We start from the raw sequence: 72,089 nt of genomic DNA on the forward strand, positions 1-72,089 counted from the left end.
TAGTGGTATTTCTGGAAGAAAAAAACAATGCAGAATCAATATGGGTCTGAATAATGGACAAAAATTCAAACAGAATAATAATAGGGGCATGCCATAGACTGCCAAATTCAGGCACCGAACAAAATAATCTGTTATACAATTGTAATAGAAATATTATAGAAAATAGGATTTGCTCAGCATGGAAAAGTACTGGCATCTTGCACTCCTATAATCTTGCTCGCATAACCTTGTATGCTTTCCTTAAGTTTTGCCTACATTGCAGCTGCAGCTGTGAGACAATAGATAATAGAATGAGCCAGACGTGTCTTTTTTAACTATACACACAAAGCAGCCATTCTGTTATTTGCTTGCTTAGCTATATGCCACGTATGCGTAGTTATAAATTGTTTCCTTATATGCTAATATCTGAATCATCATTGGCTAACCTTCTGCCTTGCTGACAGTTTTAAGGTATATAAGAAACTGATCTAACTCTGTATGTTGGAGCACTACTCGATGATTATCTAGCACCCTGTGTGCTGAGAGTGTTCTCAGTTTGCAAACTTAAGAAATAAAGACCTGTGTGTTTGGAACTCACAGTCTCTCTACCTTAGAATTTCCACAACAATTCTTGGCAACCCAGGTGGGACGGCTAGCTCTGTTTTCCAATTGTTCCCGGGGACTTTGAGGTTAACCATGCACGGGGGCTGCTTAGGAGTGGCTCAGGGAACCACTCTGAAATAATTTCAGAGGAGAAGGACCCGCCTTGAACCCAGCTGGGAGCATCGGTGGATGGATACGCCATCCCGAACAAAGACAAAGGGTGAGACTGGTGTTCCTCATACATAAAATAGACCAATTGGTTCAGGTTCTGGGAACGGGCTGCGCAGAAAGAGTTCTGGGAACTTTGTTGTCTAATAGACATAGAAATCCTGATCCGGAATCAGGTAAATGAAGTGATTCGATTGATCTATGAATAATACTAATAAGTAATTACAAATGAAATTAGTTAAAAAAAAATAAAAAAAGACATTGTATGAAATACTGAATATTGAACCAAAAATAACAATAAAAAAAAATTACACTAGTGTAGTTGATCAATATACCAAGCGCACTGTCGGATGATCAATTAAGAAAAGTCATATTTTCTGTGCAAGTGATACAAATAAAAATAGGCAGTGATATAGTGTGGACAACAGATAACCATGTGAACAAGTGTTATCTAATAATTGTGTGTGGACGTGGGTTTGATTGCAATGGGGTCAAGTAATAGTTAAAAAGAGGTCTGTCTTCCGGACCCGTTGGTTGGACCGGGACAAACTATGGTTGATAAATGGGGTTGCGGTGTTGTAGACCAGGTTGTTTTGTGGCACAAAATAGTTGATTTTCCACTAAAAGGAACCCTGAGTGAAATGAAGTTACAAGAATGTAGCGAAAAGTAGAGTTTGAGAAGACAAAGAAAGAGAAAAAGACTGGGATAGTTATAGGAAATGGGAATGAGAGGCAGAAAGACAAACAGCATTGCAGGCTAAAAGTATAATGGTAAAAGTAAGTTAGAAAGATAGTACTGAGAAAGTATTGTGTTCCTGTTTCCACAGCCCCTGCTCCTCAGCCTGATCGACCCGTCCAGGTCCACCAACAGCCCCTGCCTGTGGCAGAGAGTCTGCCTCCCGCTCCTCCGCCTCTGATATCCACCCCAAGCAACCCGACAGGTTTCCAAGGCAGTTCCCGATGGACTTGGTCCCCTTGGTCGCTCCCTAGACTGAGCTTCTTATCATCGCCAGAATCCACTGAGACATCAGAATCTTCCAGCACGCTCACTACACGGTCGGGACCAAAAGGCAATCCGAACAACGCCATTATCATGGTCCCCCCTGACAGCGCATTGGCTGCCAGAGGTCCTGATTCAGCGCACCTGGAGGCAAGATGAGATTAAAGACATTGCTAGGAATATAGACAAAGATTGGAGACGTGCTTTCGCAAATACAGCGGACTCCGACCAGGCACCAATGATTGCAACAGTCTGCTAAAAGCAGCCATAATAAACAGACTCGTACCTGCCCTGAATAAACAGGTACGGATGACATGCATTGGGTGGGAGACGGCTCCCCTCATTCAGGTTATTGAACATTGCAAGCACGCTGAAAGACAACAACAGAAGCAAGAGAGCAATCAAAAGACAAAAGCAGAAAAAGGAGTCAAATTGCAAGCAGCTCAGCTGGCTTATTATCAGGGCGCAGGACCAACCCGAGGCGGATGCTGGCGCGGACGGGGCGGGCGTGGTGGGAGGGGTTGGGGGGGGGGAAGCGGAGGCGGTGGCAACAGAAACTTTCAGAGCCAGAATAAAGACACTAGTTGCTATAATTGTGGCCAGGAAGGACATTTTGCTAGAGATTGTCAGACATCAGCAACAACAGCAAACCAACGGGAGTAACTGGCAGAGCGCTCCCCCACCACAAGTATCACTATACAGAACAGAAACCAGAATGAAGCGAGGCAGGGACAGCTGGCACTAACACAGAGAATAAGCAGTACGTGCTAACTTTTTCTAAACCACAAGAAGCCCCCACCATTGATCTCTTTGTGAATGGTGAGTCATTTGAATTCTTAATTGATACTGGTGCTGCAATGTCTGTCATAAATGCTAGACCTATGCTCAACCCAGTGATATCAAATGAATCAATAAAAACAGTGGGAGCCTCGGGGGTAGTATTGAGGGAGAAAATTATGATGCCTTTACCCGTACAATATGAAGGAAAAACGTTTATGCATAGGTTTATTTTCTCTGAGTGCTGCCCTTGTAACCTAGCGGGGCGAGACCTACTATGTAAATTCAATTGTGAAATTAAATGTGAGCAAAAAGGAGTTACAGTTTCGTGTCCCTTGATGATGGCCCAGATGGTTGAGACCCGTAGTTGGTTCTATTCGTGGGATATACAAAACGGAGGCGAACAAATTGAGGAATTATTTAAATTGGCTCGACAACATTGGGGTCATGGAACTGGGTTTATATCACCTTATGCCTTACATTGCACTGCCCTATACTCACCTTTATCAAGAGATTATGAATTTGAGAAAAATTGGTTAGCACAACCTCCATTTAACGAAACAATTACGTACACAGACTTGTTATAGGTTTACGCTTTTGTGTTGTAGCCATTAAACTAAAAAGCAATCAGTTTTTACTTTACCACACAACTGACTCTGTGCCACATATAAGCATAGCAAAAACCGATGATATAGAGTGGAAAGATACTGGTGTCTGGCTTAAGTCTGTGTTGCAGGTGACTGACTGGCAAAGTGAAGACGGGTTCAAATTCTCCCCCAGTGCTCACGCTGTTTGCGCTCCTTTCTTTTGGGTCGCGCCTGCCCAACGGGGAATCCATGGGGCAAAGAACCGAGATGCGCCCCCTGGGGAGGCACAGGGAAGCACGTTTTCACCCTTGCTAATCGGCCTCCCCGACTCTCTATGGGGAAAAGATAAGTATGATAGTGACCTTATGAAAGGGACAGAGCTCCTAACAGTCACACCGAAAAGCACACACCGGCCTAGCCGCGCCCAGTATCCTCTCAGCAAGGAAGCAGAGGAAGGCATTGCTCCTGTGCATGTGTCTTTGGTCTGTAGAGGAGCCATTGTGCCCTGTCCAGACTCGTCTTGTAACACCCTGATTCTCCCGGTCCGCAAAGCCGCGGGAGGATGGCGATTTGTCCAAGACCTCAGGTTAGTAAATGACGCGATACATGTAAGGGCCCCTATTGTGCCAAACCCAGTTACTGTTTTGTCAGCTGTTCCCCCAAGTGCAAAGTGGTTTACTGTTATTGATTTAGCAAATGCATTCTTCAGCATCCCTGTTGCAAGGGACTCACAGTTTTGGTTTGCTGTCACCTTTATGGGGAGACGATGGACCTGGAGTTATGCGTCAAGGGTTCACCGAGTCACCAGTCGTCTTTTCTGCTGCTTTGGTGCAGAATGTAGAAGGTTTTGTTCCCCCTGGTGGAAGTAAACTGATACAGTATGTGGATGGTTTGCTTTTATGTTCTGAAACTCAACATGCGTGTGAAACTGATACAAAAGCTCTTTTACATTACTAGCTCGTAATGGCCATAAAGTATTAAAAAAAAAAAAAAAAAAAAAAAAAAAAAAGCTGCAGCTCGTGTCACCATCTGTAAAATACTTGGGACATGATGTTACACCGGAAGGCAGGAAATTGGTCTGGAACGTTTCATTGCAATTGTGACACTGCCCCAGCCTGCCACAAAAAAAACATATGATGACATTGCTAGGTATGGCTGGCTACTGTAGAGCTTGGATTCCAGATTACGCTGAAGTAACACAGCCCCTAGCTGACTTGATACATAGCCATAAGATGACTATGAAAGACACAATTGACTGGACTCCTGACAGACTGACTGCCCTAAAAAAACTTAAACAGCTCTTGTCCTCTCTGCCCTGTCTTGGGTTACCTGATCACTCTAAACCTTTTAACCTGTTTGTTTGTGTAAAGGGAGGATTCATGTCGGCAGTACTGACACAAGAGCAAGGGGGAAAACAACGCCCTGTGGCTTTTTACTCTAAGTGCCTTGATAATGTAGCCTGAGGGCTAGTCTGTTGCTTGAGAGCGGTGGCTGCCACCACTGAAGCTGTGCTGACCTAGTTGCAATGTGCCCTCTAACTGTACATGCTCCTCATGCAGTACATGCTCTCATTTCACAGGCCAAGACAGCACATCTGACTCCAGCTCATCTACTACATTACCAGAATGTTTTAATGACCATGTCACATGTTGTGCTAAAACGCTGTACTGTGCTTAACCCTGCTACACTTCTACAGAAGCCGATGGAGAGCCTCATGATTGCACCGCCTTAGTAGAACAGGTCTGCAAGCCACGACCCGACCTTACTGATGTGCCCGTGTTGAACGTGCCAGGCACACACTAACGCTTCTGATCCTGTCTCTCAAGGGAATGCTGCTGCAGATGCTGCTGCTAAAGCATCGGCCGCATCAACTCAGGCCCCTGCGCTCCATGTGGTGTCATTACCTGCCTTCACTGAATCTGTGTTTTCTTTACAGGATGTAGCTGACTTGCAGCACAGTGTGGGTCCTGCTGAGACAGCTCTGTGGAAAAACAAATGCTCTTATGATTCTACTCACAAGATCTGGAGAGGACCCACTGGGTTGCCTCCCCTTCCCCGTTCATGTTTCTTCTATGTAGCTAAGTTGGCACATGGCCATGTGTCAAAGGGAGGAGTGGTGAATGTTGTTAACAATTTTTTGTTTGCTCCAGGTTTTGCTACATACGCTAACCAATTTTGTGCTAAATGTGTGATGCGTGTCAGCTCATCCGAGGCCTGAGGGCCCCTTTGAACATGTTCTGATGGATTTTACTGAATTGACACCTTGCCAAGGTTACAAGTACAGCCTTGTGATAATTGATGCCTTTTCTAAATGGATTGAAGCATTCCCCTGCAGACATGCCACAGCTATGGCAGTAGCAAAAAGCCTGATGAGAGAGATTTTACCCCAATGGGGTCTGCCATCTAAATTGACATCTGACAATGGTTCTCATTTTGTGAAAAGTGTGGTACAGAACATTTCTGAAAATCTACAAAGTGGGGGCTTGGTGGAGAGAGCGAACCAAACAATAAAAACTAAACTAACTAAGCTCATGGCTGAAACAGGGCTCTCCTGGGTTACGGTATTGCCATTGGCCCTGATGTACATGCACGGACGCACGTACAGTACTACAGGACTAGCACCCCATGAAGTATTGACGGGATGCCCAGTGCGGATGCTGAACACACCTTTTCCTCAAAATAGGCTCACCCTAATTGGATGTGAGGATGAAATGATAAAATATTGTGCTTCTCCAACAATGTTCTGAAGTCTATTTTTCCCAGGGTAAAAGCCGCCCTACCCAAATTGAAGGAAGGGGCGCTTCAAAAGCTCCTGCCAGGGGACTGGGTGATCATCAAAAACCTCCGCAGGAAGCATTGGCATCAACAACACTGGACAGGTCAGTTCCAGGTGCTCCTGACAAAGCAGACAGCAGTGAAAGTTGTTGAACGATCAACGTGGTCCACGCCAGCCATTGCAGGAAAGTACCCTACAGCCCAAAGGGAGATGTATCGCCCCTGGAACAACGTAGACGGCTTAGACGGCCTTGGGACAGTCAGCTTTGGACCCCCAGAGTCCTGACTTATTTTTCTTGGCAGCATATTAACTGTGTCTCTCATTTGGCTCTTAACTGAACTTAAAGATAATAAAAAAGAGCCAGATATTACAAACCGCAGCCACACTGAAAATCACACAGAACTCAGAACAAAAAAAAGATATGTTGGGTCGTCACTTCGTTTATATTACACTATATGTTAAACTTTGTAAATCTTGCTTAACTTATACTAATGTGTGTTTGCTTGGGTATAAAATGTGTTAAAAATTGTTTTGTTAAAACTACCGATGCAGTACTTAACTTACCACTCTTAATGCCTGTAGAAAACCATGATAATCAATTTTCTGAAATCATATTGTAATGTTGAGACATAGTCTCAAAAGGGGGGAAATGTAATAGAAATATTATAGAAAATTGGATTTGCTCAGCATGGAAAAGTACTGGCATCTTGCACTCCTATAATCTTGCTCGCATAACCTTGTATGCTTTGCTTAAGATAAAGTTTTGCCTACATTGCAGCTTGAGACAATGGATAATAGGATGAGCCAGACGTCTTTTTTAACTATACACACAAAACAGCCATTCTGTTATTTCCTTGCTTAGATACATGCCATGTTGGAAATGGTGGAAATGGTGCCATGGTGGAAATGACAAATGACTGCTTCCTAACACAATTTGTCAAGGAACCAACTAGAGGGGAGGCATGTTTTGATTTAGTCTTTTCAAATAACAAAGACAGAATAACTAAACCAGAGGTCAGAGAACCACTGCATGGTTTTATTTGAAGTCATTTTTAAACCCCCAAAAGTAATAACTAAAGCTAAGATTTATAATTTTAGGAAGGCAAACTATGAAGGAATGAAACAGAGACTAAGAGATGTAGATTAGAGTAAAATTAAGAAAACAGAGAGAGAGAGAGATAGAAATGAACATTGCTAAGGGGGCTAAAACCAATTCCAAAATGTTTTTTTTTTTCTAATATTATAACAGCAAGAGAACATTCAAAGAGGAGGTAAAATGTCTAAGAGAAACAAATGGCAAAATCATAGATGTTAACCTGTTCCTATCCAGTTTTTAAATAACTTGCTTAAATAAATAGTGCTTAAAATAAACAAATCCCCTGGGCTGGATGAGATCCTCCCAATAGTACTCAAAGAAATGAAATAAGTTATTTACAAACCGCTAACCAAGATCATGCAGATCATGGAGTACCACAGGGATCAGTATTAGGTCCACTGCTCTTCCATCTACATTAATGATTTAGATTCTGGTATAGTAAGCACACTTGTTAAATGTGCAGATGACACAAAAATAGGAGAAACGCAAAAACTGATGCAGCAGCAAAGGTCATCCAAAATGATCCAGGTAGCATTCAGAACTGGGCAGACACATGGCAAATGACATTTAATAGAGAAAAGTGTAAGGTACTGAGAGAAGGCAATAAAAATGTGCATTATAAATACCATATGGGAGATACTGAAATTGAAGAAGGAATCTATGAAAAAGACTTAGGAGTTTATGTTGACTCAGAAATGGCTTCATCTAGACCATGTGGGGAAGCATAAAAAAGGCCAACAAGATGCTTGGATATATTGTGAAAAGTGTTGAATTTAAATCAAGGAAAGTAATGTTAAAAGTTTACAATGCATGAGTAAGACCTAAAATATTGTGTTCAGTTCAATTCGCTGCAAAAAGGATATTGCTGCTCTAGAAAGAGTGCCCAGAATTATTCCAGGTTTAAAAGGCATGTCATATGCAGACAGGCTAAAATAATTGAATCTATTCAGTCTTGAACAAAGAAGATGACGCAGTGATCCGACTCAAGCATTCAAAATTCTAAAAGGTATTGACAATGTCGACCCAAGGACTTTTTCAGCCTGAAAAAAGAAACAAGGACCAGGGGTCACAAATGGAAATTAAACAAAGGGGCATTCAGAACAGAAAATAGGAGGCACTTTTTTACACAGAGAATCATGGGAATCTGGAACCAACTTCCTTGTAATGTTGTTGAAGCCGACACCCTGGGATCCTTCAAGAAGCTGCTTGATGAGATTCTGGGATCAATAAGCTTCTAAAACCCAAATGAGCAAGATGGGCTGAATGGCCTCCTCTCGTTTATAACTTTCTTATGTTCTTGTAATAGACAGAATTATAGCAAAATAAATTGGTGGTGATAATACATTTTCAACACAGGATAGGTTTTACTTGTTGGGTTTTTTTATTATTTGTTTTTGTTGTTTTTAAGTTCTGCATTTGTTTTTGTATCCTTAAATTCCTGCTTTAGCTCCACGGTCTTTTCATCTGTACTGTATAAGGCTCAAAATATTAGGAGTATATAGATTTCATATTGCATGCACAACAACAGCAGCAAACACTGATCAATTGTTAAACTTACCTTTTTTGCAGTACATTACGGTGTCTACCATGTATCTTGCTCACCAGATCCACATTACTGCTTTCTCTGAGAAGTAATCTTCCACATTACTGCTCTCTCCGAGAAGCATTCTTCAACTCTTTACAAAATCATCCTGTTGTTGCTTTTCAGTAATATATAAATAACAAAAACACAATCATAAACTCTCGATCCGCCATTCTCTCAACTCAAATACAGCAGCTCTTCCACTTCATCTGCACGCAACTGGCTTTCATTGCGTGTGATGTCAGTAGCACAGCTTGGCTCTGTAGTCTTTGGAACAGTTGACTACTCTATTCTCCTGTACACCCTCGCTGACCTGGAACTCTCTCCGGTTCTCCTCCTACCTCTCCGATCGCACGTACCGGGTGTCCTGGCGTGGCTCACCCTTTGCCTCTTGCTTTCCTTTAACTGGTGTCCCCCAAGGATCAATCCTTTCCTCTCCACAACTGCTCGCTGGATCCCCTCATCTCCCATGGCTTCTCCTATCATTTCTATGCTGATGATGCCCAGATCTTCCTTTCCTTTCCCTCCTGACTGGCATTTCCGCCTGTATCTCTACCTGCCTCTTGACCATCTCCTTCTCGCATTATTTCAAACTCAACTTCTCCAAATCAGACCTCCTATTCTTCCCATTTTTCCTTCCCCATTGCTGATCTACTTCTATTTCTCTTGAATCCAACAAGAACCTCGGTGTCACCCTCGACCCCTCCCTCTCCTACTCTCGGCACATCTCTTTCATGCTCCTGTCGCTTCTTCCTCAGCAACATAAGCAGAATTCACCCCTTCCACATGACCTAGTCCAGGCCCTGGTACTGTCCCGCCTTGACTACTGCAACACCCTCCTGGCTGGCCTCTCTGCCTCTGCTATCAGTCTGCTCCAGCTCATCCAAAATTCTGCTGCTTGCCTTCTCTTTTCCCTTCCTCATTTCTCCCACTATACACTACTGCTCCGTTCGCTGCACTAGCTCCCTATTGCTGCTCACATCCAGTTCAAAAGTCTTGTACTCACCTATCGCTGTCTTGACCTTTCTGCTCCCTCCTATCCAGAAGTGCTGGAACAATTTTTATAGTGGGGGTGCTGAAAACCATTGGTCAAAAAACTGTAATGGAAGCCATGCAAACCCCCAACACCCCTAGTTCCAGCGTCTCTGCTCCTATCGCCAGACTATAATTTCTCCCTACAGCCTTTCTCGCCCCCTCCGCTCCTTCATCACCAGCAGATTAGCTGTGCCTCCCCTCCACTCCCCCGCTTCCAGAGTATGCTGCTTCTCCACCTTTGCCCTTCAGTGGTGGAACAACCTTCCCACGGATATCAGGACTGCTCAGTCCCTGACCACCTTCCGACACCTCCTCAAGACACCCCTGTTCAGATAGCAGCTGTAAACCTCACAGCTCAGCTTGTACTTGCACTGAATTGCTCCATACATTGCCATATTCTACTACTACTCTTAACTATAACTAGTTCCTGTAACTTGTATTGGTATATTCACGTTTTTTTGTAATTGCTCCTATTTGATTTTTATGTAGTAAGTGTTCTTACTGCACTTTACTCATTTAAGCAAATATTTTTACTATAAGTTAACTGCTCTTAGTCAAACTCACTCTTAAATGGAATTATTTAATGGATCCTTATTTGAATTTGATCTTACTCGCTACTGGTTTGATTGTACTTATCTGTAATGTGATACTTTATAATGTGATTTGTAAGTGATACTTTGTACTGTGATATTTTGTAACAATTGTAAGTCATCCTGGATAAGGGCATCTGCTAATAAATATAATAATAATAATAATAATAATAATAATAATAATAATAACAACACAATTTTTGTTCCTGGGTAGTAAGTGTTATTTCCTAATTGCTTATGCCTCAGAAGTATAGAAAATGGCTATTATTCCTCACAAAATTTGCTTTTGTGACCAGGACAATGATATTTTGAAATTTACCTATTTCCAATGAAAAAACAGGCAAATTTGTGTCTTTTCGTTCACATAAAGTCAGAAAAAAAACAACATATGAATCCAAATTAACATGTATTTATACTAAAGTAATACAAAAATGACTACAAAAGATTTAGAAGTGAGTAGTTTTTCGAGATTTACGATTATACTGTAAATCACTTTCACGAATCAGCCCCCAAATGTAGTCTCCCATCATGTTCTCGTTATACTGTCCTTGGTAGCGGCGTTCAAAATCCAGTATATCCTGGTGGAAGCGCTCGCCCTGCTCCTCCGAGTACACTCCCATGTTCTCCTTGAATTTATCAAGGATATGAACTTTGAGGGACATCCTACAACCCATTGTGCCGTAGTTCTTCACCAGAGTCTCAACCAGCTCCACATAGTTTTCGGCCTTGTGATTGCCCAGGAAGCCCCGAACCACTGCAACAAAGCTGTTCCAAGCCACTTTCTCCTTACTAGTGAGCTTCTTGGGGAATTCATTGCACTCCAGGATCTTCTTTATCTGAGGTCCGATGAAGACACCAGCTTTGACCTTTGCCTCAGACAGCTTAGGGAAGAAGTCTTGAAGGTACTTGAAGGCTGCCAACTCCTTATCTAGAGCTCTGACAAATTGTTTCATAAGGCCCAATTTGATGTGCAGTGGTGGCATTAGCACCTTCCGGGGATCCCCACAGAGCACTCGGTCCGCTGTGGCCAGTCCCGCCTGTGGTAGTGCGCCTTGGTGTCCCAAAGGCAAAGATAGCAGGGAAACTTGGTAAAACCTCCTTGGAGACCCATCAGGAATGCCACCATTTTTAAGTCTCCTATGACCTCCCAGCCGTACTTATCATACTTCAAGGCGTCCAGCAAGGTCTTGATGCCGTTGTAATCCTCTTTGAGATGCACCAGGGCCAGGGGAAGAGACGGGTACTTGTTACCATTATGGAGCAGCGCGGCTTTGAGGCTCCTGGATGAGCTGTCAATGAAGAGGCGCCACTCATTCTGGTTACACGATTCCCTCGAACACTTGGAGACCCATCAGGAATGCCACCATTTTGAAGTCTCCTATGACCTCCCAGCCGTACTCATCATACTTCAAGGTGTCCAGCTGCTTGAGCCTAGACGTCAAAAGCTCGGCATTGGACTTGGTAAGACCAAGATCTCTAAGCAAGTCGTTGAGGTCTTTTTGGTTGGGGTAGTATGGGTTTCTCTCCTCAGCTCCACCTCTGAAATTGTCATCTGGATCTACAATGTCTTCCTCGCTCTCTGACTTGCTGCTCTCTCTCCGGAGGAGTGGGTACGGGGAGCTCATGGCAGTGTGGCACCGGGGCGATGGATGAAGGAAGGTCCGGATACGTGATAGCAGGTGCATTCTTGCCAGTCCAATGTTTGGAAGGGTCCACCATGCAGAAGTAGCAGTTGCTTGAGTGGTCAGTGGGTTCCTCCCAAATTCTTGGGATAGCGAACTTCAAGGTTCTCTTTTCCCCTCTGTACCATCTTACAAAAATACATTTATTTCACCCATGACTAATGTGTAAGAGATTCTCGCAACATTTTTCATATATGATATATTTTTTCAATAACATTGAAAATTGTAAAACATTTTAAAATTAAAAACTTTTACAATTTTAAAAATTTTAACAAATTTTATAACATAAAATTTCAAGCAACAATTGTCCATCTTACCTCCCAGAGATTTTTTTGCAGTGCTCGCAGGTGAAATGAGGTGCCCAGGGTTTGTCTTGATCCCCAACAGGCATGCTGAAATATGCCTTGTAGGCCTCACACATCTTAGCAGATGCTTCCACAGAGTAATTTTTCGCTCTTGTCTTGATAAATTGGCCGCAAACAGCCTCTTGATGCCATCTCAGAAAAATGCAGATATGTATCCACTTAGGCAGCTGGAACTAAATTTAACTGGTGGGCTTAAGGCCCCTGTATTTATACTACTTTTTATATTACTGGAAAGTTTTAGAAAGTTCTAGAAGTTACTCCAAGTTTACTCAGCACTGAATCTATCTGGAATGTTCTGGAAAATAGGCAAATTTCAAAATATCACTGTCCTGGTCACAAAAGCAAAGTTCGTGGGGAATAATAGCCATTTTCTATACTTTTGAGGCATAAGCAATTAGGAAATAACACTTACTACCCAGGAACCAAAAAAAATAATTGTTACAGGGTGTAATAATAATAATAAAAATAATAATAATAAATGTTACAAATAGCATCGGCTACAATGGCCCTGAATATCAAAAGTGCCTTTCAACAGTTAGAAACTCGCTGTCTCCATCAGTTTTAAGCCGACTCTTATCCCGAACGTTGTTTCCATCATAAAATGAAACCCTTTTCTGACCAGTGGAGTGGATGCAATTCACATAGAAGTGGCAGAAAAAACTATCCAGCACTTAAATGAGAAACGTGTATGTTAATGATGCAAATGACAGTTTTTACATAATTTCAGGATTTCAATCACTGGACATTGACACTCTGACTGAAAGGTAGTAAAGAGGAGAAAAGAAATAAAAGAAGATACATTTAAAGAACACATTACAAAATATCACATTTCTGATGTGATATAAATACAATAGTCAGTAGTAGGAGCAAAATCAAATAAGAGAAAATAAACACAGTAAATAATTAACTTTGAGAGCGACTTCAACTAAGAGCAGTTAAACTTGTAATAAAAAAATTAATTGCTTTCAGAGTAAATTCTATTAAGAGAAAGTAGTAAAGGACAATAAATGGATCCGAATGTATACTGTATGTAAATTATAGTTTCGGTTATGGAGGATATTTTATGCCAAAATGAAAAAATTATTAACTATTGCATAAATAAATATAGAAATACTCAAATAAATGTCAAAAGAAATAAATATCAACATGTATTTATTTATTTTTGTTTATTTATTTTGCATTTTGGCATAGCAGTTACATTATCCCTTTCATCCCCTAAAATCGCAGCAATCTCTAGCAGCACATTGGGCTCCATCAGCAAGCAGTCAGAGTCGCTGCACCCACATCAGACTCTTTTCAGACGGAAACTGTCTGAAATAGCTTCCCATCTTCATTAGGACTTTTTAAAACAGGCAGAACCACTTTAGACAGAAAATACTCAATAAGACCACATCAACCCTTTTGATTTCTGCACAGGGGTATGTTAATTAGGTGTCCACTTCATTTGCATAACATTCCTCATGCTGTCGGAACTGGGTTTTTGCAACTGTTCTCATCCTTCCTGGCCATTTTTTATTTTTTATTTTTATTTTTGGAAGTCGAGTTGGATAAAGGCATCTGCTAAATAAACAAATAAATATAATAATAATTTTAGTCTTGCTCATCTTTGTCCAGGAGGGGTCAGAGAGGTGGGAAAGAAAGGTCAGAATTTGTGCATTCTGATTGTACTGCTGCTGTTGTCAGGGCTGAGATGATTTAGATGGTCCTGTGTCAAATAACCGACAAAACCCAGGCAATCTCTTAGTAGGAGCACATGCTGCACTACATTTTTTGACAAGCCTTTGTGTTTTCCCCACCCTTCTCTCAACAGACCAAGGATGCTGCAAGGCTACATACACATACATTAGAAAAATGCCAGCTCAAACAAATATGTTTTAGTCTGGTTTTAAAAACAGATAGAGTCTCAGCTTCCCTCACATGTGCTGGTAACACATTTCAAAGTTTGGGAGCTCTATAACAAAATGCCCTTTCTCCCCATTTAACTTTATTTTAGGGATTACAAGCAACCCCATATTCAGGGATCGAAGGGTATGATTGGGGATACATGGGGTAAGCAGTTCTCTAAATAACAGTATTTTAAAATCAACTCTAAAATGTACAGGAAGCCAATGCAAAGAAGCCAGCACTTGGGTGACAGGTTCCCTTTCTCTGGTTTTAGTCACGATTCTAGCAGCATCATTTTGAACCAGTGCAAACGAGACAATAAACATTTTGGGATGCCAGAAAATAACGCATTGCAATAATCAATTCTGGAAGATACAAAGGCATTTCAGCAGATGTAGAGATTATAAGTCTAAGTTTTGCAATATTTCTCAAATGAGAAAAAAACAATTTTGTATTCTTTTTGATATGTTTCGCAAATAAATGAGTAGGGTCGAAGATCACACCTAAATTTCTAGTACAGGTTCAGAAGGTAGTCTGCTGAAACCCAAGCCAAATGATTCAGGCTTATCTAGCTGGTTTGATGAACCCACTAACAAAACTTCAGTTTTTTCTGCATCAACATTAAGAAATTTTGAGACATCCAGTCGTTAATAATGTCAATATGACAAGATACTATATTGGTCCCAAATGAGGCATCACCAGGTTTTAGAGACAAATACAGCTTGGTGTCATCTGCATAAAAATGGAAATTCACTCCATGTTTGCTTATAGTATCACCCAGAGGGAGCATATAAATGGAAAATAATAAAATGACCTAAAATAAAGCCCTGTGGAGCACCACAAACTAATTCAGACAATGCAAATTTTCCATTCCCAAATTAGAAGTGAGTAGTTTTTCGAGATTTACGATTATACTGTATTAACAAAATAAATCTCGAAAAACTACTCACTTCTAAATCTTTTGTAGTCATTTTTGTATTACTTTAGTATAAATACATGTTAATTTAGATTCATATGTTGTTTCTTTCTGACTTTATGTGAACGAAACACACATTTGCCCGTTTTCCCATTGGAAATCACTGTCCTGGTCACAAAAGCAAAGTTTGTGGGGAATAATAGCCTGTGGCAGCCTGGCGAGTGGACAGAGGCCCAGAGACAGCCTGTAGTTCAGAAAAATAACTATTTTATTATAAATAAACACAAATGAAAGGGCACAAGGGCCAAAATAAAGGGATTTAAACAGATATAAAGCAAGACAAAAAAAACAAAAATAACAATTTCCAGGCTGGGCAATGCCTTCACTGGATTCAAACTTTCAAACATACAAACAAACCACCAACCTGCTTCCTCAGCTCCCTCTTCTCTAATGAGAAGCAGAGGCCTCCTTTTATGTCAGGTGGCTGGGCGCTGATTGATCGTTAAACTAATCATCTATCAACCCCAGCCACCTGAACACAATGAACCCAGGCAGGTAGGGGAATTTAACCCCATCCCTGCCAATTTCTAAAGGGCAGAGCTGTGCTCTGCCACACACCTCCCCCCATGTACAACGTACACCGGCCGCAATCGGCCAACTCCCCCCTTCCCTGTTATGGTGGGTGGTGGTGGGTGGGGTTGATGTCGGAGCCCCCAAGCCTTCTTTGATTGAGGGGGCCCCGAATCTCCAAGGTAGTATGGTGACGGTGGCCCGGCTCCCTCTAGTGGGAGAGGCGGAGACGGCGGCGGACCCTCGGCAACCCTAGAAAACAAAAAGGAGACACCAGCAGTCCCAAGCGATGCGGAGCAGAAGACAACCCCAGGCGATGAGGAGCAGCAGGCAACCGCAGGCGATCCAAATGAGTCATCCCTGAGCAGAGTGGGCGTGGCATCCCTGGGCGGTGCAAGGCAGGCATCCTTGGTCCATAGCTTCTCCCCTCTGGGCTCTGGGAGCGACGGCAGCTCCTCGCCCCTCTCGGGCTCTGGGAGCGACGGCAGCCTTGAAATGCCTTCACTGGATACAAACCAACAAACCAACAAACCAACAAACCAACAAACCAACAAACCACCAACCTGCTTCCTCAGCTCCCTCTTCTCTAATGAGAAGCATAGGCCTCCTTTTATGTCAGGTGGCTGGGCGCTGATTGATCGTTAATTAAACTAATCATCTAATCAACCCCAGCCACCTGAACACAATGAACCCAGGCAGGTATGGGAATTTAACCCCATCCCTGCCAATTTTTAAAGGGCAGAGCTGTGCTCTGCCACATAGCCATTTTCTATACTTTTGAGGCATAAGCAATTAGGAAATAACACTTACTACCCAGGAACAAAAAAAAAAAATATTTGTTACACGGTGCAAGCCCCTTCCTGGAATGAGGCACTCGGTCCCACCCACCGAGGGATTAAAACTGTCATCCTGAGGAAGCCTTTTCTCTTTTTCCATTGAACCCGTGAGCGCATGGACTTTAGCCATGCTTGATGTCCGCACAGCCCCAAGGGCGTCAAAACACCTCATACACCGAGCACCCGAGGGCGCTATGCGCACCAAGGTGCTAGACCCCTGCCTACCAAGCACCATTAGCACCATGTATCGTTCAGCACCATGTGTTCATGCACTGACGCTGTCACAATTAACCCCCTTCTTAAGTAATCCCCAGTATCAAAAGCAGCACTTAGATCTAATAGAATTACAGCTGATAAATAACTAGCCAGTGCCAATTAATAGATCATTTAATACTCTCTATTTCATACTCTAACAAGAGCTGTCTCTATGTGTATGGCAAAAACCAAACTGATATTTTTCATAGATGTTGTTTTGTGTCATAAATTGATGCAGTTGAGTTGCAGCTACCCTTTCTAATATCTTTGCAAGAAAAGGAAGATTTGAAATAGGCCTATAATTATGTAGAATTGTTGGATCCAAGTTATGTTTCTTGATCATTGGCTTTATGACAGCTACCTTAAGACAGGATCAAGAATACAGGCAGCAGGTTTAATATGCATGACTATATCATGTAAATCTATTAAGGTCACCGGAGAGAAGGAATCAAAAATACTGGGTTCTACCGGGGTAAGTCTTTTATCACCACAGACTTCTGTGAAATTTAATTTCTGATGTTTATAATATTACTATGGAAATAGTCAATTAGTCATTGCAAGAGACCTTGGCAGCAGAAGGATTACATGGAGGATTAACTAGTTTATTCAAAATAGAAAAAAGATATCTAGGATTATCTTTTTTAATTTCAATTAAGTTTGAATAATATGTTGATCTGGCTCCTACCAAAGCCTCTCTTTACTTGATGGTCCTTCCATATAAAATCATGCACATGTAGTTTAGTACCTCTCAATTTAAGCTCTAACTTTTGACCGTCCTGTTTAAGTTTTTGAGTGCCGTCATTAAACCATAGCTGGAGCAATAGCATCGAGTACTAGATAGAAAGATATTATAATTATCAACAAGCTCATCCATTGTGTCAGAGTGCAAAAGTAATAAAGAGCCAAGAACCTCTGAACACTTTAAAGTAGTTGAAGGGTTAAGTTCCTGAGTTGTAAAAGTGTGTGTCACTTTTTAAGTCTGGCACATTAACATAAAGAATAACAGCAAAATGATTTGAAATGGTAAGATCAGTAATTATAAAGTCCATAGCATTTCAATCTAACGGGGGTCCATGGTTAGTAGTAGGACCTGTAATATGCAGGACATAGTCTAAAGAATCAAGAAAATTCAGAAAATGTGATGAATACTTGTCTGATTCAATATCTACATGTTAAAATCATCCAACAGAAGTTAGTTCCATGAACAGTCAATATCTCTTTGGGGATCCCTACTCTCGACATAATCTGCACTAATTCCTTGGCTATTGCAGCTGCACTTGTAGACCTCAATGGAAGTGCCTCTGGGTATTGCATTGCATAATCTGCCACTACTAATATATGCATATACCCCAAGTCAGAAGGTTGAAAAGGGCCTATGGCCATTGCAATGCATTCAAAGGAGTGGAAATTATTGGCAGTGGGACCAAAGGGCTACTCGCTGGTAGTCTGGGCATGTGGCTGCATATTTCCTTATGAAGTCCTACCCAATAAAATCCTGCCAATATGCATTCCCTAGTTCAGCTCCCAGGTGCCCTGCAAAAGGGATGTGATGCGCCAGCCTCATGATCTCAGGCCGGTAAGACTGAGAAACCATCAGTTGTGTTACAGGCTGTCCTGTGCCCATAGCAGGGTTCACCCTATACAGTGGCTCTCAAAAGCATTCACCCCCCCTTGGACTTTTTCACATTTTAAAATTGATTTAATTAGGAGTTTTTGCCACTGATCAACACAAAAAAAGTCCATAATGTCAAAGTGAAAAATAAAATCTACAAATTGTTCTAAATTAATTACAAATATAAAACAGAAAAGAACTGATTGCATAAGTACTCCATTTTCTATGACACACCTAAATAAGCTCTGGTGCAACCAGTTGTCTTTAGAAGTCACATAATTAATTGAATTGAGTCCACCTGTGTGCTATTAAGGTGTTTCACATGATTTCAGGTTAAATATACCTGTCTCTGGGAGGTTCCACAGTTGGTTAGTACATTTCGTAACAAAAGCTACATCATCATAAAGCAAATCCGGAATAAGGTTCTTCAAAAAGCATCAATCAGGGGTAGGATATAAGAACATTTCCAAGGCATTGAATATCTCCCAGAGCACAGTAAAGTCCATTATTAAGGAATTGAGAGAATGTGGCACAACGGTGAATCTGTCTAGAACAGGCCGTCCTCAAAAACTGAGTATCCGGGCGAGAAGGGCACTAGTCAGGGAGGCCACCAAGAGGCCTTTGGTAACTCTAAAGGAGTTACTCTTCAACGGCTGAGCTGGGAGACACAGTGCATACGGTAACAATGGCCCAGGTGCTTCACAAAACTGGCCTTTATGGGAGAGTGTCAAAAATAAAGCCATTTTTGAAAAAAACTAACATCAAATCTTGGCTAGAGTTTGCCAGAAGGCATGTGGAAGACTGTAGCAAAGTGGCTAGTGGAGGGGAACAGGTATAGCGGTGATGCGATGCAGGAGTGACAGGCAGACAACAGTTTCCAGTGAAAAGGTGCTTTTATTTATAATCCAGGTCTGGTGACCGTAAAATAATAAATCCCCGGCAATACACAACCATGTGTAAAGCGCGGAGATAACAAAACAGGGCACAGTCCCGAACAAAAATGAACCCACGGTCACCAGTCCTGGGTAAGTGCAGACGTGAGTGTGCATGGTGAATACACAGATACGGTGGTGTGCAGGGGTGCTCCGGACAGTGCTGACCCTTTGCGACAGCTCCGGAGTAGTGTTCTAACTGTCTACAGTGAAACAAACACAGACAGTTAATAAACAAACACAACACGTACTCACAAAAACACTGCAAGTTCCACTCTCGCTCCTTCTTCCTCCAAACGTTCTACCCAAACGAAGGAAAAGATCAGCGTTACCCTGGCCCCTATATGTAATCCTGCATATATCTAGGTAAATGGTTGCAGCTGCCTTATTACTTGCAGCTGCCTCTCGTTTACCTTTCAAATCAATACGGTCTTACAACAGAGTCGTGCTTCTTTCCAGACTGACCCACTTCCCTGACCCAGAAACGAACTGTCAGGCCAGCCCTTCCAGATACTTCTCCTCTCGTTCTTTAGTGCCCTCACAGGTTGGGAGGAAGATTCATCACCAGAACTCATCTTTCCATCACAAAGACTCTGAGACCAAGTGGAAGAAAATTCTATGGTCTTATGAGACCAAAATAGAGCTTTTTGGCCTCAATGCTAAGCTATGTTTGGAGCAAGCCTAACAGTGCACATCATCCTGAAAACACCATCCCTACCTTGAAGCATGGTGGTGGCAGCATCATGCTATGGGGATGCATCTCTGCATCAGGGCCTGGAAAGCTTGTGAAGATAGAGTGCAAAATGGATACAGCAAAGTACAGAGAAATCCTGGAGGAAAACCTGTTGAAGTCTGCAAGAGACCTGGGACTTGGGAGAAGATTCATCTTCCAGCAGGACAATGACCCCAAACATACAGCCAAAGCCACACTGGTGGCTTAAAAACAAAAAGGTCAATGTCCTGGAGTGGCCCAGTCAATGCCCGGACCTCAATCCAATTGAGAATATGTGGAAAGAGTTGAAAATTGCTATTCATTAAAGGTTCCCATCCTACTTGATGGAGCTTGAGCAATTTTGCAAAGAAGAATAGACAAAAATTGTAGTGTCCAGATGTGCAAAGCTGGTAGAGAATTATCCAAATAGACTCACGGCTGTAATTGCAGCAAAAGGTGCCTCTACCAAATTTTGACTCAAGAGGGTGAATACTTATGCAATCAATTATTTTCTGTTTTATATTTGCAATTTAGAACAATTTGTAGATTTTATTTTTCACTTTGACATTATGGACTTTTTTTGTGTCGATCAGTGGCAAAAACAATTTTGATTCCATGTTGTAACACAATAAAATGTAAAAAAGTCCAAGGGAGTGAATACTTTTGAGAGCCACCGTATAATAATTGCCCCTTGATAATGAAGGATGGATATACTAGCGCCCCAGCGCCGTCAACATCCTTACCTTCAATAGACTGGACCTGCCCCTAAGAGTGCACCATGTGGGGTTGTTGTACTGGTCCCACATGTCCAGTATATTGTGAAGGGCCAGGGTAACCTCTGCCCTGGTTGGCCCAGGAACCTCAATGTGTAATTGCACAGCTAAACAATGCAGGGTTTCAGTCCCATGGTTTCAGTCCCAGGGTTTCAGTCCTTTCTTGCAGTACTCCCATCCTGGTGCTGAATACACAGTTATAGTGACTGGTGCTGGTGCTGAATACACAGTTATAGTGACTGGTGCTGGTGCTGAATACACAGTTATAGTGACTGGTGCTGGTGCTGAATACACAGTTATAGTGACTGGTGCTGGTGCTGAATACACAGTTATAGTGACTGGTGCTGGTGCTGAATACACAGTTATAGTGACTGGTGCTGGTGTTTGCAATCCAGTTTGATGCTGCCCTAACAGTGACAGCTCCCAGGTGTTATTCATTTGAAATATTTATAATGGAAGCTTGTCCTGTACCTTTTTAATAAAGCAGCTGTTGCTGCTAGTAAGATTTTTACTGGCTAAGGCAGCTGATTCCATTGGTGCCAGTAGCAGCATAAAACAAATTATTAACATAACTACCCATTCCACTTTCGCAATACTTAAAGTCAATACATTTTTGTGTATTTCTCTTTTTCATCATTGATGTTAAACAACTGGCAACAGTCTTCTGGGGCTTCTTACTGACTAGTAGAATTTGCACTAGAAATAAAAAAATGTATGAATTTATTATAAAGAGTATCACTGGCGCTCTTGCGGAATCTCCTGGAGGAGGCTGTGGAGCCTGTTTGAATCTCCTGGAGGAGGCTGTGGAGCTGCTTGAATCTCCTGGAGGAGGCTGTGGAGCTTGCTTGAATCTCCTGGAGGAGGCTGTGGAGCTGCTTGAATCTCCTGGAGGAGGCTGTGGAGCTGCTTGAATCTCCTGGAGGAGGCTGTGGAGCTGCTTGAATCTCCTGGAGGAGGCTGTGGAGCTGCTTGAATCTCCTGGAGGAGGCTGTGGAGCTGCTTGAATCTCCTGGAGGAGGCTGTGGAGCTGCTTGAATCTCCTGGAGGAGGCTGTGGAGCTGCTTGAATCTCCTGGAGGAGGCTGTGGAGCTGCTTGAATCTCCTGGAGGAGGCTGTGGAGCTGCTTGAATCTCCTGGAGGAGGCTGTGGAGCTGCTTGAATCTCCTGGAGGAGGCTGTGGAGCTGCTTGAATCTCCTGGAGGAGGCTGTGGAGCTGCTTGAATCTCCTGGAGGAGGCTGTGGAGCTTGCTTGAATCTCCTGGAGGTGGCTGTGGAGCTGCTTGAATCTCCTGGAGGAGGCTGTGGAGCTGCTTGAATCTCCTGGAGGAGGCTGTGGAGCTGCTTGAATCTCCTGGAGGAGGCTGTGGAGCTGCTTGAATCTCCTGGAGGAGGCTGTGGAGCTGCTTGAATCTCCTGGAGGAGGCTGTGGAGCTGCTTGAATCTCCTGGAGGAGGCTGTGGAGCTGCTTGAATCTCCTGGAGGAGGCTGTGGAGCTGCTTGAATCTCCTGGAGGAGGCTGTGGAGCTGCTTGAATCTCCTGGAGGAGGCTGTGGAGCTGCTTGAATCTCCTGGAGGAGGCTGTGGAGCTGCTTGAATCTCCTGGAGGCTGCTTTTCTGTACCTCCCGGTCCACCTGATTGTGTTTATAACAGGATTAGAATTAGGGAGAGAGTAGAATGTAAGGAACCCCCTTGTTAGTTACATCATGGACCTTAACATAGTTGTATGAGCTGCCTGTAGAGTTCATGCGCCTGTGGGCGGGAGGGATTAGGGGGTTCTATTTAGATTCTTGTTTCATATTTATTTTCATAAATGTGCTTCATTTTCATTTGAATTTAAAGATGGCAGATTCAAACAGAGTGAAATTATGAAAAGACATGTAATGCTATTCCTAGAACTTTAAGTTTCCAACATTGGTTCATATGATTAAATCCAATGTAGTAAACGAACAGATCCAAGCAGGAATTACACTGTGGCACAGTCGACCGTTATATCAGAGTTGCTATACTCCAGGTACACTAGGACAGTTTGGGACAGTTCAGGCTTTTCAATTCACATTGCAATGCATTCTGATACATTTTACCTCTCTCAGGTTTCTTTCACAGCAGGCTACACTTGCCAGAATGTGAGTTAAAAAGCTTGAACTGTTCCAAATTCTACTGGAGTCTACAGGGAATCATGTTATCCATAATAATGTTGCAATTCCCCGCCAGCCTGATAGGGGTCGCTGCGCTTCGCATTCCTCCTTGGCGGCGAGGGCAGGCGTACTCTCTCTCTCGGACTCTCCTCTCCTTGGCTGCGCGCACAGGGTGAGGGGCTTGTTTCCTGTGGCGGCGGCGCGAGACAGAGCTGGGCCTCTTTCACTCTAACGAGAAACAAATTAAAGAAAATATAAAGAGTTTTTAATTTTTTTTAAAAAGAAAGTAGAAACAAGCGCTTATAAACGACACGATAAATCACCCGGACATCATTAAAGGGACATTTCGACGGTTCAGTCGTCTTTTTTAAGGGGGGTTTATTCGAACTATCGGAGGAGAAAACAAAATTAAAATGTCGGAATTCGACGAATTTGAGAGACAGTTGAACGAGAACAAACAAGGTATGTTTTCAGCATCAACGACATCAGTCTTCTGAAAAAAAACAGGTTAAAAATCAAAGTGAGTGGGTTTAAGACTGCAGCGTGTTTATATGCGGCGAGCACGGCGTAGTTAAGCCTCGGTTCATTGTTTTGAGTTCCCGGCACCACGCTGGTTTGTGTACCAGCAGCACTACAGCTCCGGGCCGGCCTTCATCAGAGGAGGCGCAAGCACAATGTCAGCGCTGAAATAATAGCCTAAAAGCCCACTGAAAAAACAGTACGGTGCAGACTGGGTATAATGACAAATACACTATTATAATTATTTGGTAGCGCAGTAACATTTTTTAAATCGGAAATGTTTGTTTTATTGCAGTTAGAGCAGTTGTTATATGTGCAATGAACAGCATAGCAATTTTAGTGCTGTATTATTTTTTACTTTTCTCTCTTGATATCGCGCTTGTTTATATTTGTATAGAAGTCGGCCATATTAGTTATTGAGCATAACACTCCTGTTTGCTTTTAGATGTTTGTACAGTGTGTGTTTTTTTTATACAAGACCAAAAGCAGGAAGAAAAAAAAACTTATTTAACCAGCAGATTAAACCAAGGTTTAACTTATAAGGAGTTCTAGAAAACAAAAAACAGTCACAGAGGAGGACGAACACAATCAAAACATCATGGATAAACTTAAGCGCACAGAGATTAAAGAGCAGAATGAATAGGATATGTATATATATATAGATCTATATATATATATATATATATATATAGATATATATATAATATATATAATATATATAGTATATATGCGATATATATATAATGGATACAGATACGCTTTTGGGGTCATTGAGCAATTTTACTACTGTAGAAAAACGAGGTCTAAAATAAAAACAATTTGCTTTATTGACCACAGTGTGGCTGTGAAGCAAATAAACAGATTTTAGTTTTTAAATTATAGCGCTGCAGATGGTTTATACGTTACAAAAGGCTTGCATGCACATACTACATTTTCATATTTAAAAAATAAGTAACCATAATCCTTTTACAAAAAAAAAAACGGTATTGATTCCTTATTGATCGCCCTGCTATAACAATATAAAGCATTCCGACTCTCTCCAAACACACTCTATTGTATTATATAGATTTGCCTTCCAGGCGTTCGGTTGACGGAGACCCAAGACAGTGCCTTTTATTCAACAGTCACAAACATGCATTGCAAGTGAAATGATTAAATCGAAAGTTACTGGTCACGTGTGTCTAGCAGTTCCCAGATCCATTCTCTAGCTACTGTGTGCAGTATATAAGTAATTGACCAATTAAGTATATAGCAAAATTGCTATGTGTATTCTTTAAACATTACATTTAAATATCATAACGTATTGATATTTTTTCAATGTGTGAAACACGTAGCACGGAGCATGTCTGGAGCACTATATATCCATTTGTCATTCCTGTCCATAGCTTATTGTAGTTCACCAGATGATCGTTGGGTTGGATTGTCGTAAGCGTGTGTTTCATGAATATGTACTCTGCTGTCGTGCTGACCATGTCGTTCTCTCTTTGTGATGGAAGAGCGTGACAAGGAGAACCGTCACCGGCGTCCCAGCCCCCTGCGAAGCCGCAGCGACGAGAAGAAGACTACGACGCCGACGCCAATAGCAACAAAGAGCCGGGAAAGGAGGAGCAGAGAGAGACGCAGCGGCAGCAAGGATCGCCGCCGGAGGAGGTAATGAGACGGGTGCACAAGCGCACAGCGCAACTACACTGCATACACAAGCACAAAGACCACCGCCAGAGGAGTAATCGTACACTGCCTCACAACACTTCACAATGCGGTTGCCCAACACATACATTATTTACAACAATACAAACACTGTACACGCTAGCATTGGAAGATAATTACTTTTTCAGCTATTGATTATCGTCAGTAACTTCACGATAATTGTGATTATCGTCCAGATAAATAAAATATAAAAAATTATAGTAATTTCTAAAATGTATACTTGAGCAGCATGACAACCTCCAGTCTTGAAATTAGAAGAAAAGAAACTAGAGCTTATAGTTTATAAGTTTAAATTTCTGGTGGCTGCCCAGAACAAATGGAGTGTAAAAACAGACCTATTGTAATTTTGTTTTTTAATAAATGATCACTAAAATTATATATATATATATATATATATATATATATATATATATATATATATATATATATATATATATATATCTTTTTTCTTATTTAAACATTTAATTCCAGAACGTTTACATTCATAATAAAAGCCTCAAAATGTATTAATATAACAAAATGAAATTGCTAACGTTACCTGGAAGCATTTGTTTTCTTTATTTGTTTGGCGTATCTACTATTAAGAGAATCAAACTAGGTAAAAACAAAAAAAAGCTACTGGGGACATATAGAGTTGCACATGGCTGCTTTTATGCCGACAGTTTATAAAGTAAATTGCCTATTCTTCCTTTAAAAATTAACTCCTATTTATGCAACTACTTTTTTTTTTATTTATTTTTTTTACAATACCAAGTTACAGTAACAAGTCAAAGTAGACAGATATCACAGGAGTAAAGAATATGTTGTGTAGGCTTTACTTTACTGCAGTGAATTAACTACAAAACAAAGGATGCCAAATAGCAGTTAAAGTTAAACGTTGTTTTATTTATTCCCAAAATAAGTAATTGTGGCAAAGTGGCTGCTGATTATGAACAGGTGCAGAGGTGATGCAGTGCAGGAATAATCAGACACAGTTTGTAATCTGGTTAGGAAAAGAGTGTTTATTTGTAAATTCTGGTCTGGCGACCAAACAGTAAACCCTGGCTATACACAGCAATGTGTAAAGCACGGAGATAGAAAAAACAGGGCTTGCAGCCCAAATAATAAATACCTGTTATCCACCCCACAATAATACAAGACAAGTTCACCAGTCCGGGTGCGTGCAGTAGTGCTCATTGTGGATAACAGTTTATTTGTGACTGGAGTGAAGTGCTGTTCCTGCTTTGTGCTGGCCCAGTACGACAGCTTCGGATACGCGTTAGCCGTCTGGTGGTTTACAAACGAAGACGATTACTAATAAGCACAAACAAAACGCTCATTAATATTATTTTAACAGTTGTTACTGCATCTCTTACGGTCGTTCTAGTTTAAATGCAAAACCAAGCTAAGGAGCAGATTGCGATTCTCCAGCCCCTTTTATGCCGTCACGCATGACCCCTTGGTAAATGAGTGCAGCTGTCTACAATCTGCAGCTCCTACGTTGTTTCACTTTTAGGTCAATCTGTTCTTGAAACAGAATCTCACCTTCCAGGCTGACTGACTTCCCGACCCTGGAAACAAACTGTCGGGCCAGCCTGTCCAAAGGACCCTACTTTCGCTGCTTTGAGCCCTCAGGTCAGGAGGGAGATTTACAACCAAGATTCATTATTTCTGTCACAATAGTACATAAAGTTGACACCGCATTTCAGAGGACATGTTTACACAGAATTATATAGCAGGACATTTTAATAAAACGCAAAAACTAACAGCAGTGAGTTTCTGAAACAGATATAAAAGACAACAGATCCCCTTTTCATCCCTATCCAATGATTTTGTTTATATTACAAAGTGGTTTTATGCAATGCAGCGTGTAAAAATTGTTCCACTGCTCCCCATCCCCTTAAATAAATAGAAAAAGGTGCGGAGGTCTCAGTATCCCATGTACCACTGCGCCCTGGTATCAGAGTCACTCAGTAATCTGTATCGATGCATCTACCTGTTCATGCTCAGCCAAGAATTTGGACAATTAAAACACATGCGCAAAAATCATGGTTTTAAAACCATGGATGAGGCCTGCAGGGTTTTTATTGAGAACTATTCCGATATCTTTCCTGCTTTCGCAAAACTTTAAGCAATTGCGGTTACGATATCTGTATGTTGTGTACCGGCAGCACAGGGTTTTAGCTGTCAGAGCAGAGCAGACCAGCAAACACTGTCGTTTACATGAGGATCATCTAAAACATGACAATTTCAATGGAATTTCTGAGGATTAAGACTTTTTGATTTGGAAAGACCATGAGTCATTTTTTGACTTGGGTGCTAAAGGAAAATTTTTAAGAACTTTTAAACGGCAAAACTGTGAAGTTATGCTGTTGACCTACCCGCAGAGACGTTGGTACATGTTATACAATGCTGATTTTTTTCATTGTTTTTATATCTATTTTTACTACCATTATTTATACTGTGTACTGTTTTCCATTTTATTTAATTCCATTGCCGTTTTTTCACTGTAAACAGTGGCCATAAACATGTTATTTATAGAAGTAATAACATGAGGTTTACTTGTGCCTTATTGTAGCTGAACGAAACCAAACAAAAACAGAAATTTAACTTTAAACACTTCAAATAAAACAAACGTGGAAATGGCGTTGTAAAATGAAGGGGAAAAGACTCGCCGTTTTGGTTCTCCTTTATTACGTTCCACATAACAAAGTCACAACAAAAAATATATAATCTATACAATCTATATAAAAATTACTACACATTTACAGCACGTTGGGCACTGTTTGCCTTTTTCTTTCATGAGATTCTCATTTACGCAAAAGTAGCACAATGCTTTTTTGACCCAGTAGCTCTCCATAGATAGAGCACTATGCTTGCACGCACATAATCTGGTTTGTTTACTTTTTGCTCTCCTAAAACTTTTAAATAGAGGCTTGAGCTGCTGTGTTGATCTTGTGTTTTTTATATATGTGTGTGTGTGTGAGAGAGAGAGATAGATATGTAAAAACATGTATTACACAGCTCTCTTTCATTTGCCATGTTTGAAACTATAGCGCAACTTCTTGTGAGGTGGTAAATAAGTAAAAGGTATTTTTGTAATTTCTAGCAAATACGAGCATCTGAATTTTGTATCCGAATACATGTCAAATACTTGCTCGGATATGTGCCCCGGCACTAATTGAACTTTTTTAATTGTAATAGTGTGTGTGCACACTATGCCCTGCTAAACATGCAACGGTACTTCAGTGTGGAAACTGAGCTGGATTAATGAAAACGGTTCTCAAGATCGGTTATGTAGTGTGGATAGGGCCTAAAAGTAAATATCCTTAATATTGCTGCGTAAGCCAAATATGAGGCTTATTGCTGCCACCTACAGTACTGGAGTGTACCATAATCAGTGCTGTTATATTCCAGAACAGTTTTTTTAAACAAGCAAGTATTTTCCGGTCATTTTGCTGCAGTGTAATAGATTACTGTGAATTTGCATGTCTGCGTCCCTTTTCTATTCTGTGCGTCCCGTTGACGCAAGACAAAATATTTTTCTGTCTAATGGATTTATTTCGCGTTACGCGACCTCTGATTAGTTGAAGAAAATTTATGCTGAACTCCCACAAAAATAGCTACATAATATAATCTAGACGCAGTACATTTTAGTAGCTCTCCCTCCCTCTCCAGCGATGGAAATAAGTCTCCTGTTGCATAAGTTTTACCCATTCCAGGTTTTACTGCAAGCTTGCTTAGCCACACAGTGTATAGGTAACAAGCTCGGGTGTCTTTTTAAACTTAGTAAAACCAGGAACGGATCAAACAGCTCTCGAACGGGAGTCTTACTGCCATCCTTGAAGACTGTGACTAAAGTGGTCGCAACTTTCACTGGCGCCTGGAACCCCAAAAAATGCTGTCTCTCCCTTTAAAAACATGTGTCAATATGTATGTATGTACTGTGATGTTGGTGTGTAAAAAGAGGCAGGGGGGGCTGGCTGTCATATTGCATGTTAAACTGAAATGCAAAAGGAGTGATGGTGACCAAACCTGTGTCAATACTGTCATGCAGAAATGTACCTTGAAATGAATAGTTGCATTCAAGAAAAACAAATAAAAAAATGCACTAAGGGTTGTATGTTGCACATGTGCCATTAACAAAATGCCTCAAACTTACAATAAAGAAAATATGTAAAATGAAGGGCTGAAATGCAGCAAAGGTACAAAAAACTAAAATGTTACCAAACAGAAAAAAGTTCTTTGTGAATTCCAATAAACCAATATTGTCTTTTGCCAGTCAGGTCATATGGTACCTAAATAAAGTTTTGATTCAAGATGAACAGTTTTTTTTTTCCTGTGACATCTTCTTTAGCTGCCACTACTACCCCAGATATAATAGACTCAATTGTTGTTTACCGTCAGGTGTTTGACGGTTTAATTGTGCAGTAGCTTGCTGTGTTAGATGATGAGCTGATATCTCTTCAGCCAAAGAAGCGGGCACGGCAGTTCAAGACGCTAACCTAATTAAAAAGTCACTGTGTCGTGAGTTTTGTGCTAAAGCAGTGTCAGCTGAACAGTGAAAGCAAAAAGTAAATATATACTTAGGAGTGTAACTAGGAAGGACGGCAGTAGCCAGAGCAATGTGCTGCTGAAGTAACTGCTGAGAAAAAAAAATAAAAAATTAATTTAATACAGCTGACATGATTGCAGTGGAAAACCTGCCATTCGCTGCTAATGAAAAGAATGGTTTGGAAATATCTAAAATATATGACAATGTGCTTGCAAAATATCTAAAGTATAAACATGTTGTTTTCATTGCAGTCAACAGCTGCATAAGTTAACCACTGAACAGAATGAGGAAATAAACAAGTGAGTACAAACTAAGTTACTGTTTTAGTATCGCTTTAGTGGAATACGTTTTTGTTGTATTAAGCAGTTGAATATGATAGCCCAACTTGCTCCTGATACCCAACAATTGGATTTGGCAACCAGTTTTTATTTCCTTGGAGCCATTGGCTCTGGAGGTCTGGAGCCCTGTTTTACAAAAATAACCTTTTTGCTCTTTTCCTTTCCCTTCCTCTTTCTCTCAGCAGCCGCTCTCCTCCACGTGAGAAAAAGAAGAAAGTGAGAAAGTACTGGGATGTGCCTCCGCCAGGTTTCGAACACATCACCCCTTTGCAGTACAAGGCAATGCAGGGTAAAGACTGTCTCTAATACGTGTGTGTGTGTCTGTCTGTTGGGCTCCTTTGAACACATAGCCGCAGTGCAAAGCAAGGGAAAATACATGAACAGTCTCACCATCACTCAAATGCAGTGTAGAATAAATACCCTGTCTCTAATATACTGTGCACTGTGGTGAGTGTTTTTGAAAGTTCTGGGTGATGTGCAAACTCTCTCTCCCTTTCTCTAGCCGCTGGTCAGATCCCTGCCACAGCCCTGCTCCCCACAATGACCCCCGACGGACTGGCAGTCACCCCAACTCCTGTCCCTGTGGTGGGGAGCCAGATGACCAGACAGGCGCGCCGCCTCTACGTGGGGAACATCCCCTTCGGCATCACTGAGGTGAGAGAAAGAGACAGAGCGTAAATCAATCATTATAATGATCATTAATAATAATTGCTTTCAAAACCACACTGTGAACATCCCTTTCAGCATCACTGAGGTGAGAACAAGAATCAAAGTAACTAAGAATTATCTATTATACTAATCAACTGAGGTGAGAGCAGTATTGTAGATGTTCTAAAAGAAACCTTAAATTCATTAAGTCAGTGTCTTCAGTGTGAATTTAATGGCAAACGTTTCCACTGGAAGACACACAGATTTGTAGTTTGTCATTGAAAGTAATTATTTTTTTTGTACAGAGTACTTCACAAGCATGACAATACATTTATTCTAATGAACATTATATATAACGTTTAGAATATGGTAACAGCATGTTAAGTATAATATGGTCTGAGTAGGTTGTTCTGTGTTTAATGATGTGTTTCTGCTCCCTGTAGGAAGCGATGATGGATTTCTTCAATGCTCAGATGAGACTGGGAGGCTTGACTCAGGCACCAGGGAACCCAGTCCTGGCTGTGCAAATCAACCAGGACAAGAACTTTGCTTTCTTAGAGGTAAAGAAAAAAAAATAAAAATAGAATATAATCTAGAACCCATATCAAGCAGGGCAAGAGTTTTGCTTTCTCAGAGGTTAAAACCAAAGCAGCTGTTTCTTCAGTTGTTTCACTCTGAATGGAAAATTAGCCCTATCGACACCAATGACCCTCACCTGATTGTCAGCACCTGATTTCTGTAGAGCACTCCATCCCAATAATCACTTCGTGCAACTCTGTTTTTATTTTGGTGTTTCTGTAGCTGATGTTCCCCCCCCCTTGTTTTCTATTTTGTATTAACCCCTTCAGTTCCGCTCGGTTGACGAGACGACTCAGGCCATGGCATTCGATGGCATCATCTTCCAGGGACAGAGCCTCAAAATCAGGCGCCCACACGATTACCAGCCCCTCCCGGGTATGAGCGAGAACCCCTCGGTGTATGTGCCAGGTGAGAAAGGGGAGTAGGAGAGTGTCTCTCTCGGTCTGTCTGGGAATGAGAGAACCCCTCTGTGTACATGCCAGGACAGGGTGTGAGGGTGGGTGAGTGTGTCTCTCTGGGGCATAAGGGAGAACCACTTTGTATACATGCCAAGTGAGGGGGGGGATCTGCATGTCCCTGGTGTGAAATGAGAGCCTGTCTGAAAGTGTGTGATCATGAGGGGGAGTGTGTGAATATCTGAGCCTGAACCCCAGTATATAAATGTGTTTTGTTTTATTTTTTAGTATGAAAATGCAGTATGAATGAACTAACCCCTCTAAACTCCCCCTCCAGGCGTGGTGTCCACTGTAGTCCCCGACTCTGCTCACAAGCTGTTCATCGGAGGCCTGCCGAACTATCTCAACGATGACCAGGTTAGTGAGTCTGTGTCCGTACCAGCCAAACATCATTGTACACGACTCACGGGAAGGGGTGTCGCGAGACACTTATCAAACAGTACAATACTTGCTACGATATGCAGGTCGCGATTCATGTGATGATCCTGATGGGTTACTTGTAGTAGTATTATTTACTTCTTAGCAGATGCCCTTATCCAGGGTGAAATTTGATACATGTTGTAAAGTACAATAACATCAGTAGAAAAAAAATTCAAATAAGAGCAAAAAATAGAGCATACAGTAATTCATTACTAGAAAGAGCAGATTCGACTAAGAGCAGTGAACTTGTTCAAAATATTTGCTTATATGACAAGTCCAGTATGAGCATGTAGTAAGTACAATGAATGGATGAGAATGATTTCAAATAAGAGCAATTGCAAAAAATGAGATAACTAGTGTCTTTTTTTCATTTAAGAAATTACTAAACTAACACGCTTTCTTTCCATGGAAGATGCAGAGAGACTGATGCATGCTTTCATAATCCAGACTCGACTGTTGCAATGCTCTGTTATCCTATATTCCCAGAATCATGCTATCCTGACTGCAGCTTGTGCAAAACGCTGCTGCCTGGGTTTTAACAAGAAGTGGAAGACTTGATCACATTTATGCTGGTACTGGCAGCCCTACATTGGCTTCCTGTAAGGTTTAGGGTCGATTTTAAGGTCATGCTTATTGCTTACAAAGCATTAAACAGTTTGGGTCCTTCATATCTAAATATCTAAATACCATATATACCTAGAGGACCACTGCGATCCCAGGACGCAAGATTGCTTACTGTCCCAAAGGTATCAAAAAAGAACACAGACGGTAGAGCATTTGGCTTTAGGGCTCCTGAATTATGGAATCGGCTGCCTGTTTTTATTTATTTATTTTTTATTTCTATAGCGCTTTTTATACAAAAGTGTTGCAAAGCATTTACACAAACTGCACAATATATTTATATAACAGTATACACAATTCAAAAACAGCAATTTTAAAGTTACATTAAAACCCACTAAGATAAAAGAGCCATTTTATAAATGTGCGTTTTTAATCTTGACTTGAAAACTGTAACAGTCCCAGCCTCCCTGACAAATGAAGGCAGAGCATTCCATAATTTAGCTCTACAAGAAAAAGCCCTCCCTCCTCCCGTGTTGCTTTTGTTGACCCTGGAATAACCAGCAGCCCCATATCCTGTGATCTCAGAGTGCGGTTTGGAAGATACGGGGTCAGTAACTCCTGCATATAACTAGGTGCTCATCTGTTCAGGGCCTTGCAAGTTAACAGCAAAATCTTACACAGGGAGCCAGGCTAAAAGGGTAATATGTTCACTTTTCCTGGTTTTAGTTAGAATTCTAGCAGCGGTACTCTGGACAAGCTGCAAGCGGGATACCACACGTTTTGGGACACCAGAAAAAAAGTGCATTACAATTGTTTTGTCACCCCGTGAGCGTCATCCTTGCTCAAGGTTGACAGGCAGCTAAACTCCCTCCTTCACCACACAAGGCGTTTTGGGTTTTAGCACTTATTTGCCTTGTGGCAATAAAATAGGTGGGTGTGCAACTACAACAGAGAAGCATCCACAAATAAGAAAGTTAAATAAGACACCTGCTAGACTAACATACATACATTTCGACATTGAAGCTAGCTTAGATACAAATGAACGTCATGTGGATAAGTAACATTAACATAACGTGCACATAGCTAGATAGATGGTGGTGTATAAAAGAGGCTGCGTTACTATCTAACATAACGTTATGCAGAATTGCGGTACATATACGCAATTTGTCATGTTAATAATTTACCAGAGGTAGAAAACTAACTACATGATTGAGTACAAATGAGTCCACTGGTTAATTAGCTGACAAGAACGTAACATTAGGCATACAAGCCTTCCGATGCTGCTTATTTACACTGACATCGACTAACACAAAATAATAACAACTATATAAATAACATCACCTAGCGTGAGTAAAAAGTTTATGCTAATTAAATACTCACAGATAATGCTTAACCAAACTATAACGTAGATAGAAGCGAGATTAAGACTTTTTTGCTGCTGAAAGATGGTTTGTTCTGAAACTGTCAAAATGGTTACATAGCAGTGGCACAGTAAACAGTAAGCAGTTCCTTGTGGCTAGGTGGCGCGAGGTAATATATATGAAACAAAGGCGTAAGGGAAGCATCAACTGTTGCAGTTTTAAAATACGACTGAAGACGCTTCTATAATCTACCATTCACATCTTAATATTAAGTAATGTTTTTACCTTGTATTGCATTCTAATTGTTTTTTGTATTAAATGTTTTCTTGTTTGCTATAATTCAGTGTGAAGGGCGCTATATCAAATAGATTGATTTGATAAGTGTAAAGTCAAATACACGATACAGGAAGTAGTTTATAATTAAGAGCATAAGTAGAATATGGCAAGGAATGGAGCAGTTCAGTGCAAGTACACGCTTGTGCAAGTACTGGTACAATCGGGTGCTGTATAGTTGTGAGGTTTACAGATGCTGCCTGAACGATGTTTCTTGAGGTGCCAGAAGGTTGTTAGGATGCATAATGTCCAGTGGTCATTTTAATGATGGACCATGTTGTTCAAATGTAGACGTAAAGACGGAGCGTGTGTGTTCATACCAACTATAAAACACACTTATTCTTTATTCAAGAACCACTTGGTGAACTACAATGGGCTGTGTTGTGCATCATGATACAAGACCAGAAGCACAAGGTGCATGCATCTGTTACAGTACAATACATGTGAGAGTGTCACGATGAATCACTACATTTGTTACACCCCTTCTAATGGGAGTACTTAGTTTTGTTTTGTCAAGGTTGTTTGCCTTTGTTGTACATGCAAATCTATATGAAATGTTAATGCAAATAATTTTCATTGTGAACCATATTTTATTTCAAATTCAAATGGTCTGTATTGGCAAGACAGATCACACAAACGTTGTTAATCCTGTTAATAAACAGTTATAATGAACACTGAGCACATAGATACTAGTATTGAAAGGCCTGTCTGTCTATCCAATACACTCCAAATATATACTTCTCTTATGGGCATGTAATCTGTAAATGCAGCACATTACATTGATTTTTAGATTTGTAAATACATTTATTTTTCAGGTGAAGGAGCTGTTGACTTCCTTCGGGCCTCTGAAAGCATTTAACCTGGTGAAGGACAGTGCGACAGGCCTGTCGAAGGGGTACGCCTTCTGTGAGTACGTGGATGTCAACGTCATGGACCAGGTAACCATCCACCCACAGACACTTTAAACTAGGGAGAGTGTCTCTCTCTCTCTCTCTCTCTCTCTTTGTGTCGGTCTGGGCATGAGAGAACCCCTCTGTGTACGTGCCGGGTGAGAGAGGGGACGGTGTAGGAGTGTGTCTCTCTGTCTGGGCAACATTTAACTGTTGTTAGTATGCATGTCACGAGGTACATGATGTTTTAGTCACAGCGTGGAAGCTATCACCGGCCCAACTTAAACTGTTCGCACATAATTCAGTCATGTTCCACACAAGTTGGACCGCTGCGCATTCTGCAGTTACCATTCTGTCAATGTCCACTTACACCATTAATAGTCACACGGTTTTCCTGTGAATTGCACTTGTTTGTAGTTTGATACAACCGTCAGAACTCACTATCAACAAAATACAGTAAGCAGACCTGTAGTCAGTTACAATTGGAGCTCTGAAATTTGTAATTGTAATTACAACATCATAATTGTAATTCTAATCCAGGGCTGGCAACATGAAGTAAGCAGTGTGATTGGTCGAGCAAGGTTCCAACAGTCCGCCTATTTGATGGATACGGACAGTTGGAGTTATGTCACATTCAAAATCAGTCCTGCCTCACAGAATTTAAAGTACAGGTAGCCATCTTGTTTACAATTACAGTTGTACAGTAACTAAAACTGACCAATTACCAGCAAAAAATCCCAATAGTAGTATAATTCATGCCAGTTTGGATGAAAAACAATTAAATTAACTAAGCTAGCAAAGCAGAAAAAATACCCTCAAATACCTTTATACACTTAAATTGTCTCTTTAGCGGATTGTAAACGCTACAGAAAAACACACTTCTGCACATTATCCACCACTTTCCGATACAGACCTTGAACAAATTGCTGATTCTGTTTTTTTTTTTTTTTTTTTTTTTTACTCCCGTTCTGCTGAAACAGCATCTTGCATTTAAAAAAAAAAAAAAAAAAAAAATTCAGTGTGTGTAGTTTGTTACTTTTTTAGTGTTTTTCAGTATAATTACTGCAACAAAACTGTAATTGTATTTGAACAAAATATCCTTTTAATAGTGTTGTAATTTCAACCAGCAATGCCGCTGTAGTTGTAATTATAGTTGACCCCAGGTCTGATGGTCTGTGTCGGTAACGTCACATTCGGGTTTATTGATCGACTCCGCCCCCCTTTTTAAAAAAAAAAACTCGTCTGCTCAACAGTGCGCAATGACCATTTAACTTGGGACTAAAGGTTTAGTATCTTTACACACAGTCCCTTTCTCTAAATGAGGGCCGGAACGGTTTAACTTGTCAAATATTCCTTCAGCAATTATTACTGAAAACTCATTAGCACATTTTAGGTGTGTGCTTTCTATTTCTGTTGCATCGTGTTCAATTGTCGAATTGGTAACGGAGGAGAAACAGACACTAAATATCATAATCTATACTAATCAATATTCAACCTGGTTATTGCCTGAGGATTGGAGGAGAAATGGAGGCACAAGCACTATAATATAAATTGGTTGGCTATGTTGTTGAAATGATAAAGAGCCAGGAGTTGGAGCAGGGCTAGAAACTCGCACTAGATTTCATTGAGGTGAGTTCTGAAACCCAGGACTGGTGCAGCAATCTAGTGAGTCTCTAACCTTGTTCAAAACTCCTGGCTTCTGATCATTTCAACAGTATACCTAAACAGTTGATATGTAGTGCCCATGCCTCTGCCTCTCTTGCAGGCTCACTACTCCTCTGTGGCAGCAGCCGGGTTGAATGTCGGTTGATCAGTGTAGATTATGATGTTGGTATTGTGTTGATGGTGTCTGTCTCTTCTCCAGGCTCATTGCTCTCTCTCGCAGGCCATAGCCGGGTTGAACGGGATGCAGCTGGGAGACAAGAAGCTGCTGGTGCAGAGAGCCAGTGTAGGGGCCAAGAATGCAACCCTGGTAAGAACATGCCTTTTTATTATATATCTATGTACTGTACTGTGTGAGGTATATATGGGGTGCCAAGAACGCAACCCTGGTAAGAACAGCTTAAATATCAGTTTGCACTGTTAGAAATGACTGCGTGTTAGTTGTTCTCTGTCTTACCCGTAATTCTCTGCGGCTCTTTTTTAATATACCTGAGTGCTTGCAATGCAGTAAATGCAGTCGTTGTTTGAATAAAGTGCATTATGGATCAACGCTCTCAAAGTGAAGGACATGAATGGAAAGTTTTATTAGAATTTTTTTAATCAAGCCTGTGAATCAAGCTGCATCGTGTTGGTACAATACAGGGTGTCCCACTTGAAAGCAGCATTTCAGTTAGATGTTGGTGTTCAGTCCATGTCTACATTCAGTGACATTCCTGTATAAAGCGAGTTTGTAATAATTCCTGTACGTCAGGGCTGCTCCATCATGGGATTATGTGTTTGTAAGTTTGGGTACTTACTGGGCTACTTTGTGGGGCACCCTGTATTACCAATGCTGTTGTAAAGTGGACAGCTACAGACTTTAAAATTTATTTGAAGACCATGGGGCCAAGCGGGGCCATCAATATGAATCCAGAAATAAGAAAACAGGGTTTTTATGATGGGCTGTTTTTTGGATGATAATGATAACAGTAATATAACAAATGTGAATGAGATGGCTGCAGTCATTGTATCAATTAAATATGTGGTTAACCCTTTAAGGACCGGGATGGTGTTAACACAATCATACTGAAGTGGGCTTCTAGGACCACAGTCATGTAAACACGATAAAATAACACTTTGTTTTGATGAGTTACAGGGCCACTGTACTTTGCAGTACAGGCTTGATCAGTGGATAGGGGAGGGGCTGATGTTCACTTTTGTGTGTGTGTGTGATGTCACGAATAGAGGCACATAGTGTCTAAAAGGCAGAGACAGTACAACAGCTCGACAGAGACAAAAGCAGAAACAGAACATCACAGGAACTTGTTTGAGCTAAGGGTTAAAACGAAGATTAACTGAGAAATGTAATGGACCAAGCGCAATTTTTTTTTTTTTTTTTTTTTTTTTAAATCACTTGACAGTCTTAGTTCTGTTACACACTGGACCTGCAGTGCGGTGCTAATAGCCTTCAACTATTTTTTATTTTTTTAGTTTTCCAGAGTTCTGACATGTTATGCCTTGAAGACTCTTTAGTTTGTGCTATGTACAAAACCAAAATATTCTTAAAGCAGTGTTACCTTCCCTGTGGAACTGCGTGCCAGAAATGCATTTTAATGGCTTCTTGCCTCTGTCCTCCAAACAAAAGAGGAGTTTACCCACTTTATGTACCACTACATCAGTGATTCGTGGTATATGTTTTTTATTCGCTGCAGGAGGATGTCCCAGTAAACCATAGTAAATGATCATTCAGCATCCTCTATATATCTATTTACTGTATTGTGCGAGAGAGCTAATGGGAGGGGGCAAGATAAACCAGGGGTGTGCAATTTGTATCACCCGGCACACAAGATTTACTGTTATACTTTACCTGTCGGACAAGTACTGGAAACGTCATCATAGAGCAGCTGAACCTTCTCTAAGAAACCGGTCCCAAACCCAAAAGCTTTTATTGCCCTCCACAGGTAGAGATGATCTACCTGGTCAAAAGCCTTATCCTGATCCAACGATACTACACCTGCATTGAAACCAAAAAGCTTGGAGGCTGCCAGTATATCTCAAATTAGAAAGATATTATCGAAAATGGAACTGTCTGGAACGCAGTATTTTTGGTCTCCTTCCACCACCCGCCCCATCACAGTCCTGAGGCGGTTTGCGAGGGCTCTAGAAAGGATTTTATAATCTGCACAGAGCAACGACACAGGTCTCCAGTTTTTAATATTACACATCTCCCTTTTTAGGGAGGAGAGTGATAACCGCTCTTCTGCAGCTCTGATGCAGAACTTTATCCTGCACTCTCTCCCTGAAAACATCCAACAAGTCCTCTCCCGGCAGAGAGCAGAACTTTTTATAAAACTCCACTGGGAGGCCATCAAGTCCAGGTGTCTTTCCGTTGTTCAGCCCCTGCAGGGCATCAGAGAGTTCAGACAGTGTTGGGGGACTTTCCAGCCCCTTGGCTTCCTCCTCAGACAGTTGAGGGAGGTCCTGTAAGAAACGCTGTGATTCCCCAGTTTCCTCCACCGCCTCTGCTGTAAACAGGTCCTTATAAAAACCCACAGCCAGCTTCCGGATCTCTGCGTGCTCCCAGAGCTAGCAGCCATTGCAGAGTTTGAAAAGGAAACGCATTGATATTCAGAAAAGAAAAACAAGCAGACAGTAAAGAGAAAGAGTATTAGGAGTGTACTGGCCATCAGGACTGACTGTTTAACATTTCCACGGAGTTTGCTCGATATGTATTTGAGGCGCACTAGCTCCTGGGTACTAAACGTTTCCTGAGCAGAAACGATTTGTTTTAAACATCGTACTGAGCTCAGAAACAAATCAATATCGGGGGGAAAAAAATCCTCAACATCAATTCCTCTTCGCCCTTTCGTCTGCTCCAGGATATCTTTGATGCTTTGAACACTGAACCCACCCCGGGATTTATACGCGCCCAGCGATTGCGATGCTTGAGAGGAATCAGTGAGACTGCCTTCACCCTCACTGTCTACAGCGGGATTGTCTGACACTGTGCTGACAGCCTGCGTGCTGCACGTCTCTGCAGAGCTCCCAGGCTCCATACCAACACTGCTGTCATCAGAAGAAACGCTGCGTTTTTTTGTGACAGCACTGCCCTCTATTTTACTCACCCTTTATTTTCACTGGCAATCTCAAAACCTCACTATCCTCTGTGAACTTTACCCCTTCTACCTGTATCTGAACATCACCCCACACACTAGCAACCGTCTCTGTGTCCATTTGCTCCCTCTCTCCCTCCGTTCCATGACTTTCTGCGCTCTCATTCTCTTTTGCTGTATCTTGTGCTTTGGTTTGGCTTTCCGCCCCCAACACAGCGTCACTGCCTGGCTCCTGGGGCTCAGCTGCCCCCACCCCCACCCCCCCACCACTAGCCTGCTCTCCCTCCGTGCTGCCCGCAGGTACTGATCCGCCAGCGAGCCCAGCACTGGCCAGTCCTGGCTTCAGCTTATCAGCAGTCTCGTCTCCCTTACTCCCATCTCGCTCCCTACTCTCTTTCTCGGGACAGTTTTTCACCAGGTGACCTCCAGTCCCACATCTGAAACACTTCACTGAGTTCAAGGTTGCATAAATAACATAATCACTGCCATCCACCTTAAACTTAAGCGTGATAAGATCTTCATCGGTATTTTTTAGAATCATAAACAACTGCCTTCTGAATGACATAACATGTTTCCAATGTGGTGACTTGCAACCTAAAGGGATTCTCTTCAGCCCTGACATGAGCTGCCCATATCTAGCCAGCTCCCTCTCTATCACTTCATTTTTCAGGAACGGGGGAACATTAGAAAGGGTGATTTTCCTAGCGCGGACAGCTAAAGGAATTACTGGGAGAAAAGTATTATTGACAACAATCCCCTTTTCTACAACCATAGACATTAGCTCCACTGTACCTAAAAAAAACCACAATCGATCCGCTCATGCGAGAAGCCGATTTTATATTGTCACAACCGACTACCTCCCCAATAGCGAGCACACATTCCTCCAAAGGGATAAAACCTTCGGCGGAAACTTTTAACTCTGTCGGCGGGTTAACCTTTTAAATGAAAAGTTTGACGGCGGCCTCCCTTCTGTGCCGGCCATCCTGCCTGCTGTCGCAGACAGAGCGTCAGCTCAGCACATAAAACTGTTCACCAGTACACTTTAAACAAGAAATGCAAAACAATATAAAAACAAACGAGGAAAAGACCGACAAACCTGCCAGCAGCGCTCATGCACACACCTCCACTCCACACCACTCTCACTCCGCCAGGGAAAACAAGTCGAGATATACTTTTTTTTTTTTTTTTACTTTTATAAAAAAAAATTATTACGTAGAAAAAAGTCAAAAACAAACTGTGACCATTTACATTATTTTGTGAGAAAAAACATAAGTCATTTAAATATTTATACAGAGTTCTTCTGAATCATCCTGTACCTCACAGAGCGCTCCATTTACAGACTACAACATTTCAAAACTGAGCAAGTCATGCATCATCTTGTAAAACTTGAATTCAAAAGTTATGCGAGTAACCACCAATATCCTACACAATTTTACCAGGTCCTATGAACATTTTTTATTTGACTTTTTCTACTTTTTAGGATGGCTAATTTTGACTGCCCTAAAATGAAATTTGCCAGTTGAATCAAATGCTTTCGGTTTCTTGTAAATTTGACACCAAAAATAAAAACAGTCTTTGTAAAAGTTAAGTTCAAATTTGAAAAAATGTTGTTTAAAAAGTTGAACAAATGGTCCAGTCTTTTACAGTCCATGTAGCAGTGGAAGACTCTCTCTCCTTGCAGAAGGGGCAATGATCAGTCAGCTCGGGATTTATAATGCTTACGAATGCATTAACAGTCAAGATTGTATGCAGGAGTCGCCATTGCAAATCCCCTGATCTTTTATTAAGAGGGGGTTTATATAAAGTCCTCCAGGCTGGCTTATCCTCCCCTCCTGCTCCCAGCCGTTCCCTCCAGTGGGTATCTGGAAGTACTTCAAGTGGTTTCTGCTGTTTAACTTTTACACAAATTTCATAGGCTTTTTTCCCCTGTAATAAATTAAACTGAAGTTTACACAAATCCTTCACTTTTAAAGTCTTGCCATTCTCTTCACCAGCATGACTTATCGCAGGGGAGATTAGCAAAGAAGGAAATAGTTTGCTGAGGCATTCGACATTCATCAAAAACACTCCCCAGTGCCTCTCGCCACTCCAGAGGCAGAGCTTCACGCAGCTGTGCCAGACAGACCTGCCACACACACAGACCGCATGGCCAGAGCACCGGCCACTCGCTCAGGGCTTTTCCAGACACACTGCTCTGTGTCTATCAGATCACAAATCTTTACTATTTTAGCCTTTATGAGAGAATCGTTAAAAGATTCTGAACTATTAAAATAAGTATTAAGGTATGGATTAAACACTAAAGGCTGCTCCAGAACCCAAAATGGATCCAGTGGGTCAACATATTCAGCCTTTAGTAACGTCCAAGCCCTCAGCACACTCCTATAAAAGACGGGAAGACAAATCTGCATTTTGTCAATCTAAAACCAACAAATTAAAATCAAAACCAAGCCCTCCAACCTGATGAACAGAAAAAGCCAGTTCCCTCCATGGCAGCTTTACTGGAGAGAAAAACAATTTCCTCAGGGCCTGAATCCTAAAGGCAGCCAGCCTATACTTAATATTCATAAGACCTTGTCCACCCTCTTCCAGTGGTAGATACAACACACATTGCTTTAACCAATAACATCCATTCCATAAAAACTCTTAAGAGCAGAGACTGAATCTGTTTAATCAAGAATTGCGGGGGTTCCACACAGATCACTTTATGCCAGAGACTAGCGGCAACCAAATTATTTAACTAAAACTCTTCCTCTGAAAGACATTTGTGGAAGAAGCCACCGCCACCTCTCATTGCCTAAAAAGACCCCCAGGTATTTAAACCCATTCTGGCTCCATTCTAGTCCGTCTGGTAAAACCAGAGATCTACACCCTTGTCCCTCCCCAATGAGCACAGCACTGCTTTTACTCCAGTTAACACACGCTGATGAGACTTTTTCAAATACTTTTTGCTTCTCAGTTAAGGCCTTACATCTTTCTCATTGCAAATGAACGTCAACTATATCATCTCCATAGGCTGAGAGCTTTATTGACTGGGAATTGCAACCTGGAATAGACAAACCTGTTAAAACATTTCTTAGTTTACATAGTAGTGGTTCAATTGATAAAGCATATAACATTCAAGACAAAGGGCAACCCTGCCTGATTTCTCGCCTTACAGCAAAAGGTGCACTCAAGCCCCCTTTTTATTTTCAATATACTGAACACGTTACAATAGAGCGCTTTTATTTTACTGATAAAATCAGAACCAAGACCAAATGCATCAAGGACTTCCCATAAATAATGGTGGTCTACTCGATCAAAGGCCATTTCCTGATCTAAAGAAACAAGACCAGTACTAAAGCCGAACAATTTGGAGGCCGCTAAAATATCCCTAACTAAAAAAATTTTATCAAAAATGGATCTATTTGGGATGCAGTAAGTTTGATCAGGGTGTACAACATTATCAATCACTGTGCTCAGTCTATTGGACAAAGCTCTGGAAAGGACCTTCTATTCAGAGCACAACAACGACACAGGTCTCCAATTTTTTCCATTTTTGAGATCACCTTTCTTAGGGAGGAGCGTAGACAGCTCTTCTGCAGCTCAGAGGTAACTCCCCTTTCTCAAAGCTCTCCTCAGACACTGAAAAGGTCATGTTGAAACAGGTCCCAGAAACTTAAAAAAAAAAAAAAAAAAAAACTCTTGGTAACCCATCGATTCCAGGAGCTTTACCTTGTTTTAACCCCTGTAGGGCCTCAGTAGCTCTTCCATCGATAGAGATTTTCCCAGCTCCTTTTTTGCCTCTTCAGGCAAACATGTCAAGTCCTGCAGGAAACTCTGCACCTCTTCAGGCTCAGCCTCAACCTCTGCTGGAACAGACCAGAGTAGAGCTTCACAGCATCCCTTCGGATCTCCTCCGGCTCCCTCAGATCTACACCGTCTGGTCTTGTCAAACAGTGAATGGTCTTTCTCTGGCCATTTTTCTTCTCCAACCCAAAAAAAAATTGTGTGGGTGCATCCATTTTGGTCAATCCTTGCATTCTGGACCTCACCAGCACTCCCTGTACTTTTGCATCCAAAAGATCTTCTATTAACTGTTTCTTAAGCCTTAATTTTTCAATTAAACTATCGTTTGGATTGGAGTCCAGAGTTTCTTGAAGCTCTAAGGCCTCCTACTCCAGTTCCTGCAGACTCATTAGCCCTCTTTGTAACATTTTCAGTATATTTGGGCCTTTCCTACATCCCACCATTGTCTAAGGTTGGAAAATAAATTTTTACCAGCTCTCCATTTTTTCCAAAAAAAACGAAAACATTTTCCTGAAATTTGAATCATTCAGCAAACTTACATTAAATTTCCAATAAGAGCAACTGTGCTTAAAGGAGGGCAATAAAACAAAGAGAGACTATGTTATGATCTGAGAAAATAGTAGGGGAAATTTGACTTTGCTTTATCAGATTTAAAGGCTCTTTTAAAAACATAAATTCGATCAAGTCTAGCCATTGAGATATTGTTATTACTGTGCTTAACCCAAGTGTATTGTCTTTTATCACAGTGTTTATTTTTCCATACATCAACTAAACCATGCTTTTTAATTAACAGCTAGTTCCTTGGCAGATTGAGGGTGTGGCTCAGGGTGATTTCTGTCCTCTTTAAAATTCACAGTACAGTTACAATCCCCTGCTAAAAACAATCTCTCTTCAGAGGCACAGTTTACTAAAACCTGATCTAAGATCATAAACTCCAATCTCTCTCTTCCTTTATTAGGAGCATAAACATTGATAAAACAGAAAGACTGACCTTCTATTACAGTTTTTACCTTAATCAAACGACCTTTGACGACTTCTGTAATAGTTATTGATTCAGGTTTAAAATTCTCTTTAAATAAAACTGCCACCCCAGCATCTGACATTAGAGCCATGGCTAAAAACTATTTCCCCTTTCCATTCTCTTTCCCAATCAGACTGAGTTTTCAGATCGCAGTGTGTTTCCTGCAGGAATGTTACATCAATCTTTTTTTGCAACAAGTATTCGAAAACCAAGGCTCTCAAGATCATCTCTACACCCATTTACATTTAGATTCCCTAGTAAAAGATTTCATAGAGATAAATAGAGAAAACAAAAACCAAACAGTATAAGAAAGTAATATAAAGAGTTTGGTCTTGTTTTATTTACTATTGGTTAAAACTTTAACAAAGTTCTTTAGACGCCTGCGTTCCTGCTCCGTCAAATTAGACCCAGACGCCTTCTTTACTAAAAAAAGCTGCAGAAGTTAGAAACATTTTTATATCAGGGAAACAATCCTCTACATCATTTTTTCTTCTTCCTTTTGTGACTTCTAAAAACTATTTTATATTTTGTTCACTATACCCACTTTTTATGACAGCGGACTCTGAAGTCTGAGATGAGTCAGTGAGATCTGCCTCATCTTCGCTCTCTGATTCTGAGCTGCTGTCCCTCACAGTACTGGCAATAGCTACGATCCAGCACTTCGCCGCATCAGCCCCTTCACTCTTACAGGCTTTCTTTGCTACTCCTACAGCTGCAGCATCTCCTTTCTTTTGCACTTTTTTTTTTTTCTTTTTTGGGGGGTTTTAAAACCATCATTTTCATTTACAGGCTCACTCATCTCTACTTCTCCCACTACACTAGTATCAGAAACTTGCACCAACGCAGTCCCTTTCCTCAAATTCTCGTCTTTATTAGAGGACTCTCTCCCTCTGTTTTACCAGCCTCGGTCTCCTTTACTTTACTCGTGCCAGCAACAGCGTCTTTTATACTTTCTACTTCAAGCTGCACCGCTTCAGTACTCTTTTGGTTCTCCTCTGCAGCAGCACCATCACTTGACCCCGCTGCTTTCCTGTCTTTAACTTCAGCCCTCTCATTCTCCCTATCAGCATTCTGACGTTTTCCTCCACCAACAACACTACTCGGCTCCTTACTTTTGGTGTCGGGCACCACAGAAGTAATTATTTTGGTTCAGTCCTGCACCAACAGCCTCACTGTGCTCCGCCACCCCTCTGTCATTAATCTCAACACTCGTTTCGTCACCAGCACTACTTGGCACTGTAGCTTCCCGAGCCACGGACACATCTCTCTCTGCTCTTTCACCATCTCCCTCCTGCTGTTTAGTTTTAGGACAGTTTTTAATTAAATGCCCATCAACACCACAATTAAAACATTTCATGATGTCTGATGTCATGAAAATAATAATTACTGCCTTCTATTTTGAACTTGAGGACAATATTAAGTTCTTAGTTTGCTTTATTTAAAACCATAAACAACTGCCTCCTAAAGGAGACTACGTGTTTTAGCAATGGATTTGCATCCCAGCGGAATTCTTTTTGGGGCTGACACAATGTTGCATGCATTCTCGAAGCAGACTTTGTTTTCACATCCAACCACTTTACCAATCGCTAAAACACACTTCTCTAAAGAAACAAAGCCTTCCGTAATTACATTGACTCCATGTTTCCGAGTCAATCTTTCAAAAGGAAAAAAAAACCCTGAGCCAGCCATGCCGGCTAAAAAACTATTTCGAACTTTTTAGTTTGCTTTATTCTAACACAAAATTACACAGACAAACAAACAAACACGTGAAAGAGAAACACCTACCGACACACACTACCTCGCTCGCTCCACTCCCACCATGCACCACACTAGACAGAACAGATAGATAGATAACAAGTACACATTTCACTAGTTAAACAGAAGTACGCAAGGTAGTGATAATCTGTTGTAAAAAAAATATATAAATGAATGCACTTCAAGATTGTATTTCGTCTATTCATACTGATAAAACAAGGAAGATGTTACTTGGATCATGTTGACGTTTTATAGCTAGCTATTTGCTCCTGTAATTTTTTTCGTAGTCAGAATTTTGATAGTAATAATTACCTATTATGTGTTCATTTTTGAGTGGATGAAACCAGGGTTAACATTAAAACAAAACCGGAGCTGCCATTGTCCAATAACTGTTTAAATTCGCATTTTTTAGACACTAAATAAACATAATATTCTCATAGTTCACTGTCTGTTATCTTATAAAATGGTAATGTTTTTAACAGTTATTTAATTTACTTTTGGTCTATAAAATAAACTTCATACCTTGAAATTGTATCCACATTCTGGTACTGTAGGTATTTGTACTCCATTGTCCAATATGATTTGCGTTGTGGGCCTTGCGCATGTCTACATGGGACGGTACAAACCTCAGTCATCAACAAATTGGGAAGCTCTATTAAGAACATACAGTTTACAAACGAGAGGAGGCCATTCGGCCCATCTTGCTCGTTTGGTTGTTAGTAGCTTATTGATCCCAGAATCTCATCAAGCAGCTTCTTGAAGGATCCCAGGTTGTCAGCTTCAACAATGTTACTGGGGAGTTGATTCCAGACCCTCACGATTCTCTGTGTAAAAAAGTGTCTCCTATTTTCTGTTCTGAATGCCCCTTTGTCTAATCTCCATTTGTGACCTCTGGTCATTGTTTCTTTTTTCAGGCTGAAAAAGTCCCTTGGGTCGACACTGTCAATACCTTTTAGAATTTTGAATGCTTAAATTAGGTCGCCACGTAGTCTTCTTTGTTCAAGACTGAACGATTCAATTCTTTTAGCCTGTCTGCATATGACATGCATTTTAAGCCCGGAATAATTCTGGTCGCTCTTCTTTGCACTCTTTCTAGAGCAGCAATATCTTTTTTATAGAGAGGTGACCAGAACTGCACACAATATTCAAGATGAGGTCTTATTAGTGCATTGTACAGTTTTAACATTACTTCCCTTTATTTAAATTCAACACTTTTCACAATGTATCCGAGCATCTTGTTAGCCTTTTTTTTATAGCTTCCCCACATTGTCTAGATGAAGACATTTCTGAGTCAATAAAAACTCCTAGGTCTTTTTCATAGATTCCTTCTCCAATTTCAGTATCTCCCATATGATATTCATAATGCACATTTTTATTTCCTGTGTGCAGTACCTTACACTTTTCTCTATTAAATGTCATTTGCCATGTGTCTGCCCAGTTCTGAATCTTGTCTAGATAATTTTGAATGACCTTTGCTGCTACAACAGTGTTTGCCACTCCTCCTACTTTTGTGTCGTCTGCAAATTTAACAAGTTTGCTTACTATACCAGAATCTAAATCATTAATGTAGATTAGGAATAGCAGAGGACCTAATATTGATCCCTGTGGTACACCACTGGTTACCACACTCCATTCTGAGGTTTTTCCTCTAATCAGTACTTTCTGTTTTCTACATGTTAACCACTCCCTAATCCATGTACATGTGTTTCCTTGAATCCCAACTGCGTTCAGTTTGAGAATTAATCTTTTGTGCGGGACTTTGTCAAAAGCTTTCCGGAAATCTAAATAAACCATGTCATATGCTTTGCAATTATCCATTATCGATGTTGCATCCTCAAAAAAAATCAAGCAAGTTAGTTAGACACGATCTCCCTTTCCTAAAACCATGTTGACTGTCTCCCAGGACCCTGTTACCGTATAGGTAATTTTCCATTTTGGATCTTATTATAGTTTCCATAAGTTTGCATATAATAGAGGTCAGGCTTACTGGTCTGTAGTTACCTTGTTCAGTTTTGTTTCCCTTTTTGTGGATCGGTATTACGTTTGCAATTTTCCAGTCTGTCGGTACCACCCCTGTGTCAAGAGACTGCTGCATGATCTTGGTTAGCGGTTTGTAAATTACTTCTTTCATTTCTTTGAGTACTACTGGGAGGATCTCATCCGGCCCAGGGATTTGTTTATTTTAAGAGCTCCTAGTCCCTTTAACACTTCTGCCTCAGTTATGCTAAAGTTATTTAAAACTGGGTAGGAACTGGATGACGTGGGGCATGTTGTCAGTATCTTCCTTTGTAAAAACTAAAAGTAATCATTTAATATATTTGCTATTTTTTTTCTTCATCTACGATTTTGCCATTTGTATCTCTTAAACATTTAATCTCCTCTTTGAATGTTCTCTTGCTGTTGTAGTATTGGAAAAACATTTTGGAATTGGTTTTAGCTCCCTTAGCAATGTTCATTTCTATTTCTCTCTTGGCCTTTCTAACTTCCTTTTTGACTTGCGTTTGCAGTTCCGTGTACTCTTTCTGCGTACTTTCTTTTTGGTCCTTTTTTAATGCTCTATGAAGTGCCTTTTTTCGCTGAATATTTTTTTTATTGATTTTAATTAAACCATTTTGGCAATTTTAGTTTTACATTTAGATTTGTCTACTTTAGGGATGTAATTGTTTTGCGCCTCTAGTACTACATTTTTGAAGAACAACCATCCTTCTTCTGTGGGTGTTTTCTCTATTTTACTCCAATCTACTTCTGTTAGTCTCTGTTTCATACCTTCATAGTTTGCTTTTCTAAAATTGTAAACCTTAGCTTTAGTCTTTACTTTTGGGGTTTTAAAAAACACTTGAAATGAGACCATGTTGTGGTCTGAGTTTGCCAGTGGTTCTCTGACCTCTGTTTTAGTTATTCTGTCTTCGTTATTTGAAAAGACTAAATCAAGGCATGCCTCCCCTCTAGTCGGTGCCGTGACAAATTGTGTTAGGAAGCAGTCATTTGCCTTTTCCACCATTTCAATTTCATCCTTCATGCTACCCACCGGGTTGAAGTTGAAATCTCCCATTAGTATGGCTTCTCCTTTGCTACACACATTTCTAATGTCATTGTATAACAGATTTATTTTGCTCACCGTCTGAATCTGGCGGTCTATAGCATGCTCCTATTATTATGCCCTTTGAATTTTTGTCCGTTATTCTGACCCATATTGATTCAGCTTTATTTTCTTTGTCCAGGTTTAACACCTGGGGTTCAAGACTGTTTCTTATGTATAGCGCTACCCCTCCTCCTCTTCTGTCCTGCCTGTCTTTCCTATACAGTGTATACCCACAAATATTATATTCTTTCCCATCACTCTCAGACAACCAAGTTTCAGTAACACCTATCACATCATAGTTACTTGTTAGTGCAGTAGCTTCAAGTTCTAGAATTTTGTTTGTGATACTTCTAGCATTTAGATAAATACATTTAATGGTTGTCTTACATGAGTTCTTGTTTTGATGCAGTCTCTCCTGTTTTTTTGTTGATTTCTCCCCCCTTTTTAGTTTAAATGCTTTTTTTTAGCAATGGTTTCCCACGTTATGAAATATACTAATAATGTACATGTTAAAAAAACTAATAGCGGTAATTGTGTACGTGTTCATTGAGGGTCGGTCATGTAAACTGTAGTGTAAGGGATCTGAAAAATACTACTGCATAAAAAAAGCTATTAGCAGATTAAGAGTTTAGGGTAGCAAAATGCTACCAAATATACTTTAACTTTGAGCCTTGCTATAATATAAAACTTAAGTTTTTTTGTAACTTATTAATGCATTAAGAATGTAATGTTAAATAGAAGTAACTAGGGATGGGAATTGTAAACGTATAAACTAAAGAAGTCTTAAAACATTTACTAATGCTAGACGTGTAAATGGTCATGTGATGAATGTCACCAAACTCATATTTTTTTTAATGCATTAATTTAGTAGTTTATCTGTCGAGTATGAAGCTGCTCTAGTTCTACAGTAAGGGGCGGATATTAGAAAAAGGAAAGGATTTGGCAATTGCCTCCAAGTAGCTTTTCTAATTGGTGCAACAGAAAGATTGACACTGGGGTGGGTTTTATCCTCTGTCGATCTGGCGCTTCATTGGTGCACTGTGTGTTCATGCCTGTAGTACGCGTGGTATGGCATCAATTCCACGGCGAGGTAATAACGTTAATGACAAGTGTTTTTGGACCGAACGGCCATTTGTTTCGTACAGTTTTTATTTGTATGTGGGAACTACTGCACTAAACTAAAGGACCTCTGAGACACACTTCAAACAGGTCGACCACACATCTGTTTTTACTATTTTTTATGTAAAGTTATATGGATGCATAAATTTGAATACTTTAGTGATACTTGACCATATGCAATTAACTGCACAAGAAGGCAAAACATTTGGCATTTAAAGTAGGACTTGTGGCAAGGATGTAGAGGAGTGGCATTTGATTCGATTACTCTGAAATTGAAATGCTCAAGTACTCGTCTCGAGCAGCAATAGATCTCAAAAATCCCTCCTCTACTGTCAAAGAACACAAACTTTTAAATCTGAGGCAACATTTTTCATATCAGTCGTGCTTTTTAAAATTCCAAAATATTGCTATTTTATCCCCGGTAATTACCTTTTCCTGAAGTATTTCCAACTTTTTTCAGTTGTAAGCACAACTCGCTTTCGCACTGTACAGTGGGTGATGTTCCTCTTTTTTTTCTTTTTAAAACAATGTATTTTTTGGCAAAGTTGCTTAAAACAAAAAAAGCCTGCAAAAAAATAGGTTCCTGTTTTTAAATGAACCTTTACAAACACACTATTCTAAAAACATTGTACTATCCGAAAATGTTAGATCTTCACTAGCAACTTTAATTAGTCTTAAATATAAACATTTTAATATACTTTATGTGTATGTGTGGTTTTTTTTTTTTTTTTTTTTTTTTTTTACTTTGTAGTTGTGTTTGATGTTTAAACGTTATTTGCTTATTTAGGGTTTATTTGCTTAGAAATACTAACCAGGGCTGTAAGTATCAGAATGTAATATAGAGTGTGTGTAGATGTGGTTTAAACGCTGACATTGCAAAGCATTTAAACATTCATAAAAATCTACCCAAAGCACATCCCTGTAAGTAACATAATTTGTTTGCAGCGTCAGTTTGATACCTCTAAAAATGCGCTAAGCTGATAAGAACCCTGCAGAACACACTCATGGTTGTACAGTATTTATACTCATGACTTCAAGGTAATGTTGCGTTTTATCCCCTGAAAATACGTTTACTTTGTGTTAGAGGGTAAGTTGCTCCCAGACCCAAAACCTTATGTCAAATCAAATTTTATTTATAAAGCGCCTTTCATGGCGAGCCATCCCAAGGTGCTTTTAACAAAAAGAAAAGAACATTCGGAAGTACATTTAGTACAATAAAAACAATAAACAATAAAAACAGCAAGAGAAAAGAATATTTTAAAATTATAGCAAATAAAGCAAAAGGCAAGCACTCAAACCAAATAGATATGGATAAACTATATATATATATACACACACACACATACATACATACATACATACATACATACATACATACAGCAATGGAAAATAAGAGACCACTGCAAAATTATCAGTTTCTCTGGTTTTACTATTTATAGGTATGTGTTTGGGTAAAATGAACATTTTAGTTTTATACTACTGACAACATTTCTTCAAAATTCCAAATAAAAATATTGTCATTTAGAGCATTTATTTGCAGAAAATGACAACTGGTCAAAATAACAAAAAAGATGCAGTGTTGTCAGACCTTGAATAATGCAAAGAAAATAAGTTCAGATTCATTTTTAAACAACACAATACTAATGTTTTAACTTAGGAAGAGTTCCGAAATCAATATTTGGTGGAATAACCCTGATTTTCAAGCACAGCTTTCATGCGTCTTGGCATGCTCTCCACCAGTCTTTCACATTGATGTTGGGTGACTTTATGCCACTCCTGACGCAAAAATTCAAGCAGCTCGGCTTAGTTTGATGGCTTGTGACCATCCATCTTCCTCTTGATCACATTCCAGAGGTATTCAGTGGGGTTCAGGTCTGGAGATTGGGCTGGGCTTGATTCATGCCAAAGCTGCCCGATTCCAGTACCACACACAGTACTGTGCAAAAGTTTTAGGCAGGTGTGAAAAAATGCTGTAAAGTAAGAATTCTTTCAAAAATAGACATGTTAATAGTTTATATTTATCAATTAACAAAATGCAAAGTGAGTGAACAGAAGAAAAATCTGCATCAAATCAACATTTGGTGTGACCCCCCCCTTTGCTTCAAAACAGCATCAATTCTTCTAGGTACACTTGCACACAGTTTTTGAAGGAACTGGGCAGGTAGGTTGGCCCAAACATCTTGGAGAACTAACCACAGTACTTCTGTGGATTTAGGCAGCCTCAGTTGCTTCTCTCTCTTCATGTAATCCCAGACAGACTCGATAATGTTGAGATCAGGGCTCTGTGGGGGCCATACCATCACTTCCAGGACTCCTTGTTCTTCTTTACGCTGAAGATAGTTCTTAATGACTTTCGCTCTATGTTTTGGGTTGTTGTCATGCTGCAGAATAAATGTGAGGCCAATCAGATGCCTCCCTGATGGTACTGCATGATGGATAAGTATCTGCCTGTACTTCTCAGCATTGAGGAGACCATTAATTCTGACCAAATCCCCAACTCCATTTGCAGAAATGCCGACCCAAACTTGCAAGGAACCTCCACCATGCTTCACTGTTGCCTGCAGACACTCATTCATGTACCGCTCTCCAGCCCTTCGGCAAACAAACTGCCTTCTGCTACAGCCAAATATTTCAGATTTTGACTCATCAGTCCAGAACACCTGCTGCCATTTTTCTGCACCCCAGTTTCTGTGTTTACGTGCATAGTTGAGTCGCTTGGCCTTGTTTCCACGTCGGAGGTATGGCTTTTTGGCCGCAGGTCATCCATGAAGGCCACTTCTGACCAGACTTCTCCGGACAGTAGATGGGTGTACCAGGGTCCCACTGTTTTCTGCCAATTCTGAGCTGATGACATTGCTGGACATCTTCTGATTGCAAAGGGAAGTAAGCATGATGTGTCTTTCATCTGCTGCAGTAAGTTTCCTTGGCCGACCACTGCATGTACGGTCCTCAACGTTGCCCGTTTCTTTGTGCTGCTTCAAAAGAGCTTGGACAGCACATCTGGAAATCCCTGTCTGCCTTGAAATTTCTGCCTGGGAGAGACCTTGCTCATGCAGTATAACTACCTTGTGTCTTGTTGCTGTGCTCAGTCTTGCCATGGTGTATGACTTTTGACAGCAAACTCTCTTCAGCAACCTCACCTTGTTAGCTGAGTTTGGTTGTTCCTCACCCAGTTTTGTTCCTCCCACACAGCTGTTTCTGTTTGTTAATGATTTTGTTTCAACCTACATATTGAGTTGATGTTCATTAGCACCTGTTTGGTATAATTGTTTAGTCATACACCTGACTATATGCCTACAAAATCCCTGACTTTGTGCAAGTGTACCTAGAAGAATTGATGCTGTTTTGAAGGCAAAGGATGGTCACACCAAATATGGATTTGATTTAGATTTTTCTTCTGTTCACTTACTTTGCATTTAGTTAATTGATGAATCTAAATTATTAACATGTCTATTTTTGAAAGCATTCTTACTTTACAGCATTTTCACACCTGCCTAAAACTTTTGCACAGTACTGTGTATGTGTATGTATATGTATAGATAGATAAAAAATTATAATTACACACACACAGTGCCGTGAAAGTATTTGCCTCCTGTCTGATTTTCTGCATTTTTGCATATTTTTCACATTGAATTTCGTCTGATCTTTTTGTGGGTTGGTTGTAGTCGTATATAGAGGGAGTCTGAAAGAAACCAAAGTTTGGTGATTCGCAAAAATGCAGAAAGTCAGACAGGGCAAATACTTTTCCACGGTATTGTGTGTGTATACAGTCATACATACGTACATACGTGTGTGTGTATATATATATATATATATACACATGCACATAAATTATAAAGATATAAAAGTATGTTTTCAATTTTAAAAATTGCCAATGTTGTTGCTTCTCTCACTGTGCATGGTAAAGCATTCAAGAGTTCAGGTGCCCTGTGATTGAATGCTCTACCACCTGTCCTTTGCTTTAAAATCCTTGGAACAGATAGCAGCACTGGAGTACACAAATATACGTATCCTTTTAATTCTGCAAGTGTATAGATTTATAACCCCCACCTCTATCTCTGACCAGTGTAACTCCTGTATATTGAGCTCTCTCTTCACATACAGACCAGTATAACCCCTGTATATTAATCTCTTATCTGTCCTCTCTATAACTGCTGTGTATTGCTGTGTTGATTTTTGCCCTCTCTGCTCTCTTCCCTCTCAGACCAGTATAAATCAGACCCCAGTCACTCTGCAGGTCCCGGGGCTCATGAACACACAGGTGGTTCAGATGGGGGGACTCCCCACAGATGTGCTGTGCCTCATGAACATGGTGGCACCGGAGGAGCTGCTGGATGATGACGAGTACGAGGAGATCGTGGAGGACGTGCGGGACGAGTGCAGCAAGTACGGGGCCGTCAAATCCATCGAGATCCCGCGCCCCGTCGACGGGCTGGAGGTCCCGGGATGCGGCAAGGTGAGACTCAGTCACGCAAGCAGGGCTGATTTAATACAGCATCTGAAATACCTTATATTCGCAGCATTAATACAATGTGTGAAATACCTTTTATTATATTCAGCATTACAACAGCATTGAAATACCTTTATTATAAACAGCAGGGCTGGTATTAACCCTTTCCGGTCCATTCATTCAGTGCTTGTCAGGCGTGTCTGGTCCAATTTATTTACACACGAGCTGTTTATTTTACACACACTTTAAATTTTTTTTTTTTTCAGAGTGAAACAGGTTTTAAAGGCCCTGCATGGCAAAGACATCAGTACTGCATCTCCAACCAAGCCCCACCCCTTGTTCGCTGTATTTTTCACATACTACTTTATAGATATGCATACTGATAAATCCTCTCCTGTTTTATCACCAAACTCCTCAATAATGCGATCCAAGTCATTATTTTATTACTATGTCTCAAAAAGCTCTTCAAATGTCTGATATTCTTTGAGTGCTGGATGCGGAAGTAGCTATCTCCTTTGTGTCTGTGTTCTCTGTTGCAGGTGCATCTATATTGCTCAGATACGCCCCTTTTTTTTTTCGGACCTGGTTCAACATAGGACCACAAAGGGTTAATACAGCATCTGACCCTTAATATACAGCATGTGAAATACTTTTATTATATACAGCATTAATACAGCGTGTGAAATGTATAATAAACAGCAGGGCTGCTTAATACACCTGTCTGAAATGTAAGCAATAAGACTTGACAGGGTGGGCAGTATTAGGGAATACCGGACCACTCAAGGGTGTAATGAGCCCCTGAAAGGTCCGGTATTTCCCAGTGCAGCCCACCCTGGAAGGTCTTGTTGCGCTTAAATGAGCAACTATTGTGAAAAAAGACAAGTTTTGTGGTTTCAAACGTGAAACGTGAAGCGAAGTTTTGTTTATTTTTAATCCTGATGAGTAGATGGCTCAGTGATATCTGCCCAGGTGAAAAGGCACTGGTCGTCTATTGAAAGTTAATGTACCCACCTGCCAAGGGTACTAGTCAATGAGATGTCATTTTCTAAACCTTTAATACACAAGATACTTTTCTCTATGGAATACACTGTAGGGCCTGATAGTGTATAATACACCCTGATATTAATGCGATACAGCCCTCTGAAATGTTAATATACATTAGACCCTGATTTTGATGGAAATAGTAAAATTTTACTTGCTCTAATGCTGTTTTTCTCCCTCCTCTCTCTGTTTGAACTTGTGCTGATGAATGTCTGTATCAGGTCTAGAGAGCATAATTTCAGTCTCTTCTTTGCTCTAATGCTATATCAAGACTTTTTTTTTTTTTTGTGAGACTTGACTTAACCTCTCGCTTTGACTTCGCTCTCCTCTTCCTCCCTGTGTTTCAGATCTTCGTTGAGTTTGTCTCCGTCTTCGACTGTCAGAAGGCCATGCAGGGGCTGACTGGGCGTAAATTCGCAAACAGAGTCGTCGTGACCAAATACTGCGACCCAGATGCCTACCATCGCAGAGACTTCTGGTAGAAATGGAGAGAACGAGTGGGGAGGGTTAGGGTAGAGGGGAGAGAGAAATGCTGCGATCCTGAATTGTACCACCGCCGAGACCTCTTTTGTCTCTAATAAGGGTTGCTATAAATCAAGACTTTTTTTTTTTTGTGAGACGTGACTATCTTAACCTCTCCTTATGTTGACTTTCGCGGTCTCCCTCTTCCCTCCCTGTGTTTTCAGAAAATCTTTCGTTGATTTGGCTCCGTCTTCGACTGTCAGCAGGCCATGCAGGGGCGGACGGGCGTCCAAATTCGCATCCAAAAGAGAGAAAGGAGCACACAAAATAAAATGAGGATGGGGTGTCCTGAGGGGGAGGGAAACGACTTGATGTGCTCTTGACAATTTCATTTTCTTGAAGGTGTGTTTTCAGGGTCTAAGATTGAGTAGCACTGGACCAAGTTTATTGGAAGCTACTGTTTTATGGGTCTTGGAAGTTAGACTGCAGTTCAAGCTGATCAGCTTTATTAAATGCTCTTTTTCATTGTCATCAAGTTGGAGTCACTGAAAGCAGTGTTAATGGTCATGGAATATTGTGGTCGGTTATATTAAAGCAAAGCTGGCGAGCGGAACGTAAAACCTGTCCATTAGTCAAACTTCTTCAAAGAAAGCAAAAAGCTTGAGCAAAAGGCAAACAAATTGGATCCTCCTGAGACGTGAATGTTTTAAAAGCGCTGATTTTTAGAAATACTAAAAGAACCTTAATAAATTCAATGATTAACATTTTGATAGAAGCCTTTCTGTGTCTTTAGATTTGTTTAAGTTGAAGTTTCTTTTAGTCTTTCTAAAGAAATTGTTTCCTCCATGACCCATTTAACATTCAATTTGAGAACTTGCTCCAGTCCCTTTGAAAACTCGTAGAAATCCCTGCTCTCACATCAACTCCAATACAATTTTTTGAACATGTGAAATGTTTGTGTGTTTGTTTCTCCACCATTTTTAAAAATAATTACAAAATTTGAATTTTTTTCAGTAATTTGTGAAATGTAAATTAAGCTGAAATTAGGGGGTATCAAGCTTGATTATTATTTAACTGGACACCCCTAAAATATTCCGGGGGGAGAGGAACAAAGGCGAGGGAACTTTTTTTTTTTTTTTTTTTTTGGGCCAATTTATTGACTTTTTCTTTTTGTTTTATTATTTTGCCATTTTCCTTTGCAGTTATAACTGTGCAACTTAATGTTTTTGGGAGGTCTGGGGGTGTGGGTCAATTTTTATGTTTTAAAAAGCCTGTACGATTTAATTTGTGTGAAGTTATATTGAAACAATGTAAAAAAGACAGGATTTTTTTAATTTGCTTAAATAAACATGTACCAACCCTGACTTTCATAGTTTTCAGGCAGTATTTGTGTTTTATTGCTTATTATAAATCACTGAGTCACTCTATTGAAACTCCAGATTTCACACCTTTCTAGCTCCTTATTTGTCCATGATTGTTGGCTCCTGCATGGCAGAATACAGACTGACAACTCTAAAGATAAGGAAGTGAGAAGTAACTCTTTAAATTAAAACAGGGTTTTAATCTGGTAACGTCCAGTCGATTCTCTCATATCTGGCAATATGCCCAGTGGACCCTCTCTCATTGTTTAATGTCCTGTGGACCCTGATAGAAGAAATGGGGTTGGACAGACATTAATAACTGAAGCTAAACTAAATTTATTTATTTTTAATTATTTGATGGGTTCTTCAGTGGAACATCTTGTTAATTACAGAACAGGTTTCACCGCTTTCAGTTTAGGAGGCGTTTCTTACCAGCGGAGCTACTCGGAGTCACCTATAGGAAAACGTCAGGTTTGATTGACGCCCGTTGCGTTCAATTTTCCTCAGCTTGGATACCTCCTCCCCGGCTGCTGCTCCGAAGCACAATAAACTGAGAACAACGGCATTGAACAGAAAGCCCTGCACCTGGTGCACAGTAACAGGATTCAAGTTGTTAAAGAGCCCGGCTCTAAAAGAAATAGTACTTTGAAACACATTAATAGGATCACCTTGCCTGGTGAATAACAGAGCAAGCAGAGTCATCTGGACCCCTTTTTAAACATTTGGGAAATTAAATGTAAACTTAACAGCCCTACTTGTTTTTAAGTGTGGGTGTCTTTCTCTAATGTTGAGCGAGTGTTTTCTCTTGCACTATTAGTGTGACATACTCCCCTCTCCCTGTACCTCAGTTTTATAAAAGCTAATCCGTGGTGTGTGGGTTGTCTCTTGTATGTTTAAGTGTTGGGTGGATGCCGTCGAGTGTTTTGTTGTCTTGCACTATTTGTATAACAGACCCCTGACACAGCAGAGTGCAGAGAATGAAATCTCAACTTTAAAAAAAACAGATCACAAATGAGAGGAGGCCATTTAGCTTTGCTGGTTCCTTGTAGCTGATCTCAACTTTGTCAAGTCTAGGCTTAACGGATCCCGCTGAGTCCGCATCAACCATGTGAGTTGATAACCCATTCCATCCCCTTACCACTATGGGAAGAAGTGTTTCCTTCCCTGACTCTTGGGTTCATTTCCCTGCTGTGTGTCTTCCGGTCCTGGTTTCTGGGCTTAAATTGTTGGCAGTAGGGTGGGGCTGTTTCACGATTAGAGGCAGCCACCCAACACAAACAATGTGACACGTGAAATGGCAGATTCTCTTTGTCATGTAAGCTTGAACTACAGTGATGAGGGAGGAAGTGAATGGAGAATTTGAGTTTTTGGAAGAGGGAGAGGAGGATAAAAAAAAAGTTAATTTAAAAAGAAAAAAAAAATATCCTTATTTCTTTCCAGACTCTCTGGATGAGTTTAGAGCAGGTATAGGTGTAGTCTTTTTTTTTGTATTTTTATTTCATGTACAAAACAATATATATATATATATATATATAATATATATATATATATTATATATATATATATTATATATTTCAGTTAATGAATGAGAAATAATTTCCAGGAAAAGTGTTTCAGATAAATAAATGATTGAAAAAATATGACAATTGTAGATTTTATTTATTTTCCTTCTTGATTTGAAATGTTTTATGTTCTGTGTACAAAATGACCCAAATTGAGTTACACAAGATACATTGATTCCCACAGCACTTCAGTTTTCAGATTGGACTGTGTATATCCTTAAGATCTATTTTAGATAACTGGTCTGTATTATCAAGGTTGAGTGTATTTAACCTTTTAACACATTCAGGGGAAGGCTTGACTGACCCTGAATTTGTTGTTCTGTACTCAAGCCCAACACCTGCCCCTCGCATCCTCTACTCCCAAATCTATAACTTGTGTGCTCAGCTCTTACACAGGCTGATTCAGCTTCTTCACTGATCTGATACCTGCTCAAGATCTCAATCAAACTTTCCATCACATGCTTTTACCAAGAGGGAAACAGTGCAATGCATACTATATAGAAAGAGCATCGGTAAATACTAAGCTCCTTTTGGTGTGATACAACAAGGATTATTTAGATTTATAAACAAAACATTTTAAATAATTTGAATGAACTCTAATTGCATGCATATGAAAAATACTACAGTATTGAAGTATAGATCTATAATAGGTATCTTCTAAATGCATTTGTATTACGTTAACTACTTTATCTGTTTTATATCATTGTCCTATTTTTCCAACTAATGCTCACTATTGTAAAAAGCATTTATGTAACTTCAGTTCCTTTTCATTTTCGCTCCTTATGACTTCTGCAAAGACACGTTAGATTACAATTTACTATTTGTTCAATCAGGTGTTTCAGTTGTTTGTCATACTACAATTAAACAACCTTTGACAGATTTAATAATTTACCAAACATCTGTTAAATAGTAAACAATAGTCATAACTGTTTCCAAGACAAGAGAGAGGTGTAACGAGTAACAGAACTCATTGCTTTTTGTATTAATAAGAACATTCTATTACTTTTTTTCTGAAGAAATGAGTAGTAATACATTATTATTTTTAAAGTTCCCAACACTATCACAAATGATACAGACCTCTATTATGTTTTATTTTTATTTTATTATAACTTTATTTAAACAGAAAAGGTGTTGATACACAGTGCCTATGGAAAGTACACCCTCTTGAACTTTTTTCACATTGTGTTGTGTCAGTGTCTCCACACTGTTAAGGGGAAAAAAAAAATATATTAAATACAAAACTGAAAGATCATAATTGGATAAGTCTCCACCCCCCTGAGTTAATACAGCGATTACAGTTGTGAGTCTGTTGGGATAGGTCTCTACCAACTTTGCACACCTAGATTTGGCAATATTTGAACAGTCTTTACAAAACTGATCAAACTCTGTCACGTTCCTTAGGGAGCATTGATAGACAGCAATCTTCGAGTCATGCCACAGATTTTTGATGGGATTTAGGTGGGGGCTCTGGGACTGAGCCACTCGAGGACATTTACCTTTTTGTTCCTTAGCCACTCCAGTGTAGCTTTGGGTTGTTGTAATGCTGAAAGGTGAACTTCCCTTTCAATTCGAATGACAACCATTACAAAATGGGAAAGAGCCTCTCTGACCGTCAATCACTGAGCATATATACAAAAGCTGCCCTATCCCACCTCTTGTTGAAGAGGGACATCCTCACAGTAGCACATCGCTATTTTCTGTCTCATCTCACTGAAATTGGCTGATATGTTTGGTTTATCCAAATAAATCCACGGTAAATCACGCTCTCGAGCGTTGGTAAGACTGTTCTCACTTCTGTTTTCTGACGAGCGGTTTCAACCCCTCAAGGGATTAGCGAGCGGCCATTACTCTTTCACAGCACGAGGCTTCGTGTTGTTGATACACCTTGTGGAGAGCTACTGTGGTAAGGAGACCCCGAGGACTCGTAGCGTCGTCCTCTACACTGATTTAATCTGTCACAGTGACCAAGACAAAAAAAAAAAAAAAAAAAACAGCTCGGGCCTAGCACCCTTCTCAAGCCTCGGGCTATGCTAGCGTGACTGCTCTTGCCCTCGGCGACCAGGCAGATTGAATTGGCTGCATACCCCAGAACCATCCACGGTTTTCCCACCGACTTGTGAGGCTGAGAGAAACAGCACCCACCCGGCCCTGAATGACTTGGCGCTGGTGTAAATATCGTTGGCTCCGCCTACAGCTTGGCCCTGACCGTGCCTATCATCGGCACCGACAACGCTTTCTCTCGATGCCAACCCTGGCACCGATTAACTCGGAACCTGGGACCGTCTTCGGCGCCGTCTGACTCGGCAGTGACAGTGCTTTCTTCGGTGCCATTCCCCGTTCCATTAAGCGCACCAGTTTCACCTGCAAACCATGTCGGTATAGTCGACTGGGTCCTCCTCTGGCTTTCACCAGTGTGACCGGTGCTCGGCAAAGCTGCCAGGGCAGGGCGAACATCGAGCCTGCTCCAGGTGCCTAGGGCCAGAACACACGACCAAAGCACTGGCAGGCGAGCTGGACTGTTTGAGGAGAATCAAGCGAACGAGAGCAGCTCTATCCTCAGCAGTCTCTCGCCTCAAGCCAGGGGAGAATGAGGATCGGTGGTCCAAGAGCCTCTGCAGAGGTCGGCCAGGAGCCCCCCACCCCGCCCCGCCACAGTAATCAGGGAACTCTCCCACACAACTGGGTCACCCTCCCCTCCCCACCACCTGTACAGAGGTGCAGGCGCCTCCCAGTGGAGGTGAGATGTTCAGCGGTGAGGCAGTACCACTCGAGGAGATGCTCATCAGGGGACAGATGGTCGCTGCACAGGCACCGCTCCCCTTCCCCAGGGGACAGGAGGTTGCCACGCAGGCACAGGTGATCAATCTCACAGTCGCCTCGAAGGCGCCCAAGCTCGGCCAAGCGTAGCTTTGTGGAGCTGGCAGAGACTAAGGACTCAGCAATCTATGCTTGAAACCCTATTAAAATCTTAGGGTAGGCAGCCCCCTGCCACCGGGCAGCCCCAGCCCCCACAGTCTCATTCTCCATCCCCCTCTGCCTAGACCCCCTAACCCAGATGAGCTGTCCTTCACGGCGTCCACCTGCGTCGGGCAGGGCACAGTGGGGAGCATCTTTTGCCACACGTAGCGCAGAGGGAAGAGTTCCGAGTGCTAAAGCAGCAGGCAGCTGCAGCCATGGACGGTCCCCTGGCCGGCAGGAAAGGGAAACCGCTTCCTCCAACAAAAAGGACACCCAGAGTATGCCCTTCCCTTATGCCAGGACTTCCAGGAACTGGTGAAGCAACCCGGTGTCTGCACCCTCAGCCTCCAAAACAGCAGAGTCTCTGCTTCTGACTACAGGAGCCCAAGAAGCAGGCATAAACACACTGTCAACTATCGGGGAGAAGGTCACGGTGTTGGTACAAGGTTTAACCTTTATCAAGAGTGATAAGAACCCAACCTGCCCGTCCAGGCCCTGCAGGACAACAGACGCAATGTTAAAAAAGGCTTACGTGTCGGCAGCTATGTCAGTGCGAGCATCGAACACCATGGCCATACTGGTACTCTACCAAAACCAGTTAGCAGAGAAGCTGCAGGAGACAGCTACAGAGGAGATGCAGGGGAGCTCCAGCCAATGATTGACCTAATAGGGGAGTTAGGGTGCCACCATTTGTGGCTGACACAAGCCAAGATCATGGAGAAGGAGAAGGTGGCGCTGCTGGCTGCCCCCATTACACGGGGGAAGACGTTTGGGGTGACCATCTATGTAAGTCTTGGAGGTTCCACAAGGCCACGGAGGTCGCCTCAAAGTTCTCTAGCATTCCAGTCAACGCCCAAGGTGGCATGCACAGCCTGCTGGTCCGAACACCACCCTCCACCCCAGAGTAGACAAGCAGGCACCGCCAGCCAACGGTAAACTGTTCTCTGGCTGGAGAACGAGACCGGGGCCTAAGATAGACCCGTCTCCTCCCAAGCCCAAGAGAGACCACCCCTGAGGGGCCCTGATTAACACGAATGTCCAGACAATGCCGGAAGACACTGGAGTGGTAGCTCTGTCCAGGCAATCTGCGCCTCGGATATCATCTCACAGAATGGGTGTGATCACTACAGGCGCCTCCAGCCTTAGTTGGGGAGTGGTCTGGAACGGGAAAGAATAAGAGGTCAGGGGAAGGGACACTGGCAGCAAGTTCACTAAATGCACAAGAGCTGCAAGCAGTGAGCCTGGTGTTATCCTATTTTCGCCAGGAGTTAATGCACAAACATGCTGATCCGGGCGGAAAATACCACAGTGGTAGCCTACATAAATAAACAAGGCAGCCTGCGCTCACTGGGCCTTCAGCACGCAGCACAAAGACTCCTGTTCTGGACACATAGAAACTTGCGTTCCATCAGGGCAGTTCCCTCCGCTACCATTACTATCCCTGACATTAGAGAGTATGAGGGAGGAGAAAGCACAGGTTTTGCTAGTTAAACCCAGATGGCCGAGACGCCTCTGGTTTGTTCCCCTCTCCGACATGTTGTTGGATCAACCGTGGCAGCTCCCTTTGCATCAAGGACCTACTGAGCTAAGTGGAGGGGCTATTATGGCAACCGAACCCAGTCCAGCTCCAACTCTGGGTCTGGCCATTGAATGGTGCCGTCTATTCAGACAAGGTCTGTCAAATGCTGTGGTAGAAACAGTACAGTTTCCTAGGGTGCCTAGTGCCCAATACTCATACAAGTAGAACGTTTTTACAGACTGGTCCTCTTGCCGAAGGTCACGACACTGTGACTTGCCCAATAGAGATGATATGAACCACCTTACAACACTTGTTTGATGTAGGAAAATCAGCGTCCACTTTGAAGGTATACCTGGCAGCAATATCAGTGTGCCCTGACAAAATTGACTTTGTGACCCCTGGGGCACATTTCCCTGCAGTGCAATTTCTTAAAGGGGTTCGGCGGCTGCATCCTCCCATGTAAAGTATGGTCCCGAAGCGGGATATAGAACTGGTACTGCGGGCCCTTATGGGTCCCCGATTTGAGCCTATGGTGTCAGGTGGTAAGAACAGGCGACAATGCCCAGCAAGCATCTTGCTCTACTCATCCTATCCGACAATTCAAGAAAACAAAAGATCCCAACGAAGAACCGCAATTAAAACTAGACAAAATGCAGACAAAGCTGACACTCAATTAAATTCCACATCTTCAAAAATGGACTCTGTGGTCTCGAAAATGGATTTAATTGACAAAAAAATTTGAAGTTCTTAACTCTGATCTGCAAGAGCAAAGCCTCCGAATTGACTCCCAAGAATTTAAATTCACTGCAGCATTGGAAATATTTAACGCTTTACCGTTTAAACGTAGAAATTAGCCTGACACAAGATAAAAACAAATAAGAACGTTTACAAACGAGAGGAGGCCATTCGGCTCATCTTGCTCGTTTGGTTTTTAGTAGCTTATTGATCCCAAAATCTCATCAAGCAGCTTCTGAAGGATCCCAGGTTGTCAGCTTCAACAACATAACTGGGGAGTTGATTCCAGACCCTCACAGTTGTATAAGATAATATGTGACAGTTGCTCAACTTACATGATGTGCTGTTTCCTAATTGTATACATTATATAAGTTGTTTCTGTCTAATGCTGAAACCGACACGTAGAAATATATGACTCACCTGGAGTCTCAGAACTGATATATAGCACTCCCAAGGGCATTGAAATGTGACCTCCTGTGGCAAAGTGGTTGGTAAGGGGAACAGGTGTAGCGGTGATGCGGTGCAGGAGTGATGAACAGACAACAGTGATTCAGTGAACAAAGTGCTTTAATTCGTAATCCAGGTCTGGTGACCAATAAATAACAACTCCCCGGCTATACACAACAATGTAAATTTCAAGTAACTTCTAGAGCTTTCCAGTAATATAAATAGTACTAAATACAGGGGCCTTAAGCCCACCTGTTCAGTTTAGTTCTAGCTCCCTAAGTGGATACATATCTGTATTTTTCTGAGATGGCATCAAGAGGCTGCAAGCATCCGGCAGACGCATTTTGCTATGTCTGCGGCCAATTTATCAAGACAGGAGCGAAAAATTACTCTGTGGAAGCATCTGCTAAGATGTGTGAGGCCTACAAGGCATATTTCAGCATGCCTGTCGGGGATCAAGACAAACCCTGGGCACCTCATTTCACCTGCGAGCACTGCAAAAAAAACTCTGGGAGGTAAGATGGACAATTGTTGCTTGGAATTTTATGTTATAAAATTTGTTAACATTTTTAAAATTGTAAAAGTTTTTAATTTTAAAATGTTTTACAATTTTCAATGTTATTGAAAAAATATATCATATATGGAAAATGTTGCGAGAATCTACCTGCTATCACGTATCCGTACCTTCCTTCATCCATCGCCCCGGTGCCACACTGCCATGAGCTCCCCGTACCCACTCCTCCGGAGAGAGAGAGCAGCAAGTCAGAGAGCAAGGAAGACGTTGTAGATCCAGATGACGATTTCAGAGGTGGAGCTGAGGAAAGAAACCCATACTACCCCAAACCAAAAAGACTTCAACGACTTGCTTAGAGATCTTCGTCTCACCAAGTCCAACCGAGCTTTTGCCATCTAGGCTCAAGCAATGGAACTTGTTGGATGAAAGTGTGCAAGTCGCAGATCAGAGGAAGCGTCACCAACCTTTTTCCAGCTTCATCACATGTCAAGATGAGCTCTGCTTCTGCCACAATGTGACCAGTCTGTTCGAGGCAATCGAAATCGCCTGTAACCAGAATGAGTGGCGCCTCTTCATTGACAGCTCATCAAGGAGCCTCAAAGCCGCGCTGCTCCATAATGGTAACAAGTACCCGTCTCTTCCCCTGGCTCACTCTGTGCATCTCAAAGAATTAAAACAGCATCAAGACCTTGCTGGATGCTTTGAAGTATGATCAGTATGGCTGTGAGGTCATAGGAGACTTAAAAATGGTGGCATTCCTAATGGGTCTCCAAGGAGGTTTTACCAAGTTTCCCTGCTATCTTTGCCTTTGGGACAGCAGGGACACCAAGGCGCACTACCACAGGCGGGACTGGCCACAGCGAACCGAGTGCTCTGTGGGGACCCCTGGAAGGTGCTGATGCCACCACTGCACATCAAATTGGGCCTTATGAAACAAGTTGTCAGAGCTCTAGATAACGAGTTGGCAGCCTTCAAGTACGTTCAAGAATTCTTCTCTAAGCTGTCTGAGGCAAAAGTCAAAGCCAGAGTCTTTGTCGGACCACAGATAAAGAAGATCCTGGAGTGCAATGAATTCCCCAAGAAGATCACTAGTAAGGAGAAAGTGGCTTGGAACAGCTTTGTCGCAGTGGTTCGGGGCTTCCTGGGCAATCACAACGCTGAAAACTATGTGGAGCTGGTTGAGACTCTGGTGAAGAACTACGGAACAATGGGTTGTAGGATGTCCCTCAAAGTTCATATCCTTGATAAATTCAAGGAGAACATAGGAGTGTACTCGGAGGAGCAGGGCGAGCGCTTCCACCAGGATATGCTAGACTTTGAATGCCTCTACCAAGGACAGTATAACGAGATCATGATGGGAGACTACATTTGGGGGCTGCTTCGTGAAAATGATTTACAGTCTAATCGTAAATCTCGAAAAACTACTCACTTCTAAATCTTTTGTAGTCATTTTTTTTTGTATTACTTTAGTATAAATACATGTTAATTTGAATTCATATGTTGTTTTTTTTCTTACTCTATGTGAACGAAAAGTCACACATATAGTTACAAAAAAATTGTAATTTATTTGCTAAATTAAATAGCTGTACATTTAAAATGCAGTAGTTTAAAATATTTTATAAAATTTGTCTGTTTGCGTTCATCAAATATAACATATTCACATCCAAGATAAGAAGAGTTTAATCACCTACACGATTGTCAATTCCAAGGTTCTAACAACAGTTTGTATTTGAACATTTCAGTACTTTTCTTACTTACAATAATGCAGTGTTTTACAATAATCTGAGTTTTATTTTATTTATTTTAATAAATTAGAGGACTGTTTTACTTTAGCATTTTTCATATCGTTTTCCATTGTAGGTACGCTGTAAGGTTTGAAACGCTGGGTTCACAAAAATAAAGATGTTTTAGAAATGTGGTGAATGTATTAAAATCACAAAGTGTTACAAATATTGTTTTTGACTTACTAATATGAAAGAAAAAAAAAATTATTTAACACCAACCGGTACTGACCGCCTTTGTAACATAAGTTCGCCATTGATGCACCTCAAAAGTGTTTTTTCTTTGAATTCTTATTTTATTAATTTTAGCACTACAGTATGCAATCATTATATTACTGTTATCACTAAAATATAGATGTATTTTGGTCAGAAGCAGTTTCAGCTTCTTGCTTCCTTTAAAATAAATAGAGTAGCACATAAGAGAAGAGTAATAGTAATAACAATTGACTTTTCACATCAGTTCCTGCTGTTCCTCTTCAACTAATAACTTTATTCAATTTTATGTGTGGTCCAGTGGTTCAATAAACAGCTTGTAACTAGGAGGTCCCCAGTTCAAATCTCAGCTCAGGAACTGACACACTGTGTGACCCTTACAAAGTCATTGAACCTCCTGTGAAACGTTCTATAAGAGACTGCAGCTGGTGCACAGTTCACACAACCTAGTCTTGTTTCTTTTAAAGCGCTTTGTGATCTACTTTGAAAAGGCGCTATATAAAAATCATGATTACTATTATTATTAAGTTAGGGCACTTTTTCACCTATTTCACTTGCAAGTGATTCAAATCGTTATTGTGCAAACAAAACAATTTTCAAGTTTGCGTTGGATCTTTTCGCACAGAAAAAAAACAAGCAAAATTGAATTTCTTATAAGGAGCGTTCAAATGCGTTTGTCTCGTTCACTTGCATCATCCGAACAACCTTATTCTATTACAACACTTTGCCAAATGCACTCTGCTCTGTTGCTGAATCTCTACGGGAACATTTATTTTCCGTCATGCCTAAACACAGAGAATAATAGACGTGCTGTTGTCTGTATTATTTTGGTTTATTTTGTGCTTACAATATCATATCATTGCCCAAGAAACATAACATACCAAAAGTATTTGTGGGAAAAACACTTATTTCAGAAGAATTGCCAGAGACAATCAAGCTTATGACAAATATGCACTTGTATATTCAACCAATTGCAATTCAGCGGTTTTTAATGATGATAATGATAATTGCTTGTTATATGCATTTTTTTAAACTGTATCCGATTTGGTTTTAAGCCCTTTACAATTTTTCGTTCTACTTATTACACGTTGTTTAATTTTTTTCAGAGTAAAAGAGGTTTAAAAGGCAGTGTATTACAAAACGAAATCAGTACTGCATCTCTAACTAAGCCCCACCCCCTGTTCGCTGTATTATTCACATACCCCGTTATAGACAAATTATTAATGATAAATTATCTCCTGATCACTCGCGTTATCGCTAGAACGCCTCAATAATGCGATTGAAGTCATTATTCTATTATTATAACATCTCTGCAAATGTCTGTGCTATTCGTTGAGCGCTGGGATGCGGAAGCAGCTATCTCCTCTATTTGTATCCATATTATCTCTGTGGTGTGCGGGGCTATCAGATAAGCCTTTTTTTTTTTTGTTTGTTTAATTCTGTGTCACTCAGCAGAACTTGATTCATTGAAAAAAAACACACACACACACACACATTGTCTACTAATTGACTTCCAAAGAAATAAATACAATTACACCTAAAGCAAACTAGCCAATAAACTGAATAATTTCCACAAAGCAAACATTGCAGAGAATCCAGAACATGTTCTAGAAGGTGAGATAAGTTGGAAAAGCGAACACGTACGGAAAGCAACCATGACCAAAAAAAAGTTCCACCAGGGAGAGCAAAATTACCGTGGTCTTCATTTCTCTTATCTTAGCCCCACCCCCCGTCCCCCCATCGCTCTATTATACTATAGGCATTGAAAAGGGACCGGCCACTAATTGTGCTCAATTTGAAATCTATTAGAACAATGGACATAGCCCCTGCCCAGGCTTCCTCGTGAAGAATTAAGCACACAGGATACCACGCTTACTGTGCCAGTTCGTTATTTGGGCGCTGTCTCAATTTTTAAAAAATTTTTAAAAAGGTGCTGAATAGCAAGCAGAGGAAACAAAAGATTTTTTTAGTTTTTTTTTTTTTTTTTTAAATAGGTCTTAAGAGAAAGTCTTACAATTTTCTTTGCATCTCTATCGGGCATCTTGGCAAAATGAACTGATTGGAAACCGAAGGAAAAAAACAGGGCTGCTTAAGTTTTAGATTTTTGAAGAAAATGTAAATTACAATTATCAAGATGAAGTTCGGACAGATCATTGGTCAAAAAGCAGAAGAGGTAGTGACTTAAACATAAGTTTTTACCTCATATGAAATGGCAGATGATTATCATCGTGTTCATCGTTTATTTTTTTGACAGTTACAAATAATCATCTCCGCAATGTGCAGTCTCTACAACTTACACATTATGTACAACGGTCCGATGGATGTGCCAGTCAATGTAAATCAAACAGACGATTTAGTGGTATCACACATGCAGTGGAAGATTTTGGATGTACAATGAAACAGTTTTTTTGATGAAGGCACGGAAAAGACCTTCGGAAGGGAAAAGTGCAGTTATTAAAAGCAGGCAACGTGGCAGTTGCATCGTGCGGTGCATTCAAAAGAATGTATGATATTTGCACGTGTGCTAATCTACAATGAAAACCCAGCTGGGTGTGCATATTCAGAAGAAACGTTATTCTGAGGGATAAAAGGACATTGTGCGTGATATAAATAAAGACTTACACAAACGATAAAAGGAAATAGGTAACTCTAGGAGCACAAAACCGTCGTTATTTTTGCAAGCCATGTTTGGATGGTACTGGAGTTTACTCAAATATGTTTTATGCAGATTTATAGAAAACAAAAATTCTGACGCCCATCACAGAATGAATCTGCAAGTATTAGCCTGGGGTTATGTGTCGAGATCAAACTAAATGATGCCCAGCACCAATTATAAGAAAACTAGGGATGACCTCTAACCAACTAAAGCTACCAGAGGAGCAGTTAAATGCCATGCAACTCCTTCAGATAATTCAACAATCAGACACTTACACAATTGTCAAAGAGGAAACTCATGATGTGAATCTTCCTTCTTGATCCTGTTCATCCTCTCAATATATAGGCAGATAAAAATATTACTAATTAATTGAAAACAGAATAACTGGGGGTAAAAAATGTGTTACCATAATTGCTAATGTTAGATAAAGAATGTCTAACAGCTCGTGTTAAAAATACATGTATTACTCAACTTTCAGATTAATGTATTTTAAACACCTATGAGGCAAATATATTGCATTTGCCTATGAAGCACAATTATTCATTTTTCTTTGTATGAATGTTCAATAGGATCAGTTTGTAACAGTTTATCTTCAAGGGTCTAGAAAGAAGCATAGTGATACATGTTTCTAAATCGTTCAATACAACAAAATACACAATGTATGTATAGTGAAACATAGTAGTTTAGAACTTCATTAGGGACAACTACTGGAAACAAAGGACAGTGTATAATATGAACAAATAAACAGGAAGGGTAGCATTCTAGATTCATTAGGATTAATTAGAGAGAACACAAAGATTAAGCCACGAATATATTTCAACATTGTTATTTTTAATACTGCGTCTATAATAACTGCACTTTAATTAGTAGTCCTGTGTGATGTGGTACGATGGGGCTTACTATGACATGATTACTTTACCATTTTAAAAAAATTCTATATGCCTAATAAAGTGTAGGTTCTTGATATTGAAAAAACGACAAAAATGATCCAGTTGTCTTTAAATAAAGAAATCTGTCTTCAACCGGCACACCAGACAAATCACGGGAAAATCTACATCATATTCTGTTTGCTATGGATAACTCATAGTTGTGTGCAGCTAAAAAGCAACAGCTTTAACAAAAAATCAGATGAAACTTGCAAAAAAAGAATGTCTGCAATTTTCAAGGGTTTTGATAGTGCATATTGAAAAATGAAGTTTATACGGCTGTAAAAATGGATCCATCTTATTAAATAACTGAGTATGTGGTACCTATTTGGACTTCTTTTATAGACCACAATTGTGCAGTCTCGAAAGAAACGGGTTTAAAAATATCTATCACGTACTTCTCCTAGGTTATCTCTCCATCCCTTCTTTCTTGATTATCCAGGCAGCTGCATCCCAAATGATTGATTCGCTTTTCAGCCAAGTGGTATGCTTTGTTAACAGGGTCTTCAGGTGTTGACCTAGGAAGTGCACAGTATCACTGAGTAATACAGCTTTCTGGTGTCAGATATTACTTTTTAAAACGAGTATACATGCTTGCTGCAATATCTGCTTCTGTCAAGCGTAAACAAGATCTATACGGGGAATAGAAGGGCACGATACGAGGGAAATATTTCATTAGCGTCATAATAGTGTTATGTAATTGGTGCTACGTTTGCAATTTTCCAGTCTGTCGGTA

The 72,089-nt window shown here is 40.8% G+C and overlaps 1 protein-coding gene across 7 annotated transcripts; it reads left to right on the plus strand.

Annotated features, from left to right (window-relative positions):
• The first annotated feature begins 23,023 nt into the window (after nucleotides 1-23,023).
• Nucleotides 23,024-56,780, plus strand: u2af2a (U2 small nuclear RNA auxiliary factor 2a). 7 transcript variants are annotated; one of them, XM_041232220.1, is made up of 12 exons: nucleotides 23,025-23,328; nucleotides 24,882-25,035; nucleotides 29,878-29,925; nucleotides 30,147-30,253; nucleotides 30,467-30,618; nucleotides 31,056-31,172; nucleotides 31,461-31,599; nucleotides 31,924-32,003; nucleotides 35,137-35,259; nucleotides 37,076-37,183; nucleotides 54,933-55,184; nucleotides 56,567-56,780. In XM_041232220.1, exons 1-12 carry the CDS (start codon nucleotides 23,280-23,282, stop codon nucleotides 56,699-56,701), a joined length of 1,464 nt encoding a protein of 487 aa, XP_041088154.1. In that variant the 5' UTR covers nucleotides 23,025-23,279; the 3' UTR covers nucleotides 56,702-56,780. The 7 variants fall into 7 exon arrangements, with proteins under 7 accessions (XP_041088158.1, XP_041088159.1, XP_041088154.1 ...); XM_041232221.1 differs by having other exon boundaries at nucleotides 30,150-30,253; XM_041232223.1 differs by having other exon boundaries at nucleotides 23,026-23,328; nucleotides 37,097-37,183.
• The last annotated feature ends 15,309 nt before the right edge of the window (nucleotides 56,781-72,089 follow it).

The sequence above is a fragment of the Polyodon spathula genome, chromosome 29 (assembly GCF_017654505.1).
Source record: "Polyodon spathula isolate WHYD16114869_AA chromosome 29, ASM1765450v1, whole genome shotgun sequence".
Lineage (NCBI taxonomy): Eukaryota > Metazoa > Chordata > Actinopteri > Acipenseriformes > Polyodontidae > Polyodon > Polyodon spathula.

Excerpts from the sequence above, each read along its gene's own strand:
- u2af2a (XM_041232220.1), top strand. The coding sequence starts at position 23,280 with ATGTCGGAATTCGACGAATTTGAGAGACAGTTGAACGAGAACAAACAA. Across the intron at positions 25,036-29,877 it reads AAGGATCGCCGCCGGAGGAG|TCAACAGCTGCATAAGTTAA; the intron begins GTAATGAGACGG and ends TTTTCATTGCAG. Across the intron at positions 29,926-30,146 it reads CAGAATGAGGAAATAAACAA|CAGCCGCTCTCCTCCACGTG; the intron begins GTGAGTACAAAC and ends TCTTTCTCTCAG.